The 68,780-nt window shown below is 50.2% G+C and overlaps 3 protein-coding genes across 4 annotated transcripts in view; all 3 read right to left on the reverse strand.

Moving 5' to 3' along the window:
* Positions 1-338: 338 nt before the first annotated feature.
* Positions 339-10,588, reverse strand: HMCES (5-hydroxymethylcytosine binding, ES cell specific). Its single transcript, XM_001506093.4, has 7 exons — positions 10,522-10,588; positions 10,063-10,272; positions 7,868-8,011; positions 5,098-5,217; positions 3,948-4,120; positions 3,008-3,200; positions 339-1,655 (listed from the first exon to the last, which is right to left on the reverse strand). Exons 2-7 carry the CDS (start codon positions 10,243-10,245, stop codon positions 1,443-1,445), a joined length of 1,026 nt encoding a protein of 341 aa, XP_001506143.2. The 5' UTR covers positions 10,246-10,272; positions 10,522-10,588; the 3' UTR covers positions 339-1,442.
* Positions 10,589-12,699: 2,111 nt separating this feature from the next.
* On the reverse strand, positions 12,700-40,421 carry COPG1 (COPI coat complex subunit gamma 1). Of its 2 annotated transcripts, none has more exons than XM_029051063.2 (24): positions 40,340-40,421; positions 34,604-34,656; positions 32,777-32,857; positions 32,466-32,537; positions 30,265-30,344; positions 28,579-28,654; positions 28,267-28,359; positions 27,565-27,651; positions 24,973-25,130; positions 24,745-24,878; positions 23,594-23,661; positions 23,040-23,228; positions 22,438-22,533; positions 21,236-21,479; positions 20,386-20,461; positions 19,924-20,027; positions 19,324-19,449; positions 18,674-18,742; positions 17,390-17,532; positions 15,329-15,500; positions 14,684-14,781; positions 14,223-14,361; positions 13,730-13,828; positions 12,700-13,110 (listed from the first exon to the last, which is right to left on the reverse strand). In XM_029051063.2, exons 1-24 carry the CDS (start codon positions 40,365-40,367, stop codon positions 12,980-12,982), a joined length of 2,616 nt encoding a protein of 871 aa, XP_028906896.1. In that variant the 5' UTR covers positions 40,368-40,421; the 3' UTR covers positions 12,700-12,979. The 2 variants fall into 2 exon arrangements, with proteins under 2 accessions (XP_028906896.1, XP_028906895.1); XM_029051062.2 differs by lacking the exon at positions 40,340-40,421 and adding an exon at positions 36,984-37,020.
* An 8,274-nt stretch (positions 40,422-48,695) lies between these two features.
* Positions 48,696-68,780, reverse strand: part of COL7A1 (collagen type VII alpha 1 chain) — a 33,791-nt gene continuing 13,706 nt past the window's right edge. Inside the window, exons 22-57 of the mRNA XM_039910270.1 lie at positions 68,620-68,652; positions 68,065-68,127; positions 67,674-67,709; positions 67,317-67,397; positions 66,598-66,666; positions 66,363-66,398; positions 65,999-66,040; positions 65,667-65,711; positions 65,380-65,424; positions 65,071-65,106; positions 64,610-64,669; positions 64,190-64,315; positions 63,723-63,794; positions 63,305-63,331; positions 62,781-62,840; positions 61,748-61,792; positions 61,626-61,661; positions 61,212-61,247; positions 60,467-60,523; positions 58,561-58,632; positions 58,158-58,229; positions 57,707-57,742; positions 57,543-57,623; positions 57,175-57,228; positions 56,209-56,262; positions 56,063-56,125; positions 55,675-55,737; positions 55,300-55,416; positions 54,328-54,405; positions 53,779-53,832; positions 53,168-53,216; positions 52,543-52,575; positions 52,073-52,168; positions 51,365-51,478; positions 50,114-50,293; positions 48,696-49,974 (exon numbers count right to left, since the gene is read on the reverse strand). Coding sequence (XP_039766204.1) covers positions 49,946-49,974; positions 50,114-50,293; positions 51,365-51,478; positions 52,073-52,168; positions 52,543-52,575; positions 53,168-53,216; positions 53,779-53,832; positions 54,328-54,405; positions 55,300-55,416; positions 55,675-55,737; positions 56,063-56,125; positions 56,209-56,262; positions 57,175-57,228; positions 57,543-57,623; positions 57,707-57,742; positions 58,158-58,229; positions 58,561-58,632; positions 60,467-60,523; positions 61,212-61,247; positions 61,626-61,661; positions 61,748-61,792; positions 62,781-62,840; positions 63,305-63,331; positions 63,723-63,794; positions 64,190-64,315; positions 64,610-64,669; positions 65,071-65,106; positions 65,380-65,424; positions 65,667-65,711; positions 65,999-66,040; positions 66,363-66,398; positions 66,598-66,666; positions 67,317-67,397; positions 67,674-67,709; positions 68,065-68,127; positions 68,620-68,652 — 2,250 coding nt within the window. The 3' untranslated portion in view covers positions 48,696-49,945. The remainder of the gene's footprint in view (positions 49,975-50,113; positions 50,294-51,364; positions 51,479-52,072; positions 52,169-52,542; positions 52,576-53,167; positions 53,217-53,778; positions 53,833-54,327; positions 54,406-55,299; positions 55,417-55,674; positions 55,738-56,062; positions 56,126-56,208; positions 56,263-57,174; positions 57,229-57,542; positions 57,624-57,706; positions 57,743-58,157; positions 58,230-58,560; positions 58,633-60,466; positions 60,524-61,211; positions 61,248-61,625; positions 61,662-61,747; positions 61,793-62,780; positions 62,841-63,304; positions 63,332-63,722; positions 63,795-64,189; positions 64,316-64,609; positions 64,670-65,070; positions 65,107-65,379; positions 65,425-65,666; positions 65,712-65,998; positions 66,041-66,362; positions 66,399-66,597; positions 66,667-67,316; positions 67,398-67,673; positions 67,710-68,064; positions 68,128-68,619; positions 68,653-68,780) is intronic.

A 68,780-nucleotide genomic window follows, 5' to 3' on the forward strand; every position in this document is an offset into this window, starting at 1 on the left:
CAAAAGATAGACCTCTAGGGCTTCCCCCAACTAATCCTACACATAATTGGGTACCATTTTGGCATTTATCTGTGGGAGGAGTCTGCTCTGGGAGGATGTATGCACGTAAAAAAAACTTTTACCTTCATCAAGTGGCTTTTAGTAAATACCTACCTGTTCTCCCTCTTACACTGTGACCCCCATGTGCAACAGGGTCTGTGTCCAACCTGATTATCTTCTAACCCAGTGCTTGATACATAGTAAGTGCTTAAATACAATAATAAAAGAAATAATGTGGGAGCTCTGGCTCCTAACCATTTTCAGGAAGGCAAACCTAAATATGAGAGAAAGACGAGGCATTTAATAAGGAACCACCAAAAGTATCTCTTTATTGTTTGCAGAGCAGACTCTCTCGCTCTCTCTCTCTCTCTCACACACACATATTTTGGGGCTTTTCAGGCCCATTCTCTCTGCGCTATCTTGTCCTTCAGGAATGGAAGACAATGTTCACCCTTGCCCTCTTTGGCCTTCAGAGACACAGTGAAAGAATTCCCAGAATTCCCTGTGGCTCTCCTATTGAACAACCTCTGATCAAACATATAAGAACTGAACGACAATACAAGAGTAAACTATAATAATATTCCACTAGCTAAGCATTTAGATCAGGACTGACGAACCATCTCTATTAAGCCCCGGCACAGATTCACTTAGTCCCAGGAAAGATTGAATATGGTTCTTTGTCCCTTTCAGCAGACAGGGTCAAGTGCCTCTGAAGGACCTAAAAAGCATCTTTGGTCCCAGACAAACTCAGGTCCAGCATACACATTTCCCTGAGGTATGGCCCATGGACCATTAAGCACAAAGCAGACCCTGGACAAGAAAGACTGAAATGGTCGTATTTGTACTTGGAGTAGCACAGAGGCACTGCTGACCCCTCAGTCCCCCAAGGAACAAAACATTCCTTTCTTAATTCTGTAGCCACAAGCCCTATCAAGTAGAACAGGTGGCCAGATAGCTGGCCTTGGCCTCAACTCCTACAAAAAGTTACTTTTACTGAATCGTCGGAAGAACGATAAGCTAAAATTACCAAACACCAACTCGAAGAATGAAACCCGTGGAAAAAAAAAAGGGCAAATGTAGCTGAATAAAGAAAAGTTATCAGGCAGAGCTGGGACCGAAGCGCTATGGGTCATTACACACAAATCCCGTCTGAGTTGGAAGGAGAAAATGGGAAGAGCTACCCATATTTAAAAATGGTTGCTTCTAACACTGGTGGGAGGAGAGAATTGCATATGAGGGCAGGTGGGGGCAGGCAGTGATACCTGTCCTGAATGGAACAGGAAGGGGAAAGGGTAGCTAAACCATCCATTTCATGCCACAAAATCCAATATAGGCAGTCAAGTCTTGCCCACAAGAAACGTGTCACAGAACTGCTAACAGAATGATAGATAGATCCCATCAGCTCAGTCTTTCTGGATGTTGGGCTTTTTGGAAGGGGTTTCCCCTTCCTTCTTCAGCCACTGCTCCATTAAGCCTGCACTGCTCCTTTTGGCTGGGGCTGGGCTCTTCTGGAAGAACTGACTGGACCATTTAGGTACCTCAGACTCCTCTTTCTTGGGGGACTTGGTCTCCAACCACTGTAGCATCTTCTGGCCACTACTGCTCATCTTGGGCTCCTGGGAAATCAGAGTCAAAATCCACAAGCTCAGAACATAGGTTAAGGGCAACCCCCAAAATAAGAACCACAGAAAAGGGGCATTTGGTATGTGCAGTGGCAGAAGCTTCTAAAACCGTCAGGGTTCTATAGCCCTTCAACTCTCGCCCGGAAGGACTGTCAGTCACCCCAGTGCGGGCCTAGTGTTTGCAGCGGCCGTGGTGATCCCCTATAAAGCGATGGGGAATGTCAGCGATCATGCACCTTCCCCTTGGGAGGCAGGGTCAGGGCCAGGAGGTGGCAAAGGAAAAGCAGTGGGTGGCAGGGGTCGGGGAATGAGTCAGTGAGATAGCCTGCAGTTCTTCTACACTTGCCATGGATGAATAGGGGAGTCTTTATTTGACTAGAACGCCAGTATCACAATTCTGGGGAATCTCTTCATGGGTCCACTGCTTGCTTTGGAAAGCTGGACCTCTCTGTTCCTCTCTCTATACACTCAGGAGAATTCGGCACCTGACGAAGCCTGCCTCTGCCCTTGTTTTGTGTAATGTTGGAGTGCAGGCTCCCTAAGGGCAGATACCAGCATATGTTAGGCTTCTACTTCATGTCGGAAAATAAAACAGCCTGAGACCCTTGGCCAAAATATAATGCTTACCTGCACCTTTAGTTATGGAGTTATGATTTTCAGTAAGGAGTTTAAAGCACTGTGCAGACATCTTCTAACAATAGCAAGCAAATGTGCTTGGCACAGAGTTTACATGCTTAACAAATACTACAATTATTATTCCGTAGGATAGGTTACACCTGCCACACCTTCAAGGTGGCTCTAACCCTAAGACATAATGGCAAGCCCCCTAAACCCATACCAGGACACTCTCCATGCTGGCAGACAGCCAACTTAAACCACTTCTAATCCTGGCACACCAGGACTCTTCAGACACAGAGCCATCCTAAGAACATTTTCCCTTACCTTTGGGAAACCTGTCCCAATCCCCACCAGAGGACAACTCCTGGACACATCTATTCCTAGACTCTTCTCCCAAATGTTCTACTTGGTCTTTTACTGAATTTCAAGAGATCACAGCTCATTCATTAATTTTCCTATTCTTTACTCCTTAAAATTCCCAGGTGAAGTAGCTAAAGATCAAAGATTTCCCTTCCTAATTTTGAGATGGGAAAACAAAGGAACTGAGAGAGAAATAACTTGCTTACATCACACACAGTGCCTCAGGATGGAGATAGACCTCATCAAGCCATCTCCTAAGGGATATGGTTTCTATGCTACAGGAGGGAGACTGAAAACCCAGCAGGGAGGATACGCCTGGTAAAAGCAGGGGTCTGACGGTAGGGGTTCTTGGTCACACTGACTGCTACCTTCTTAAGTGCCAGGTCGATGGCAGTAAGACACTGGGGTAGGTTGTTCCGTGCATTGTTCACCACCGTGGAGACTGGATGGAAGGTGATGTTCTCTACAGGGTGGATCAGCTTCAGAGCTTCTTGTGTTGGGACCTCCCCAAAGTCCAGCCACTTGCTGACAGCCTCCTCCCCATCCAGGATAGCAGGCATCCTAAGCAAAGGAGAGAAAGGACGGGCTCTTCGACAAGGCAGCTCTGTTTTTCAAAGGTAAAACAGAGTGACTCAAGTTAAGGGTCAAATGTCCTCTCTTTACTCTCCAAGATTTCTGCTGCCCCAAAGTTACGGGAAAGAAATACGTGGAAAATATGTCAATTAGGAAATGAGAACCTGGCAGGAGCAAGTGAAGGAAGTCACCTTGGGAAAGTTGATTTTGGATGGCCATGGCTTTCATGAGCTCTCTTATTTTGCACTTAGTACAGTGCCTGGCACACAGTAAGCACTTAACAAATGCAATAAAAAAAAAAAAAGAGCCTCAAATGCAACCAGGCATACAGATCCCGGGATCCGCTACAGCGGCCAGAGGATCATGACACCTGCACTGTTTCTGGTCTCCGCCCGGGCTCACTCTTGCTTTGTCCAGGCTTCAGCCAGAGTTGGACTGAGCAAGTTCTAAGGAAAGCCAGGCCATGGCCCAAATTCCTAGCTTATGCAAGACCCTCTACCAGGTCACTTAAGTGGATCGGAGATGGCCGTAGAAGGAAAAGCCAGCTCTCCTACCAAACCGGGCCACTGCACCAGCCTCTAGTCTACAGCTCCTTTCTCTCCAGAAAGGAGGAAGTTGTGAGTGTATTTCCAGTCCTCATGGAGTAGGAAGTTGGAAGGAAAGAAAAACTCCATGGGCTCCTCTCCTACCTCCTTCGGCCCCAACCGGAGGCACTGTGTTGAGCTTCTCACTTACCTATGATGGATGGAGTTTAAGCCTTTGCAGGCATTCACTGTAATGATGGTGTAGGTGTACAACAGGTCCCCTCCATTGGGTGGCTCCCAGCAGTCGAAGATCCCGGCCATTGTGAGTAGTCTCCAGCCATCCCAACCTTTCTCATCATCCATAGCATCTTGGCTGTCCTCTGACTGGAAGCAAAAAGACACAGGTAGATCTCAACATGGATCCTCCCCACCCTGAAAAATGTGACCTACAATCAGTCAATTGTATTTATTGAGCATTTACTGTGTGCAGAGCACTGTACTAAGAGCTTGGGAGAGCACAATATAACAGGCATACAGAATTATTGACATTATGATACCCAGCATATCCTTTGCTCCACCCCATCACGGAGCAAAGACATGCCCCTGGGTTCTGGCTCTGAACTCACTGCACCCAGAGGAGGTGCCAGCAGCATGCCTCATATGCTCTACTGCTGACTATCCAGAACCAAGAAAAAAAAGTGAGGAAACAAAAGACCAAAACAAAGAAAAGAGAGAGGGAGAAAGAAAGAGAAAGAGTAGAGGAAGCTACAAAAGGGAAATAGGGGAAAAACTACTAAGCCTTGGGGTAGATTCAAGACAAACAGGTTGGACACAGTCCCTATCCCAAATGGTGCTCATAGTCTGTCAGAGGGAGGATTTCAGCCCCACTTTATAGATGAAGGAAAAGTGAAGCGACTTGCCCAAGGTCACACAGCAGACAAGTGGAAGAGCCAGCATTAGAATCCAGGTCCTCTGACTCCCAGGTCTACGCTCTTTCCACTAGGCCACGCTGCTTCCCATTTAACTTCTCTTGTTTTCACAAGTAAACTGAGGTTAGCTATCTCATGTCTCTCCCCCTTAGGTAGTGAGCCTCATTTGGGATAGGGATTGTGTCTGATCCGACTGTATCCTATCACTTAAATAGCAAAATTTTTATTATTTCTGCTGGTGCCAAAATCTATCATTACTATTTCGATGCCTCAAATCAGTGCCTAATCTTGTACTACTTGTTGTCGGGCATAGCTAGATCTCTGAGCATGGACAAATTCAAGGTCTGCCAATGAAAGGAAGTGTCATTAGCAAAAGGACACCAAAAGGCTCCAACGCTCAATGGATGCAAATTGGAATTGTAAGTCCAGTACCTTTTCGGTCTTGATCTGTGGAAAGTAGATGAAGTAAGGCTGTTTCTCCCCCTGGCACTGTTGCCACTCGTAGAACCCATCTGCCAGCACCACACAGCGCCTGCCCTTTCCCAGGGGCACCTGAGGAAAAAAAAAATATGCACATCACAAATCAGAGCTGCTGTTGGTCTGAGAGGGAGAGGAAGAGAGATCTTGGGGAAACTCAAGGACAGTAACGCTAATGAAGCCAGTGGATAGTTTCACAACTTAGAGCTCTGAGTCCCCAATACCCTGAACTGCCTAGAGGTTGAGGCTTTAATTCCTCTGATGTCCCACAAGAAGACCACTTATTGATTTAGAGGTCCTGTGGAGCAAAACAGCATTCTCATTACTCCAAGATCCTTATTCCCTCCTTATTGCATGCATATAATAATAATGGCATTTATTAAGCGCTTACTATGTGCAAAGCACTGTTCCAAGCGCTGGGGGGAATACAAGGTGATCATGTTGTCCCATGTAGGGCTCACAGTCTTAAGTGACTTGCCCAAAGTCACACAGTAGACAAGCGGCAGAGCCGGGATTAGAACTCATGACCTCTGACTCCCAAGCCCGGGCTCTTTCCACTGAGCCACGCTGCTTCCCTATCTGAGAAGCCCATGCTGCTGGGGAGTAGAGGACTGGCTTGAGCCATTCACAGTAAAACAAATCTTCACAGGGCAGCGGCAGCAGCGACACAAAGTAGCAAAGGAAAAAATGTGGTCGCTTCATTAGATTCAGGGAAACTGATAAGGTAGAAGACCTTGCTCACTCCCTTCCTTTAGTAACAATAGGGATCAGCCAGTAGGAATGTTCCCTCTGCTCTCAACCCTAAAATCTCTCTTTTTTTCCTCATACTTTCTGAATGCACTTCAAAACCATACTGTTGCACTTGAGCTCTCCACTCCTAGATGTCCATCAGTACTACTGAGTATGTGTATTTGCTGATATTTCTGCTGCAAAGCCATCTGGCAGGGGAAAGCAAATTATGATCACTCATTTCTGCAGTTTCCAAATATCCTTTCTGACTTTCAATTTTTATTCCCTGATGACCCACAGCCCTCTCCTTTCCCTTTTCAATATCTCCAGGCCTTCCTCTCAATCAATGAATCAAAGCTATCTATTGAGTGTTTACTGTGTGCGAAGCAATGTACTAAGCACTTGGGAGAGTACATTATAACAGCTGGTAGGAAATGATCTCTGCCCACAAGGAGTTACAGATTAGAGAGGGAGAGAAGCATTAAAATAAATTAGAGAGCCGGGAAATGGCAGAGATCAGGATATGTATATGTGGCCTAATGGACAGATGACCTGGGTTCTAATCCCAGCTCTGCCAATTGTTTACTGTGAGACCTTAGGCAAGTCACTTAACTTCTCTGGGCCTCAATTACCTCATCTGCAAAATGGGATTTAAATCCTCCTCCATTCGATTTAGACTATAAGCCCTATATGAAAAAGGCACTGTGTCCAACCTGATTATCTTGTATCTACCCCAGTGCTTAGAACAATGCATGACACCCAGTAAGCACTTAACAAATACCATTTAAAAAGCACAAGTGCTGTGGGACTGGGAGTGGGGTGAATATCAAAGTGCTTAAGGGGTACAGATCCTAGTGCATAGGTGATACAGAAAGGAGGGCGAATAAGCGAAGTCAAGGAAGGCCTCCTGGAGGGAATGTGATTTTAGGAAGACTTTAAGGATCCGGGGAAGGAGTTCCAGGACAGAGGGCGGATGTGGGCAAGGGATCGGTGGCAAGACAGGAGAGAGAGGTATGGTGAGTAGGCTGGCATCAGTGGAGTGAAATATGCAGGCTGGGTTGCAGTATGAGATCAGCGAGGTAAGGTAGAAGGGGAAAGCTGATTGAGCATCTTAAAGTTGACGATAAGGAGTTTCTGGTTGATGCAGAGGTGGATGAGCAACTACTGGAGGTTTATGAGGAAAGGGGAGATGTGGACTGAGCAGTTTTTTAGAAAAGTGATCTGGACAGTGGAGAGACAAGAGGCTGGGTGGTTAGCAAGGAGGCTGATGCAGTAAAGACAGGATATGATGAGTGTTTGGATCAGTGTGGTAGCAGCTGGATGGAAAGGAAAAGGCGTGTCTACAGATGTTCTGAAGGTAGAACAGACAAGATTTGGTGACAGAGTATATGGGTCGAATGAGAGAGCTGAATCAAGGATAATACCAAGGTTACAGGCTCGTGAGACAGGGAGATGGTGGTGCTATCTACACAGATGTTGTCTAGTGTTATCTCTAGACTAGAAGGTCCTGTGGGCAGGGAATGTATTTACCAACTCTGCTGCACCATACTCTCCCAAGTGCTTACTCTAGTGCTCTGTACACAGTAAGTGCTCAATAAATATCACTGACTGATTGATGGGGAAATCTGGGCACTGCCAGCCCCGGCAGCAATAACGTTGCCCTCAGACCTTGCTACAACCTTCTACCTAGTAGAATTCTTCATCCAGTTGGATCTTCTGACTCCTGGAAACCCTCTCTGAGGAACTCTGATAATGAGTTTCTGAAAGCCTCTAGGCCTCAAAGATGGCAAGAATATTCAGGGTCTTTTTGTCAACAATGCGTAAGTGATTTTTCTCAGCACGTTCTTAATTTAAGTCTTCTGGAGGAGGGTGGTACCAAACCTCCTGGGGAAAGAAGGACCTCGATTCTGTTTCTTTTGCTCCCAGGGCACTGACTACCTTGTGAGGAAACGATGTGGTGTGAAGAATTTACCTCTACCTCCAACCGACCACTCACCTTGAAGGAGCGTTTCTCCATCATGGTGTCACTACGACAGTTGGTGGTGTTGAACTGCAGCTTGGAAGGGTCATCTTCTCTGAACCAAGATGGGACCAAACCCCAGCGCATGGCAGCGATAACTCGTTCAGAGGAGTCCGCATTCTGTAGCAGGAAATGAAACGGTTGGTAATGCCTTTTGACTAAGTCAGGGGCCCCCAAGAGGAAAAAAGGAATTCACATTCAATGGTATCACTGCAGGAGGACAATGCGAGTATATCGTAGACAATAGACTGGTGGGTACTTACTGAACAGTTCGTTCTCCTACAACTGCAGGGGGTCACGTTCTCACAAACTCGCACTGTAAAATGCACACGCAAAACCGTTTTTTCCCCAACACTGCATTGTGTTGCATCCCCTCGGGCATGCATTGTGGGTAGAGCGTTCCCTAATTCTTCTGCTAGATTCTATCCTAGAGCACGTAATGAAAACTCAGTTTACAGAACTGATTGTATTATGTTCCTTTTTGTTATCAAGAGGGAAGGGGCCCAAAAGGAAGAGATTCCGCATAAAAAAGTCCACCCCGAGCATTAATGAGCGCTCCATAAGCTTCGTAGCATCTTTAGTGACAAGTCTCACATTATGGGACCTGATGCTTCCTTTCCGGGGCGACACACAACCCTCTCTATTTCACACCTAGAATTATTTTTCTAATGAGCTGGTAACCTACTTGGAGGTTAGGATGATGATGACAGTATTTACTAAGTGCTTTCTATGCATAAAGCACTGTTCTACGCATTGGGGTGGATACAAGCTAATCAGGTTGTAGACTATAGACTATTCAATGACACAAATCAAACCGATAGTACTTGCAAGATTGGAAGAATACTCTAATTTCCTTTTCATTTCAGTGCAGGTATTTGTCTCATTTCATTATGTTCATCTGTACCCTACAGAGTAAAAATGATGGAGGCCTTTGATCCTTTAGAATTCCACTGAGAAATGCTAAATACCCCTATAAACCCATGTGTGATGTTACGGTGACAGCGCATAGGCAGTTACTGCATATAACTAGTTGTTTCAACAGCTGTTTGGAGTACGTAGGAGATAGATATTAGTCATCGTTTCTTGCTTCTCTTTCCTCAACAGATGCTGTAGGCTCTGGGGCAGGTAAATAAAAGAGGAACTAATTATCAAATGTTGTACTTTCAAATGCAAATGCTTAGATAATACCCAAGTCAGCATTGGTGGGTTGGAGTGTGTGCCTGACTTAGACTACTCAACTGTTGAAATTAATGTTATTTTTGCTTTAAGATTTGCAGCTCCGTCTTGTCCAATCAGAATCGAAATCTCAATTTCTTGTCAGACCGAAGCAACACCTTCAAATCGTAATAAATTTCAAAACCGCTTGTGCTGGTTATCTGGGCATAGAGAAGTAGCAGGGTGACTTCCTGAGAAGCTCAAGTTTGTGCCAGAGGAAGGGAAGAGAAATCCAAGGCCAAAGACAGGCAACCCAGCAGGGAAAGGCTATGTTCAGATTTGGAGTCTCGGCAGAAAGATCCACTTTTGAAACCCGGTTGTTTACCTCAGCCTTCCAAATTACAAAGTAGTGATGTATTTACAAGGGGAATTTTCTAGCTTTAAACGAGCTTAGCCATGGCAGGTCAAATCATCTACGTAAGAGCAGAGGGGGTGGTCCATTTGAAGGGAAGCTTAGCCAGACTTACATTCAGCTAAGGCTTTTAATTGGTTTTGGAAAATGGGCAATGGCTTTGAAGTAATACTAATAATGGTGGTATTTGTTAAGCGCTTACTATGTGCAGAGCACTCTACTAAGTGCTGGAGGGATACAGGGTGATCAGGTTGTCCCATGTGGGGCTCACACTTTTAATCCCCATTTTACAGACGAGGTAACTGAGGCACAGAGAAGTGACGTGACTTGCCCAAAGTCACACAGCTGGCAAGCGGCAGAGCCGGGATTCGAACCAGTGACAAGGAAGGCTCGATATGGCCTCCCTGCACCTTTTGAGTGTTCGGAGCCTGGATATACAGAGTTTGGGTGTAGGAGAAGGAGATGAAGAACCCCGGTTTCATTTCCCAGTCGACAGGGCTGGCCAGGGCGGGTGGCCAAGTTCCAACTTAAAACGGGGACGGATGATCCCCGAATGTCGACGCAGCATCCTGAGGGGCGATTTTCAGCCCCAGCGCATCATTACCTTCTCTAAGTGCTGGCGAGACAGCAACACGGGGCTGTCGGACTGGGGGCTCTTGTTATAGGAAGGGATGTACTTGTCGGGATCCTTCCACTCGGGAAGCCGCGGCTGTCCCCGTCTGTCGCGATATTTACACGCCCTCGTGAGAAGCTCTCGGGGTAGGTGGCAGGACGTGCGGCCGCACATTCTCCAGCAACGCCTCTTTCCCCTCCCCTTGAAGTAAACACAGAACGCGGAACAACTCACACGTATTCGCGGCCTACATTCGCCCTCCCCCCGACCCCCGGAGTTGGGCCCTCCGCCACAAACTCGCCCCCCATTCTCCTTTAGAGCCGCCTCGTTTCGATACTAAACCCCTTTCTGAGCTGAGGAATCGTCCTCCACCCGTGGGCACGACCCTCAAACCAACGACTCCCCCCGAAAAAGCGGGGGCGGGGGGGGGGAAAGGAAAGTCCCCCTCACCTCAGACTCCCGGCCCGCGCGCTTCCTAACAGCGACGCAACGTCTCGTGAGCTACAGGCCAAGCCCCGCCCCCGCCATGACGCCATCGCTCCCTCAACTCCCTCAAGAAACGGTCTCCCTCCGCCCCCGCCCCCGTTACGCATGCCCCGTTCGGTCCCCGAAATTGGCGGGTCAGAGGTCATGGGTTCTAATCCCGCCTCCTATCAGCTCCGTGACCCTTGGGTAAGTCACTTCTCTGGGCCTCAGTGACCTCATCTGGAAAATGGGGATGAAGACTGGGAGCGCTACGTGGGACAACGTCACTCCTTTCTATCTACCCCAGCGCTTAGAGGAGTGCTTGACCCGCTTACCAGATACCAACATTATTATTAAACAAAGAACAAGGGACAGATTCGGGTCAGGACCAGGCAGCCGTAGTGAAGGGATGGGAGTCTTCCCCCTCTCATACCGGTCTCTCTTTTAGGGAAAGCAGTATGGCCTAGTGGAAAGAGCACAGGCCTGAGAGCCAGAGGACCTGGGTTCTAATGTCAGCTCTGCCACATACTTGCTGTGTGGCCATGGGCAAGTCACTTAACTGCTCTGTGCCTCAGTTCCCTTATCTGCAAAATAGGGATTCAGTACCTGACCTCTCTCCTACTGAGACTGAGCCCCACATGTTAATGAGATGTACATCACCTTGATTCCATTATTTTGTTAATGAGATATACATCACCTTGATTCTATTTATTTGCTATTGTTTTAATGAGATGTTCATCCCCTTGATTCTATTTATTGCTATTGTTTTTGTCTGTTTCACCTGATTAGACTGTAAGCTCGTCAAAGGGCAGGGACTGTCTCTGTTACTGATTTGTACATTCCAAGTGCTTAGTAAGTGCTCAATAAATACTACTGAATGATCGATCATATTTAGCATTTTCGGTGTGCGGAGCATTGTACAACAGTTGACATCCCCTGCCCACGACGAATTTAGTCTTGCCCACCGATCCATACCTTCAGAAAGCCGTGTTTTCCCAACTCCATTCCCCATCGTGCCAGGCTTCTAGCAGGAGAGCCGTGCCACCATAACTCAAACTAATCCTCGGGCGTGAGTGTGGGTGAATTGGTTAGCTGGAGCAGTAATGGAGGAAAGAGGAATCTTGTATCTACCCCATTGCTTGGCACACAGTAGGTTCTTAAATACAGTTATTATTATCCCCAGTGGGCTCTCAAATCACACATAGCCCCACCCTGGAGGGGAGTCTGCTTCTCTTCTGCTGCTGCTTTCTGCCAAAAAGAAACAGCAGGTATAAGTCCCTCACAATAGTTGAACAACAAATTGCTTTCCCCTGGAGAACTATCTTCCTCTAATAAGCCTTCCAGAGAGGGGAGTAAGGAGCTGCGCCAAGGCCAAGTCACACTGGAATGCTAAGTAACCATGGAAACACCAATACAATCATTAGCAGACATATTTTTAATATTACATCATTTTGATTCACTCCACATAGAAAAATCACAGGCAGAATTTATTGACAAGCACCTCTCTGAAGAAGAAAAGGCCTAACCTATTTTTCCCCAACCTCAAAAAGTAATAAAGCAGCACTGGCTGTAACCCACCCATTTCCCTGCCACTTAACTGTGCTGTCTCTTTCCTGGCCCACAAAGCAGCTGGGGAAGGGAAAGCAAATGGCACTTTCTAAACCAACTGTACCTTACCCAGCAATCAGTGATCTTGGATCCAATGGGGAAAAAAAAAATCACTGAGCCTCAAGGGGATGAAAGCACCTAAACATTAAATGTTGGTGATAATGAATAAAGCACAGGGAATAATTATGCATAGGACTCAAAGTGAGTAGTTGGGGAAACAGGTGGGGCTGCTGCTGGTTTTCCCTGCCCTCCCTCCCTCCCTAAATCAATTTTATTTATCGAACCCTTACTAAGTGCTTGGGAGAGTACAATATAACAGAGTTGGTAGACATATTCCCCCTCCCCCCCCCCCCCCCCCCCGAGTGGGGCATTCCTAGGGAAACTAAATATGGGTAGCAACGCCAGGCCCTTGAGCTTCTTCCTTTGGACTTGTCTGCTCTGAAAGTTTAGTCCTAATTATGTGAAGGCAAGCAGGGATGGCTGGAGGCTCCAGGTGAATTTCAGGAATTATTTAGCGAGGAAGGAATGGCTTTGTGAAATCATAGGATTCGCAGACAGGATGTACAGTAACTTTATTCATCCGAGGGCCACCTCAGCAGGTTTGAACACAACTGACAAACCAGCTCTTTTCGGGCCTTAGAAATAATCCTAATTAAAAAATAGACAAAACAAAAATAAGCTAGACATTTCTAAATTCAGTAAAGAAAGAAGTGGCCAAGGAAGGGGATGATTTCCCAATCGGTGTCCGTAATCCAGGGAGTGAATTTCCACGTTCAGCTCCCCACCACAGCTGTAGTGTCAGTGGACAGGGGAGGGGACCAGATGGGAAGGCTCCTTAGCCCACAGAAGCCAGGATGATGTCAACCGGCAGCTCCTCACTGCTCCTGGCGGTCACCTGCATTGTCACCGTGTCAGTCAAAACCAGTCGGGAGCGCACAAGGATGTCGTGACCACCCCGGAATACTCCTAAGATGGAGGGGAAGAAAAGGAAGGAGAGGGAAGCCAAGGGAGAAGTTAGGAGAAAGGAGGGCACTTCCTTTAAAGCACAGAGCCAATGGGAGCGGGAGGGACAAATACAACACCCCATGCCTATACCCCAGGTGGCCAGAAAGGCTTAGGCAGAACCCTAGAGCCTGATGCTCTCAGGCTTCTGTCTGCCAACCGCTTGGTGGGCATCCTCAGGACAGCGAAATAGTCAATATCAGAACACAACATCAACAGTAATAACAGTAATAACGAAGGGAAGATACAGCTGGTGGGGAAGGTCCCCAACCAAAGCTTCCTACAACAGGTGTCTCACGAGACTGATCTTGACAGCGGAGGCGGAAGCGGTTGTGTGGCCGGGGGAGCAACCAGCTGGGGGAGCAGGGCAGTGAAGCAGAACCGCCTCCACAGAGTAACCAGTTCCTCAGTTTTCAAATATCACCATTAACTCGGCTCTCTCTCCTGGTGCTTGGGGCGGGGGCGGGGGGGATCAACTTCTTACGGCTTGGAGGGAAAGGAAGTGGAAGGAGGTTGCTGACCAGATTCTTGCTCCAGGGGTCACAACCGGTGAACCCTCCCCAGGTGGTAAATGGGCACTCACCAGCCAGGAACAGTGTGTGAGCATTCTTGTTCTCAGGCACTTTATCTGATCTCTCGCATGGCTGCATCCCCAAAAACTTCACGATGTTACCTACAGCCTCTGTGAAGACAAATACCTGGTTATGTCAGAGATCCCCACCTCTAATGTCTGTCTCCCCCTCTAGACTGTTGTGGGCAGGGGATGTGTCTAATTCTGTTGTATTGTACTCTCCCAAGTGTTTAGTACAGTGCTCTGCACATAGTAGGTGCTCAATAAATACCACTGACTGACTGATCGATCCCCTTTCTCTTCACATACTCCCCTGAGTCTATAGCTTGACTAACAGCAATGGCCAGTAAGAGAGTGCTGTTTCTTAGGCTCTTTGGGCAGGAGGGAGGGGGGAGGAGGAGGAAAGCCAGCAGAGCATAATGTTCCTTCTGGGGTTTGGCACTGACTGGGGTGATTTGAAAGTCTAAGAGGCAGGCAGGCAGTGCACTTGGGAACTGAGATTTACCTTCCAGCGTTTTGATGGTTGATAAGGTGAAGGTCTCTTCCTTTTCAAACTCATCGCCCACCTCGTCCCAAGCGGCTCCAAAGTTTGGTTTCAAGACCCTCTGGATATGATCTGCCACTGTCACCTCAAGGTCTTCCAGCTACGATCAGGGTGAGAGGGGGGATTAAGCCCAGCCCTAGTACCCAGGAAAACAGAATTCCTGTTCCTGGAACCGGGAGGAAGCTATTTTACATGGCAAACCTCAGACTGAAGGTTGCTCAGCTACTGCAGGCTCCAGCAATGGGTGGCACGAAGATGTGTCTGGTGCCAAACTGCCTGACTGTTCACAAATCTGCCCTATCCACCCTTGAACCCCACTGAGAATGGAGGCAACCCACCACATAGGAAAAGTCACCCCCTCCTTAGGAGGTGCCCTTCCCAAGGGCCCCAGTTATAGTTGGAGTCCTTTGGGATCAGCTCACCACATATTCGTCTTCATAGCCCTCGTCATCTGTCTCCCCGGTGTTGGGGTCGCAGTCCTTGACTGTGAATTTCATCATGCAGCTGAAAGTGCAGGCCACTGTAGGACAAGTATCAACATGCATCCAACCATGATGACCTCTTTGATCAGGGACACGTTACCCCCGTGGGGTAGGAGGGCAACGGTGCGGGGGAAGGAAGGGAGATGAGACTGACTTTTGGGCTCATTTAGATGATTCTGCTCTATTCTCAGAAAAAGCCAGTACGGGGAGATCTGGCCCTAGGGTCCAGTCACGGATAAGGGCAGGAGAGTACAATTCATCGAGGCAAAAGAGGGGCTGTGTTCCTCAGATGCAGCTCCAACAGAGCTGGTCTCACAGTAACGAGAACTCGAGAGACAGCCGTTCGGTGGAAGGGCACTGGAGATGACATCAAGTAGAGTGAGGGGTTTGATGACTAGGGAGCTGCACTAGGTGGGGGCAAGGGTGTGTACACACACTAGCTGTAACAACAGCATCTACTTGGGAGGCTGAAGGACACAGGTGTCAAGGTGCCACCCATCCCCCAAGTCCCAGTTTCACCCCCTCCATTTTTAATGGAAGGGATCATATGGCAAGCTTAGAGGTGGCGCGCGGGGACGTGCTCACCGGCAGTGGGGTCCTCCTCGGGCAGCGCCACTAACGTGTAGCAGGTCCCAGGCTGGTTGTAGGCCAGGCTCTTAGCAGGAACGTAACACAGGACCTCATAGGCCTCGGTGGGTTCCATCTGCACTGTGACATTCTCCAGGATTTGGTCATTGAGGGTGTTAGTGCAATCAAACTGGGCCAGGAAGGAAAAGGACTGATTAAGTCACTGCTTTGGGCATGGGCCCAGACCTGAAAGATACTGGGCTAAATGGTTCCAGGATTTTTTTTGCATCCACAGTGCTAAATCAGATCCCTTTCCCCTACAGGTGGGTGGGTGCTCGCTTCCTGTGAAGCTGGGTTATTGTACAAATGTACAGTGCTTTGCACCCACTAAGCGCTTAATAAATATGATGGAATTAACAAACGAATGAATAAGAAAACTGGTCTGCCCTTTTCTTACTCCACTACCACTCCCCTCATTGCACTAGAACAGCAGTAGGGATTCTGGCACCGTGGTTGGGATCCCTCCTCTGTGGGTACATTCATTCATTCAATAGTATTTATTGAGCGCTTACTATGTGCAGAGCACTGTACTAAGCACTTGGAATGTACAATTCGGCAACAGATAGAGACAAGTGATGACTACAAAGCTGGGCTTGTCCCTCGGTATGGCTCAGGCGATGTATATCAGCCCTGGCATGGCCTAGTGGCTAGAGCCTGGGAAATGGGGATTAAGATCGTGAGCCCTATGTGGGACAAGGACCGTGTCCAACCTGATTAGCACTTGTATCTACCCCAGTGCTCAGCATAGTGAAGCAACAAGAACAGGAAAGCAGCATGGCTTAGTGGAAAGAGCACAGGCTCAGGAGTCAGAAGACATGGGTTCTAATCCCGGCTCCACCACTTTTCAGCTGTGACCTTGGGCAAGCCACTTAAGCCCTCTGTGCCTCAGTTACTTCATCTCTAAAAAGGGGGTGAGCCCCACATGGGACAACCTGATTGCCTTGTACCTACCCCAGCGCTTAGAACAGTGCTTGGCACGTAGTAAGCACTTAACCAATGCCATAATAATAATGATTACAGTGCCTGGCACATAGTAAACGCTTAACAAATGCCATTTAAAAAAAACAAATGGGGATGGGGGGCGGCCGTTGCGGACCGCTGATGGCCACTGCAGCGTTCCCCAGGACTCCATTTTGCCACACCCATGAGAGTTAGATCCCTTCCCCTGGCTGGGACTGCAGCACCACCTATTGATGGTTCATTCATTTATCACTTCTGCTGAGTCACACCAGAGTTCAAGAGTTCAGGCAACCGGCAATGATAGATTTTATATATATATATTTAAATATATACATATAGATGTATATATATCTATCTATCTCGGTAAGGGGGCTCTGGCTCAGCTCTCTGGGGTGTCTTCTCAGAGTCCTGACTTGCTGTTGGACATCTTTCGAGCATGGAAATGGCTGGCAGGGGGCTGAGGCATGGGAAACTGGGGTTAGGGGAGGTGTACATAGTGTGTGCTCCCAACGTCCAGAAAGCAATTGTGTGGGGGCTTGGTGTAACTGCAAAGTGGGGAGCCTGGGAGGTTAAAAAAGCTGGGAGGGAGCCTAAGTAGGGCAGGCAACTGAAGTTGAGAGGTCTCCTTTGCACGGCAGGGATTTGGGTAGGGCGGTCCGGCACGACAGAGAAGCTGAGGATGGTCAAAAAGTGGGGTGGGTGGCAGAGAGTGTGGCCTGGAGCCAGCAGGCCTAGATGAGTCCTTCAAAAGCAAGAGAGAAGTAAGGGGTAACCAGAGGTAAGCAGTCAAGGGGAGTGAGGGGTCACAGAGAGGTTGAGACAAAGGAAGATGGGAAAAGAGTGATAAACCGGGAAGGAGGAGAGGGCCATTTAGGGCTGAGGAGGACAGTGAGAATTGAAGAGGAGAAATGAGCAGGTGAGATTAGGAGAGCGACAGAGAAAACAACAGAGAGGGTCAGCTAGTCGTGAAATAAAAATAAAAAGCAAACTGCCACCATGTTAGTTTGAGGGACTCCACCAGCAGATGGCCTCTGGCCCTCAACCCGCCATCATACCTACCTGGAAGACCAGATGGCCCGTGAAAGTGTGCTTAGTGCAGCGGATCACGTACTCCGTCTCTGATTCGGTCAGGGCCACCGGCTCCGATGAAGACTTGAAGAGTGGACCCAGCCTCCGGAACTCAGGCACTGCTGCCAGTTGCTCTAAAATCCAAAGCAGCCTTAATTTTTTCCCCTTCTCCTGCAAAGCCACACCCAAATCACAGCCTGAGAAGATTTCCTGCAAATTCTCTAGGATGAAACGGTCTGGAAGGACTCTTTTTTCAATCAGCCCAGAGACCTATAAATTACACCCAGGTTGGGTAGGGTGTCATCCTCTTAAGTGACTCTGACTCCGGAGGACACTCAGGACCGCTGCCTGGGGCCTCCTGTAGCTTCCCACTCAGGCCTGTGGGAGGCTAACCCCACCCTGACCCTCCTGAGGTTCCGGCTGCATTATGACAGACAGGTCATCCCGCTTGGGACTCTTCGGAGCCTTCGGTGACTGACAGGACCTGACAGGTCAGCCAGGATCGGGGAAGTGGCCAGAAAGTGTGCTTAGTGACCTGCATAAACCGAAGGTCCTGGAGTTTAGCCCGACTCCAGCCAGCCCTAGGAGCATGAGACTGGTCTGAAATTCAGAGGGCCCCAAAACAAACCAGGTTTCCTTCCAAGGGGGCAGGGCTGGACCCTTGCAGCATGGCTCGCTTACACAGGGGTCCCTCGGGGTTGCTTGGACTTGTGAGGCCACAGGGCCTCACATCACATTCAAGGGCAAGATGGATGGGAGTATCAGACGACGAGGGAAGGGAGGACAGCTTGACAGGGAGGGATTTCTCCTTCTTACGCATACGCTCTTAAAACTCCTCTAGTTTTGGTTAGGTGTCAAAGTGAGTTGTTTCTTCAAGATAAGATGGCTTAAATTTTAGTTTAAAAATTGTTACTATTTTCCAGGTTTTTTATCATCCCTGCCCAGACTACTCGAGGGCTGGGACTGCATCCAATACTCTATGTTCTTTTGTCTCTTCCCCAGTGCTTACCATACTGCAGGTGCCTAACGAAGACTAGTATGAACAGTGACGTAACAGAGAAGCACAAATCAACTTATATACTGTGCCAGCACTGGTAAGCCCCCCTTCAGGGCCCTCAATAGTGCTGCAGCACCCCAGACTGAGAATTCTTGACAGAACACCAACCATTCTAGAGCAGCCATCCCAAAGACCTCCTCCTCCCCCACCGGCAGCGTGATGGGTAGGTCATCTGGCCCGGACAGCCTCGTCCTGTCTACCATCCCTGACCCCGTTACCCTGAAAGATCTCCTGCCGTGTGGCTGCCACTTTCTCAGGCTGTTTGACCGTTGTGATGGGTGTGCTCTCTGCAGGGGAAAAGAAACATACAGGTCAGCATCAACAGCAGGAATAACCCAGCAGCCTTGCTAAGGTCCTGTCATACACTGGTGTCCATGCCCAGGGATTCTGGAAGGCCGCGGGATGGGGGTAATAATAATTGTGGTATTGGTTAAGGCTTGCTATGTACTAAGCACTATACTAAGCACTGGGGCAGATACAAGATAATCAGGTCCCACATGGGACTCCCTCGCAGTCTGAGGGAGAGGGAGAACAGGCAGTGAATTCCCATTTTGCAGATGAAGGAACTGAGGCACTTAAAAATTAAGTGACTTGCCCACGGTCACACAGCATGGGCATGGAGAAGCTGAGATTAGAACCCAGGTTCTCTGATCCCCAGACCTGTGCTCTTTCCACTAGGCCACAGTGTGGGGCTAGAAGCCCCACTGTCCACCAGCCTCCCCCTTAATGAGATGGGCGCAGATTGGGTTAATCTCCTCTCCCGGCACCTGATCATCAGTTAGTGGCTTCTACACCACCAGAGACACTCCGGTGACCCCTGGGATTTAGACTAGTGTAGCCTCCCTGAAGTGAGCTGAAGACACCACACCTGTCCTCTGCTCCGCAATGGGTGTAGTAGCCAGAGGAACAGACTTCAGGTCGAAGGGTTTCTCCGACGGCTCCAGCGTGTACTGCTGTAATGCCCTCTCCAGGCCGGGGATGGACACAGTCAGTCCTGAGATCAATTGGGAGAGAGATTAGAGAGATGCAAGAACAGACACACTCGCCCACTCCATCTGCTCCAAAGCTGGAGCAGGACAGCCTCCCTCCCTCAAGTCGCACAGACCAAAAAAGGCCTGCTCCTGAGTCCTTTGTACTGCTGACATCCCAATCAGGGATTTCAGATGGTAGCTCCTGGGAGAGAAACGGGTACCCTCAGAGTTACAGAGATGCTAGGAATGGACGTACAAAGGCTGTTTTTCCAAAAAATAAAAATAAAAAAAATTTAAAAAAAGTCTCTAGCTTCTGAGTCATACTTGCCCCACTGACTCAGCAGGCCAATCAAAACCCAAAGGGTTACACTTGAAGAGGGATCTGCAGCCCTGGAGGCACAAAGCTGAGAGGGCTTAAAGCACAAAGCTTCCAGAGTCTTCAGGAACCTGGTTCCATGCAGTCCCAAAGGGTCTGAATGCCAGTGGGTCAGTGTTACCATTTAGGATGTAGCCTGCATTGAGTGCCTTCTGCTTTTGCTCCAGGACGCTGAGGTAGAAGGTGGCTCGGTCCCTCACTTCATTGTCATCGTCCATTACACATCTGGAGGGGGGACACAGAGCGCCCCGGAGGTAAAATGTACACTGGGGTGTGCGGCCACAGGCAGGATCGCTCTTTTCATACACCCGGGGTCGTGCTGCAACGAGCTCCCTTCGGGCAGGCTGTGGCCCACCTGGGGTTAGCAGGGACCACCAGTTCGCTTTCCATCACATTCCATCAACCCTCAAGGTTCGAGCCTTGTGGAACCTGAGATTTCTCGGCTCTCGGGAGCCGCTAGGGCTGCCGGCAGCTAAGCCCAATGGGGCAAGGACTGCCCTGTGATCCCTCAGGGTCACAACTTTAGGTGTTGGTAAATTCAAGATGGGGAGAGGTCCCTGTCCCCTGAAACCAGGCAGCTCACCTCTTCAGCAACACCAAGATGCTGGGCAACATTTCCTCATTCTGGGCTCCAAACTTGGCCAGAGCACTTACAGCACCTGTAGTCACAGCACAAGATAGGTAGCAGGCACACATGTGCGCTCACACACAGACACAGCCACACATACACACACACACACACACACACATATATGCATGCCTTCCTGCTGCCCGCACTCCAGAATGGGCTTTTTGTAATAGAAATACCCTGAGGGAAAGTCACAGGTTAGACTGTGGTGACACCAAGTGTGAGGTTGAGGGCTGAAGTCCAGTTCCCATCCCCCAAACTCTGAAACTGCAGCTTGATGGTCTCTCTTCCAGGAGACCCTGGCCTGGAAGAGTTGAACGATTACTCTGCTTATGGTCTCTAGGCATTGGGAATGACACTGAAATGGAATCACCATTCTTCAGGGTTAAAAATGCCTTTCTCCTCTGCCAAGCACCAACCCCCGACCAGCCTCTCCACCCTAGCTGTTCTGGGGGGAGTAGGAGGAGAGAAAGGGCAGCCTCTGGGTCCAGGACTCAGGGAAGTCCATCAGGCCACCAACTCAACTGATCCAACACTGTGGCTAGTGTGAGCCTAACTCGCTCGGGCTGTGCACCAGACTTCCCAGGAGAACTTGCTGAAAGGGAATACCTGAGGGACCCCTCTGAAGGCTACAGTCACCCATAAAGGCCAGGAGACATGGGGCAGGGCTGAGAGCTGGGACCATGCCAGACTGTGGTGCCCCTGTGCAAGGGGAGTGGGTGCTTCCAAGACCCAGAATAGGAGCTGCCCATTGCCCTTATACCCCAGTCACCCTACCCAAGCTCCGCCACTGCCCGAGCCTCACCTGCGCGGACCTCCTCGTGCTCCAGGACAACCCGGTTATAGATGAAGCGGATGTACTTGGAAGGATTGTTGGTCTTGGGTCCCTCCTGGCCCAACAGGTGCAGGATGCGAGTAGCCAGCACGGTGAATTCACAATCCTCGATGAACTCACAGAGGTGGGAAAGTCCCGTTTCCTTGCTCTCAGAGTTCTCTTCAATGATGCTGATGATGCAGTCCACAATGGCCCGTTTGTACTCAAAGCCACCCTGCAGGAGGTGAGAGGGCCAGGGCCAGGAATGGGAGATCACTTCCTTCCTTAGCTTATTATGATGATGGTTATTAGATAACATTAAGTTCCAAAGCCAGCCAGAAGGAGAGTAGGGAAATAAATTCCCCAGTCCTGCTTTAAGGTATCAGCACTGGGCCTAACTGGTCTGCAAGTTACCCACTTCCCCAAACTTTCTAGCCATCTGTGGCAGCGCAAAGACACATAGACAGGGAACTGAAATACAAAAAGACAGAAAGCAGCAGTGTGGCCTAGTGGACAGAGCACGGGCCTGGGAGTCAGAAGGACCTAGATTCTAATCCCAGATCCACCACTTGTCTGCTGCGTGACCCCGAGCAAGTCATTTAACTTCTCTGTGCTTCAGTAACCTCATCTGGAAAATGGGGGTTAATACTGTGAGCCCCTTGTGGGACATGGATTGTGTCCAACCTAATTATCTTGCATCTACCCCAGCACTTAGTACAGGGTCTGACACCAGGAAGCGCTTAACAAGAATCATTTGAAAAAAAAACAAAACATTTTACACCTTGGTTGGGAGTGACTTCCAGCTGTTTGCTGTTTCTTTGAAGCCAGGGGCTAGCATTCATTACAATCATTATATTGTAATTATATTACTACTGTTATTAGCCTTCATTTGCATTTCCATAGCATCTGCACTTTCTCATCCTGTTGCATGTTAAGTAGGGAAGATATCCCTCTGCTCCTCTAAGAAGAGACCATGTGAGAGAGACAGAACACTGGGTTGCACAGATCAAGGGTTGAAGCAGGACTTTGGCACAGCTTTTGATCTTATGTTCTTAGAAGCCAGGGTGGGGCAGGGATTCTCCTTAGTTTACAGGCTGGGAGAATGAAGGACACTGAGACAAAAGCCCGGCAAGTCAGCGGCTATGTCCATGACCAGACCAGACCATCTCGTTCTTGGCTTCCTCTAATCTTACCTCCTCCCGCAGCATAGTGAACAGGAAGTTCATGAGGACAGCATGTTTGCGAGGATACTTCTGACAAAGGGCACTGATGGCCTGGACCACCACCACCTGAGTCAAATGGAGAAAACGATGTGAACAGGCAGCATCCCTATAGCTGAGTCGGGCAGCATGGGAAGGGAGGTAGCTCCACCAGCCCTAAACTCTGCCACCTCTTTAATTCCTTCTGCCTCTGCTTGGACCACAAACTGACTCAACCTCCCCTCAGCTTTAAAGCCCGAGTTCCTGCCTCACCCATCCTGAAAGCCCACCGCAGGAAGATTCTGTGGCAGACCGGTCCAGGTGGTGACAGATAAATTCTCTTGCCTGCCTTCCCCGCAACAATCTGGGAAAGGGAAATGGGACTCCTGGAGTGAAGGCTGAAAGCAACTAATGAAACTCCAGGTTGAAATTCCTCTGCCTGGCCATCATCCTTTGAGCTCAAATCACCATGCAGAGCCAAGCCAGTGGGCAGAGTGAATCCCAAGGAGCTAAACCCCCCAAATCAGCCTGAGCCTCGTGCACTGAGCGTCTCTTCTCCTCAGTGATGCTGTGAGAGTCATCTCATCCTCTGGTACCTTGAATTCATCGGAGATCTCTGACATGAAGGAGGAGATCTGCTTCATGAGGCGGTCGATGCTGCTCTCGCTGCCGGTCTTGAGCAGAGTAGTGATGGCCAGGGTTGCGATGCTGCGGTTGGAGTCCGTCACCAGGTTCTCCAGGTCCAGGTTGCAGGCCGTCACGGCGGATGGATGCTTCATGGCCACCTGTTTTGAGGGAGCAAGGGGCTTTCATGGAGCTGGCCGTCCTGGGGGTGCCTGTCAAGAGGCTTGTTCCTATGGCTATGGTTGGGTCCCTTTTGGTAAATAGCATGTCTCATCACTGGGAAACCAGCTACAGAAGTGGGCTGCTGTATACTTGCTACTGGGCTCCTTACTCTCCACCCCCCCAACCCCTCTCCACAAACCCACCTAACTTCTCAGGGGGTGGAAACAGGTGGGATGGCAGCTCGTGTCTTCTCAGGAAAGGAAGCAGCCCAAAGAAAAACTCGAGAAAGTCTCCCAACTCAGCTAGGCCCGATTTCCAATTTTCCCCCACCCTGGGGACCTCGTGCCCCAGGACATGCTCCCACCTTGTTGAGGGTGCGGACAGCAGCGTAGCGGAGAGCGGCCTTGGGGGAGCTACAGAAGAGCTGGAGCACTGAGGGGAGAAACACACATAAGGTTTGCCTCCTTGCCAAGAGAATGAGATCAAACAGGAAAAATAATTGTGGAGAAGAAATAGGGGAATTGTATCTAGTAGGACAGGGTCCCCTAGGCTAGGTTGCGCTTTCTAACGTCTTCACCCGCACCAGACATCAGTTGGGTCACTCTGTCACTGATCTCCCTGACTATTTTACTTCTTCCATCTAAATCTGAATCCCCTCTTGGAAAAGAGGGGTCTCTCTGACAATTGGCTGCTGGCTGTGGGCAGGGAGCGGGTCTACCAATTCTGTTGTATCGAACTCTCTCAAGCACTTAGTACCACTTGAGAAGCAGCATGGCTTAGTGGGAAGAGCCTGGGCTTGGGAGTCAGAGGTCACGGGTTCTAAGCCCGCCTCTGCCACGTGTCAGCTGTGTGACTTTGGGCAAGCAGTGTGGCGCAGTGGAAAGAGCACAGGCTTTGGAGTCAGGGCTCAAGAGTTCGAATCCCAGCTCTGCCACTTGTCAGCTGTGTGACTGTGGGCAAGTCACTTAACTTCTCGGTGCCTCAGTTCCCTCATTTGTAAAATGGGGATTAAGACTGTGAGCCCCACATGGGGCAACCTGATTTTCCTGTGTCTACCCCAGTGCTTAGAACAGTGCTCTGCACATAGTAAGCGCTTAACAAATACCAACATTATTACTTAACTTCTCTGTGCCTCAGTTACCTCATCTGTGAAATGGGGAGGAAGACTGTGAGCCCCACGTGGGACAACCTGATTACCTTGTATCTATCCCAGCACTTAGAACAGTGCTTGGCACATAGTAAGCGCTTAACAAATACCATCAATATGATTATTACCACGCTCTACACACAGTAAGTGCTCAATAAATACGACTGATTGACTGCCACTCTTATACTCCACTGGCCCCGACTAATCCTCCCCTCCAATCCCAATGAGGATCAAACCCGACGAGCTCGGTGGGCCAGGGGAGGTCAAACGGAGAGGTCAGTTACAGCAACTCTTGGATCTCTCCAAGAGGTTCCCCGTGTCACGGCTCCCCGGGGGCCGGGGCCCCGGCCTCCCCCGCCCAGGGTTACCGGACACGGCAGGCGCCAGCTCTTTGGCACTGCAGCCGGGCAGGTTGACAATGGCCGAGGCGGCTTCGTACACCACCATCTCGTGCTTGTTGCGCAGGCAGCTCTCGATGAAGTCAAACAGGGGGCTGTCCCGGCTGCAAGAGACAAGGAGTTGAGGGTGGGGCCGGGGCACGGTAGGTGGGATGAACAGCGTGGGACATCCGTCCTGGGAGGAACATGCTGCCTCACCTGCCGTCTTCCTCCTCCAACTGCTTGCTGGCCACCCGGATCATCATGCAGTAAGCGAAGGGAGACTTGAGGCCATGCCGGGTGAACTTGCTGATCATCTTGTTGACAGCCAAGCGGTCATTCTTGCGCACGTGGTAGAGGAGGCCTAGGGCATGGTACTGCAGCAGAGACAACAGGTCTGTGGGTCAGCAACCCCAGGAAGAAGCAGTAACTCCACCTTGGGTTTCTGAAGAATTTTTCACAGGGCACCTCACCTGTCCCCACTTCTTGAGTTGAGGAGGGTGGGTGGGGTCTCACTTAAAATACAGGGGAACTGAGGCAGGACACAGGGGAGCAAAATGCAGAAAAGGAATGAAGATAGATAGGGAAGTTGTTCATCCTCTTCACTAACCTTGATTCAGGCCCAAAGGCAGTGGCCAACTAAGGACTAGAACTCCTGGCTCCCGGGCCAGCACTCAGTTGACACGAGGCTACGCAGCCTCCCTTCTTGGCAACATTACTTAGCTCGGGACTTTGCGATCAGAGCTATTAGTGCTCTCCTAGGGGTACTTTAAGGCATCGGAGGATGACACGGGCATTACGGCAGCTCCCGCTACCGCCGAGCTACCTCTTGCTGAGCTCCCTGGCGAGGTAGGAACTCTGCAAGTGGAGCAGCAACAGCTAAAGCGGGTGAAAAGAGAAACTGTTCCTGCTGCTGCCCCTGTCCCTCGCTTCTTGGGAGTTTGCGCTCCTGATGACCAGAGGTTCAACAAGAAGTGACCGTACAGCCCAGGAGGCGCAACTCTGGGGAACTGGCAGCAGAAACTGCGGTTTCTCTTCTCTCCCACTCTGGTTGCTGCTCTGTTTCTTCAGTACTGGATCTAGTGAGCAGTCCCCTGCAGCTGAGTGGAGGGGGTGTGACAAAGGGAGTTGCTGAGTTGAAGAGGAAGTGGAGGGGGTGCTGGATGTGAAGGGGAGGGTACTTAATAATAATTATGGTATTTGTTAAGCGCTTACTATGTGTTAAGCACTATTCTAAGCACTGGGGTAGATACAAGGTAATCAAGTCATCCCATGTGGGGCTCAGAGTCTTACTCCCCACTTTACAGATGAGGTGACTGAGGCACAGAGAAGTTAAGTGACTTGCCCAAGGTCACACAGCAGACAAGTGACAGAGCTGGGATCAGAACCCACGTCCTCTGACTCCCAAGCCCGTGGTCTTGCCACTAGGCCATACGCTTCTCTGGAGTAGGGTTGAAAACTTAATCAATCAATCAATCAATAGAATTTGAGTGACCACTGTGTGCCGAGCACTGTACTAAGCACTTGGGCTCCTCACAGGCAGGGAATGTGTCTACTAACTCTGTCACCTGCATGGTGGTTGTTTGGATGGAGAGGGAGACATGGATCCTGGAAAAGTTCTAGAGAAAGAACTGACAGGATTTAGGGACCGACTGAATATGGGGATTCAAAGACAGGGAGGAGTCAAGGATAATGGCAAGTTTGCAGATTTGAGAGATGGGGAGGAGGGTGGAGCTGACAACTATGACAGGAGTCACCTAAATTCTCTGTGCCTCAGTTTCCTCTACTGTAAAATGGGGATGACTGTTCCACCTCCTACTTAGCCTGTGAGCCCCACGCGGGACAGGGAGTGCATCTGACCTCACTGATTTGTACCTACCCCTGAGCTTAAAACAGTGTTTGACACATAGCAAGCGATTAACAAGTACCATTAAAAAAAAAGTTAGAAGTCAGTTAGCTACTATTAAAAAAAGGAGAAGATTTGGAAAAGAAGATGAAGAGTTCAGCTTTGGACAACATTGAGCTTGAGGTGCTGATGGGACATCTACTTGGCAAGGTCCTGGAGGCAGGATCATATGTGAGATTGCGGAGGAAGAGAGAGGTCATGACTAGAGAAGCAGCGTGGCGCAGTGGAAAGAGCACGGGCTTTGGAGTCAGGGCTCATGAGTTCAAATCCCAGCTCTGCCACTTGTCAGCTGTGTGACTGTGGGCAAGTCACTTAACTTCTCTGTGCCTCAGTTCCCTCATCTGTAAAATGGGGATTAAGACTGTGAGCCCCACGTGGGACAACCTGATTCCCCTGTGTCTACCCCAGTGCTTAGAACAGTGCTCTGCACATAGTAAGCGCTTAACAAATACCAACATTATTATTATTATTATTATTACCAGTAGTAGCAACAGTAGAAAGGGACAGAAGCAGCACGAAGAGAAGCAGCGTGGCTCAGTGGAAAGAGCACGGGCTTTGGAGTCAGGGCTCATGAGTTCGAATCCCAGCTCTGCCACTTGTCGGCTGTGTGACTGTGGGCAAGTCACTTAACCTCTCTGTGCCTCAGTTCCCTCATCTGTAAAATGGGGATGAAGACTGTGAGCCCCACGTGGGACAACCTGATTCCCCTATGTCTACCCCAGCGCTTAGAACAGTGCTCGGCACATAGTAAGCGCTTAACAAATACCAACATTATTATTATTATTATTAGAAAGAGCATTTATTGAGAGCCCACTGGGCACTGTACTAATCACCTGACAGGAAGTGATCAAATAGCCTAGAAGCCTCTCCCATCCTCACCACTGGGCCCGTTCCCACCTCCTTACCTGGACCATGATATTGTCGCTGGAGGCTGCCTCTTGTGCTTCATTCACCCAGCGCTTTACCACATCAAAGCTACCCTTTAGCAGGTGCTATGGGGATAGAGAGAAAGGTTAGGGGCAGGGTAGGGGAATCAGAAGATCTGTCCCTATTTAGTTCTGGAAAGCTGAGAGATCAGGTACCCCCCCGCCCCCCCGTGGATGGTGACCTGAGGAAGTGAGCCCTAAACTACCAGGGGGAGACATGGCCCTCCCTATGCTGCAGGATGAGTCGGTCTGCAAAGATTCACTTTTTCCTTAATGTCATTCCCCCTGGAATGATGGGGACGAAGTTCCTCAACCAGCCCATCTTCGTATTAAACTGGGGAAGCCTTGGCCTCTTTTGCAGGAGGGGGCAAGGAAAATCTCATTTCTGAATTGATATTAGGGGTGAAAGCTTTTCAAATATTCCATCCGACGTTGAGCTTCCACCTCCGGCCCCTAACCTGGATTGCAGATTTTCCTCAACCCACCCAAGTCTGGTGTAGGTCTCTCCACAACTGCGAGGCCTCTTTGGGTTCTTTCATTCTAGAGTCTCTGGCTGCTTTGGCAAACCACATCGAACCGGCAGAGACCTGGGAATTCCCCTCTGCCTTCCGATGCACCTTTCCCTCAGCTCGCCTTTAGACCCTTACCCACCCCATCCCCAGTCTGCTGGCCGGTACATACCAAGGAGGACACCAACGCAGAGCTGGAGACGCTGGGCACCTTGTCCACAATGGCCTGCTTCATGTAACGCTCAATGGCTTGTAGCATGGTGCTCTGGACAGAGAGAGAGAAAGAGAGGAGAGACAGAAAGGTGTGAGAGAGGGAGGGACAAACAGACAATGCCCCCACCCCCCTACCCCCCCCCCCGACCAAAGGGTGAGGCACAGAGATTAAGAGGTGAGTCACAGGCTGGCCCAAGGGACTGAGGGGTGAGTGTCAGGCAAGTGGGGCAGAAAAACAGGGAGAGAAGAATCCCACAGCAACCGGACTCACGTCAGTGATCTGGCAAAGGGCCCGCACAGCTGGGCCTCTGTAGTTGTCATCCTTCCCAGTCATATCTTTGGTTAAACTGCAAAAGGAGAAAGGAATCTTTCAGGGTCTCAATTCAGCATCCTGGATACACCTCAGGGCCTACTCATTGGGATTCTATGCCCTCTGCCCCTAGCGGGTCTTCACTCCCTGCAATCTGCTGTTAAAGTGTCAAAGTGTTGTGGTGAGAGAAAGAATAATAATAATAATAATAATAATGTTGGTATTTGTTAAGCGCTTACTATGTGCCGAGATCCTGTTCTTGGGCAACAGTCCAGCTCTCCCAGGTTGGGGCGAGAGGGGGCTGTGCTGGAATCTGAGCCAAGGGGGCTCATACTCTTAAACCAGGCTGAGAGAAAACTCAGAAAATGTAGTCACCGTCCCCTAGAGCAGCATTTCTCATCTGCAGCCAGAGTGGTTGCATGTCTCCCTGGGCCATTTTGGAATCTGGCTCAGTTTCAGGGATTCCCCTTTCAGATTTTACTCACAAATTTCCCTTCCCTACTGCCCTCCCAAGTCAATGTTTCTTTAGTGGGACCAAAGTTTATTGACCCTCTTGTATTTATTATTTAGCACTAGTCTGACAATCTCAACCCTTGGATTTTCAGCCATTTCTCACTCCATTAAACTGTAAACTCCTCGTTTTATCATTCTTCCGTCTCCTCCCCAGATACCGCCTACAGGGCTCGGCAAATGACAGGTGCCGGGTCAACAATGGCGACAGTGGTGGTGGTGATGACGATCTCTCTCGTCTGGGGTTTTGTTGCTACTATGTGCCAGTGCTTAGTACAGTGCTGACACATAGTAAGCGCTTAATACCTTAAAAAAAAAAAAGTAAAGTGCTTTGCCTGTTCCTCTTGTGCTAGTAAGAACCTCACGGATGATTGTAACCGACTGAGAACATTTGCTTGGGCAGTCTGGATTCCTGGATGATAGGTGTCTGTTTTTTTGAGTTATCCCCTTGTTTTAATTGAATGTGTTATAAGCAAAGTCTGACTGTGCCCATGTTGGCGCTCCTGACACCTCACGAGGACCCAAGTCTAGAATTTCTGACTGGCTTCATTTCTCCTTTAGTGGAGGAGATGGGAAAAATCTCATCTTTGTAGATATATATATTTCCCCAGAATAACAGTAATGGTATCTTTTACTGAGTGCCCACTGGGTGCCATACACTATACTAAGTGCTTGGGAAAAGTACAACAGAAGCAAAACATACAATTCCCTGCCTTTAATGAACTACCCTACTGGGGAGGAATGACTTGTCATTAGTAAATGTCATTTTCATAAGCCTGGGGGAACCTCAAAATCATGCCTCAATTTTTTAATACATAGCCAAGAATTTTGACTGGAGAACTGTTAAGCTGTATGGCTTGTTTCATGCCCTTAACCATAATGATCATCGAGGCCATCCATTTTAACTCTCTGCCGTCAACTTTGGTCCTGCTCGATTTGTTCAATTTCAGAAGATTGGTGGGAAGATGTGGGCTTGTGTGTGTTGGAAGCTGCATTTTGCTGGAAGGAGGGGAAAGAGATTCAGTCCCGCAGAAATTGTCCTGCGGGACAACTGTTCATCTTTCATGAAATGTTTCCGTTATTTCTGTTAAGAAACACTGCTCAAGGAAGAAGCTGTCCCTGGCTTCAGAGACTGACCTGCTGGTGACGATGATGACATCCTCAGCGATGCAGGACATCTCCTTGATGGTCAAGTAACACATTCGGCGAAGAGTGGGCTGGGGAAGACACAGGGAACAGTACTGTTGCTTCCAATTCAGGATGAGAGACAGACAGAAAGGGACAAAGGGGACGCCATTCCGCAAACTTGCTGTGTGTGTCAGGCTGCAGACTATCTAGTAACATACCTAAAACCAGATCCTTCGCAAAAATCATAAAAGCTAGAGTAAATCGCCCCCTTACCAAACCCCACAAAATGTCTTTTTTTGTTTTTGTTGGTTTGTTTTATGGTATTTGTTAAGTGCTTACTCTGTACCAAGCACTGTACTAAACGCTGGGGCAGATATAAGCTAATCAGATGAGAACCAGTCCATGTCTCATACGGGGCTCACGGTTTTAATCTCCATTTTACAGATGAGGTAATGGAGGCAAAGAGAAATTAAGTGACTTGCCCAAGATCACAAAGCAGACGAGTGGCAGAGCTGGGATTAGAACTCTGGTCTTCTGATTCCTGTGCCCGGGCTCTTTCCATTAGGCCACACTGTTTTCTGTTCCTCAAACTTCCAGTAGGCCATCCCAGAAAGCTGGGAGGGTCACGAGGAGCCTTTTGGAAAGGATAGCTCTATTTCCGGCTACCCAATCTGGGTGCTACCCTGGCTAGCACACCAGCTGAGAGGGAGGAATCTGAGTAGAGGCCCAGTGGGCATCCAGTTTATAACAGTTTCACAGATGGATGCCATCAAACGTGCAGCTTTCAGCCAAATGAACTTCCTGCCTGGCTTAAATAAGAGCTCAAATGACTCAAGGGTAGAGTATTCATGGGCCAGAAATTTCTGCCCAGCCCCCATTTTTTACTTCCACAGTGCCCTAGCCAACAGGCCTTTCTGGGACATTGAGAGTTGTAGTCCTAGTAACCTGGAGATCAACTGTGCCACTTCACGTCTGCAAATACATGGTAGGGGTCCCCAAAGTACCACTTCTGGTTCAAGTCATACTTCCTGTTAATCCAGCAGCACCCATACCCTGTACAGTTGCACCCCAACTAGGGTGGTCAGACATCCATTCTTCTACCGATCCAGGTTCCAGCTGGTCTGTCCTCTATCTGGTATGGATATGGCTGAATGCCTCGCTCTACTCTGCCTTGACTCCTGGGGCTTGGAGGTAGCCCCCGTATTCAGAAGGACCTGGGAGGGGACTGCAAAGGGTTTGGACCAAGTAGGTGTGGGGGTAGAATGGGCAGGAAGGGGTGGGGAGGAGGAGGGTGGTCAAGGATACCCCCCAGAGAAACACTCTCAGTTTGGGCAGACTTCTGTAAAATGTTCCATACCATGTCATTATAGTACCCTGCATGCCCAACGCAACACATATAGCGACGTGTGCATGCTGAGGTCCTGTATTTTTGAGAGCTGTCATCCTACCCCCAAACTCAAATGCCCCAAAGAGGGCAGGGGCTACAGGGCCTTGCAGAGGCACCTTCAAGGCAACCAAATCTACTTCACATATGCCTAGATTGAGCTTGGTGCCAGGCCAACTCACTACCCTGGGTTCTGACCTATAGGCTGAGTCTACCTAACCTATGTATGGCTCTATCCATGGGACAGATCCTCAGAAGCTTTCAGGAAGCAGGACTCTTTGAAACACCCAACTGAGAAATTCAGACACATCCTGTCAGTCATGAGGCAGAACAGACGCTCACGGGAGCTATCAGGGCAGAACATCTTGGCCTAGGGGAAAGAGCACAGGCCCGGGAGTCAGAAGACATGAGTTCTAATCCAACTCTACCACTTGCCTGCTATGTGACCTCGGGCAAGTCACTTCACTGGGCCTGTTTCCTCATCTGTAAAGTGTGGATTAGTACCTTTTCTCCCTCTCCTCTAGACTGTGAGCCCCACGTGGGGAATGGATTGGGTCCAACCAACCAGATTATCCTGTAGTGACCCCAATGCTCAGTAGAGTGCTCAGCACACAGAAAGTGCATAAGCCACACCACAATTATTAACACAGTGTTGGGTGCAGGGTGGAGCTCACTGAGATCTCCCCGGGATTTCCCATCTCTTGCCCACTCCTCTTCACCCAGCTCCCAACCCGGAAGGACTCAGTTTACAGCCAGTGTCCGATTTTCACACAGAAGGCCCCGGGCTCGGTGAGAGCTGGAGAAGATGGGGCCTTGGGACACTTACATCATTGGACTGAAAGAGTTTGGTCATGGCGAAGAAGGACTCTGTCGCTTCGGTGGTTCCTAGGTGCTCCCCCTGCAACAAAGCCACACAGATTGAGTCACTGCCTGATGGAGAGAGGTGCCGGGCTGAAGCTCCTAGATGATCCCTCCCAGCTCAAATTAACCCCAGGAGGTCTCCAGGAGACTGCCACCACAGGAAGGTAGTGGGGGCCAGACGCAGAAGGAACGTTGGCCCGGGCCACCAAATGGCGACCAGGGGCAAGGACTTTAGAACCAACTTCATCCCCATTTACCTTCCCCTGGCCCCATTACCTGGTTTATGAGGTACAGGATCTTGGTAAGGATGTGGGCACATTTCCGGGGATTAATGGGAGTCTCGTTAAACACCCGGGCCTGGAAAGGATCAGCAAATCTTATTAGACTGTAATCGGGATTAGGACTGACCCTGAGAACATTCGCTCATGAAACCCCTTATGTATACATATTACTTGTGCTTGTTACTGTCACTTCTGCACGTGCACACTTGTCTGACTGTACGCTCATTTCCTTTTTCACTCATTGTTACTGACCACTTACTGTCCCCTCTCCAGAAGATAACAATTACCCAAGGGACCATACCAAAATCCTGGTTTACAACAGGTCTATCTTTATTGAAGCACTCCACTTACAAGCCCCCACAACTCCTGGCTCCAACCTTAGCCACTCACCGTCCCGACATAATCTGGGAGACGGGATCCTGACGCAGCAAAGATCCCACCCTTTTATTGGTCAACAAATCCCCTCTCAACCAAAGTCCTTCTAAGTCCTCCCACAAATTAACATAACTCCAAACCAATGCAGGGTTTTCTGCCCCTTCCCTGATCTCCGTTGGCTTCCCACGTCTTTCCGCATCAAACAAAAACTCCTCCCTATTGGTTTCAAGTCTGCCCCATCCGGCCTCATTTTACCTTGTCTGTTCTCTTCATCTGCTATTTATTCTCTGTCTCCGTTCTGCCCAAGTCAATCCTGTCCTTTGCTCCGATTCTCCCACCCCCAGCCCCTCACTCACACTCTTTCCCTCAGCTTGGAACTTCCTCCTTCCCTACATCAGACAGATCACAGCTTTCCTTACATTCAAAGGCCTCCTAAAACCCCACCTCCTCCAAGCTTTCCCCACTTGATTTCCGAGCACCTTGAGCCATATCATCCCTTCAGCCAAACTCTAGCACTTCTGAGCTTAGTTCCAACCTCTTTAGCCCTTACGTGCTTATGACCACTTATTTTTGAGCTTTCTAGTTGTAAATATTACGATCGTCTCCCCCGTTACAGTGTAAGCTTCTTGTGGGCACGTAATGTGTCACTTCGTAATTCTATATTTCCCAAGCACCCTGGACAGAGCACGCTACTCCTGCTGCTATTATTACTAGTGAGCGCCACTGATGGGGCCACTGGCTTCGGCAAATGGTAAAAATCACAGTGGGGCAGACATCTGCTGGATGAACTGGATGGAAGTGCCATCCCTGAAGACTTGTGGGCAGGGCACGTGTTTACCAACTCTGTTACACTGTACTCTCTCAAGCTCTTAAACCCAGTGCTCTGCATACAGCAAGTGCTCAATCAATACGGTTGATTAATCACATCTCAGGGAGAGGGTCCTGATTTTCCAAAATAAGAAGTCCAAGGTGATTCCTGATCCTGCTACATAAAGCTTTCTCCAAATTTGAAGAAATCTGTTCAGGTACATGTTTAAGACCTGGCACTTTTCCACCTTTCCAGAAAAATCCTACCCTAGGACCTATTCATCTCAGCTTTACATCAACCTAGGACCAGCCACTTCGAGCCAGCAGATAAACTCTACAGGTGGTGTGCCTTCCTCATCTGTCTCACCCTCCCACTGGAGTAGAACCAATATCGAACACCCACCGAGTGCAGTGCACTGTACTAAGCACTTGGGAGATAGAACAGAAACACAAGACACCTTCCCTGCCCACCAGTTGGTAACAGTTGGGAATTCCCCATTTGCAAGACTTGAAATCATCATTTCGGAAGCTTTTTAAAAGGGTCATGTTTCATATTAAAGATCTGACTGTTTGAGCTTAAAGCTTCTCAAAGGTGGGGAGGTAGGTGGCGTGAGAAAGAGTCCTTGGAATCGAGTTTTACCTCCTGCAGCACTGCACTCTTCTCGAGGTGCTGGAATGGATTAGAGCCTCCACCTGAAAGACACAATAAGCACCAAATCAATCAATCAATGGTATTTATGGAGCATTTACTATGTGCAGAACACCGTACTATGCGCTTGGGAGAGTACAACAGAGAAGGAACATGAGGTCACCGCTGTCACCAAATCCCTTGACTCTCCCTTCTGGACTGCTAGGTGTGACCGTGTGCACGCAGGCTTTTTCTGGCCCAGGTAGAGTAACTGCTAACTGAAGACTGACAAAAAAAGGAATGACCATACTTGGGTATCACCTATTCCACTCTAAGTCAACAGTATTGCTGAAATGGTGCCCCACAATTCCTTTCCCTACCGACTGAGTGTGGCTCCAGGTGGGGAATGTGTAGCCCAAAGCAACAAAAAAGTTCAGGATAACCTGGAAGGCTGTAAATGGCATGGGAAGAGGAGGAGGAAGAATCAAGGATGCCAGAAGGGGAGCAGATTCAAAGAGGGGCACAAAAGAGTTCTGCAGTTAAAGAGGTCTAGAAATAATTATCCCTTCAGGGAAAACACACGTAGAAGAGAGATATGATCTTATGCACAAGCTTCTCTGGCATACTCTGAATGAAAATGTAATGCACACAGATGTAGGACATACAGGCAGCATATATACATCTAGAGCAGCAGAAATACATAAGGTAATTTTACCAGATAGACAAAGATAACACCAATGCACTATTCCTGGGAAACATGGAGGGCAGGGAAGAGAGAGGCATTCACATATAATTGAAAAGAGATGATGTGAAATAAGGTTATTTTAGAAAAGACTCCGGGGGGGGGGGGGCAGGGGGAATACCCCCACTGAACCTACCTTAGGCCTGACCCTCGGAGGGGTCGGGGAGAGCTTAGCTAACTGGATCAAATTGAGCCCATGCCTAGCCAAGATAATCAAACCCAATTATACTAATTCATCTGAACTAGCCTTGGTATTAGATATAAGCTTCTCGAGGCAAGGGTCGTGACATATACTCCCACTGTATGTTTCTCAAGCACCTAGTAGAGTGCTCTGCATACAGAAGGTGCTCTGTACGATCGACGACGATGACAACCACAATGAACAGTTCAGGTACTGCAGTTATATTTCTACTGAACAGAGTAATAGGGGCAACTGGTATGAACATTTCAAAAGCGTGTCAGGAATTGTTCTTCTGAACAGTTCTAGGCTCACTGGAATAATTCTACCAGTTGTCTTCAGCTTCTCCATCAGTCACCCTTCCGATTTTGCCACCTCACCCACCCACTTCATGGGTGTGTTTGTGAGAACAAATAAGGCAGTCACTGGGGTCTCCTCACTTCTGATGACGATGGCGATTATGGTATCTATTCGGCACTTATAATGTGTAAAGCACTGGGGTAGACACACATTAATCAGGTTGAACACAATCCTTGTTCCACATAGGGCTCACGGTCTGAGGAGGAGGGAGAAGAGGTTCTGAATCCCCATTTGACAGTTGAGAAAACTGAGCACAGAGAAGTTGGGTGACTTCAGCAATCAGCAGAGCCAGGATTAGAATTTAGGTCCTCCGCCTCCCAAGCCCACGCTCCTTCCACTAGACCACACTGCTCCTCATCCCTCCCATCCCAGATTTCACTCTCGGGATCGGATCTCCGTGCTACCTGCCTGCCATCACCACCAGCCTGGTCATCTGCCCCGGCTACCTACTTTTCATCATCAACAGCACTCGTTAGGCTTTCCGGCGTGCAGAGCACTGTACTGGGCGTTTGGAAACATACGACAGAAGTGAAAGAGCCGTTGCCTGCCCTGGAAAAGTTTGCAATCTAGCGTCCACGGTAAAGGCTCCCTCCTCACCTCAACTTCGGCTAGGATTAGCTGTCCAAGGGACGGAGACTAGATCTCGCCACCTACACGGTTAAATAAACCCAAGAAGCAGCGCGGCTCAGTGGAAAGAGCCCGGGCTTGGGAGTCAGAGGTCATGGGTTCGAATCCCGGCTCTGCCACTTGGCAGCTGGGGGACTGTGGGCAAGTCGCTTCACTGGGCCTCAGTGACCTCATCTGGAAAATGGGGCTGAAGACTGTGAACCTCACGTGGGACAACCTGATGACCCTGTCTCTCCCGCAGCGCTTAGAACAGTGCTCTGCACATAGTAAGCGCTTAACAAACACCAACATTATGATGTTACCACCGAACCGCATACGACCTAATAATTGCGAGCCCGCTCCCCAACCTACGTGGCCCAGGACCGTACTGGGCGGGGCGGACCTCGTCGCTCCGGGAGGTGGCACAGCTCTTCGGGAATTCAGGGCCTCTCCGTGGCCACCCTCCTCATCCCCAAACTCCCCTCTACGGTGCCCGCCCTCCTCACCGGACTCCTCGTCCTTCTTATCAAATTTCTTCAGCATCGTGGGGTCTCGGCCCTCCTCGGCTCAACGGGGATGAAGCGCCGGGCCGAGCCGACCCGAGCCGAACCAGTAGATCGACCCAAACCACTTCCTGCCACCTAGTCCCGGCGACACGTCCCCCAGTGCTTTGCGCCTGCGCCCTCCGGCCCCCTCAAGATGGCGCCTGCGCAGATCGGCCCGCCCTCTAGAGGGGCGGGGGAGCGGGGAGTTAATGCGCCTGCGTCACTCTCTCGTCGTTTCCCCCCCCCCGCCCCGTTTCTAACTGACCGATGGCTTCCCCGGAGTGGGGCAGTCCTGGCGGTTAGCCGTTCGCGTGTAACGGGCGGAGTCACTTCCCCTCTCCAGTTTCTGTTACGAGCGCACGTCTGGATCTCACAGTGCCTCTGTGGGGGCAGAGCGGGCCGGCTCTTTCCACCCGATCACCCACCCTCTTAGAGAAGCAGCGTGGGGAATCAGAGGGCGTGGGTTCTAATCCCGCTCCGCCCTTTGTCAGCTGGGTGACCTTGGGCCAGACGCTTCACTTCTCTAGGCCTCAGTTGCCTCATCTGTAAAATGGGGATTAATAATATTGGTATATGTTAAGCGCTTACGATGTGCAGAGCACTGGTCTAAGCGCTGGGGGAGATACAGGACAATCAGGTTGTCCCACGTAAGGCTCACAGTCTTCAGCCCCATTTTACAGATGAGGTAACTGAGGCCCAAAGAAGTGAAGTGACTTGCCCACAGTCACACAGCTGCCAAGTGGTAGAGCTGGGATTCGAACCCATGACCTCTGACTCCCAAGCCCAGCCTCTTCCCACTGAGCTACGCTGATTAAGACTGTGAGCCCTATGTGGGACAACCTAATGACATTGTATCTACCCCAGCGCTTAGAACAGTGCTTGGCACATAGTTAAGCACTTAACAAATACCATTATTATTATTAATAAACCCAATCGCTGTCCCCTCCCAGACTGGAGTGGGGTATAGGAGCTGGGAGATGTGCTCTCTCTCTCTCAAAGTTCATGGCGCGGACCACTGAGTAAAATTCAAGAACAATAAGATCACGTCTCCGACTTGGGCGGCTGGTCAGTGTTGAAAGTTATTAGCAAGTTATTCAATTACAGGTTTGCATCTCCGGGCATATGTGGTTTTAGGCAAGTGTTCCCTCTCCCCCACCCCTTTTTTCTTCTCCTCCCTGCTCCCCATCACAATAGTATTTTCGCAACGACAGCACGACAATGAACAGTCCTTGCGTGTACGCAGTGTGGTCCGGACTGTGGGACCCACATTGGCCTTTTCAGCTACACCTGCACCGGTAAATGAATTTTACCAGCAGTGACGCCTTAGAGTAGGAAGGACAATCACACCGTGTGCCCTGCACACAGTAAGCGCTCAATAAATATGATCGAATGAATGAATGACAATCACATGTACTTTGGCCAGGGCCTCATTTAGTCTTTGATTGCTCTTTTCAGGTTTATAGTCAATACATTCTTGCCAATACGCATTTATTTTTTTCCCTGCTGCCTTCCATTTTTTGTTGTTTTTTTGCACTCCAGAATATATTCATAAGGTGGTATCCTTGAGTGCTAAGGAAACTGGGAGGATAGTGTGATTGGGAGAGGGAAGGTAAGTTAATTCAGAAAGTCTTCTCGTTCCAAGGCCCTATTACTATTATTTCTAAGGCTCTATTGCCTCTATTATTATTACAAACATTTAAGTGCAAACAATGTAATGTACCAAGAACTGAGGTAATTACATCATCATCATCATAATGATGGTATTTGTTAAGCGCTTACTATGTGCAAAGCACTGTTCTAAGCGCTGGGAGGGATACAAGGTGATCATGTTGTCTCAAGGTAAGACATCCATTCAATCGTATTTATTGAGCGCTTACTCTAGCCTACCAGGCCCTCAGAATATTAAGTGTATATGTGGGAAACAGAAATACTTAACAGATATATAATCTAATCCACAATAAAAACAGGTTAAAATTTAACAATGCCTTCTTGATCTATCTGTTCTGGCTGTGCACTTGGAGGGAAGGTTTTCTTCCTGCCACCCAGATTACACAAAATTTGACTTCATCATGGCACATTATTCATTCTTAGTTTCTGGAAGTTCGTAAGCTCCAGGCAACCCGTACTTCCAGCTCCCTAGGCCCACGTTTATATCAGGTACATGGTTGCTCAATGAATTTGCAGCTATATACACCTAAATAAAAGATTCTGGGCAGATAGCTCCTTCCAGCCTTCTTGTCACAGTCTGCCTCACATTTCTATTTCCCTGTACAGACCTTTGTCTACCCACTACCTCGCTTATATCATTTATAGCATTGCAACGTCTCTTTTAACTATTCACTTAGGCCATCTCTAGAAATCACTTCATTTTATTTCTAAGCAAGTCCCTGGGCTGCTTACTGGTTGGTATTGCTGCCAAATTCAGTCTTTTTCCAGATACTTCCTTCAGAGTAAATCATAAATTGCCTCTTTTCTTTTGCTCTGTCCTGGTGTCTGAATCATCACAAAGATATTTCTCGGAATCATCCCTGGTGACCGGATCGGGGTTCAGTCCTTTGCACCAGAGAGGGACTCGATGGGGATTCTTGATTTCCCTTGGTGACAGATGAATAGAAGTTATCATAATACCTTTGGAATTAGCCTGGCTGGAAACAAAATCCTGATACTGGCAAATTTAGCCCTACCTGAGACTTAGAAGAACAAGTCATACATCTACAAACTGCAGCCTCTTAAGGATACATACACCTACACATATATTCTTATTTTCACAATAAGCCAACAAGACTTCAGTGTTCCCCGAGCGGCAAGTACCAATTTTCTGCTGCATTTCATCAGAGATAATAATAATAATAACTGTGGTATTTGTTAAGCACTTACAAAGTGCCCAGCACAGTAGTAAGCATTGGAGTAGATAAATTCAGATCTGACACAATCTCTACCCTACCAGGGGCTTACAGTCTAAGGAGGAGGGAGAAAAGGTGTTTCAATCCCCATTTTACAGATGAGCAAACCGAAGCCCAGAGAGAGTAAGTGATTTACTCAAGGTCACACAGCAGGCAAGTGGTGGAGCTGGGATAAGAACCCAGGTCTCCTGATTCCCAGGCCCATGTCCTGTCCACTTTCCACTAGGCCATGCTGTTTCTCAAAGAAACTTCCCAAAGAAGCTTTTCAGGGCTAAAAGAAGTTCCAAATTATGGGAAGGCAACTGCCAGACCTCTCCTGAAATACTTGTTTTTACTTCTATGTGACCACTGTCCTCCTTTGCCCCTCCTCCTCTTCCAGACTGTGCGAACAAGGGAAAGAAAAAAGGTACCTACCATGGAAAGAGTAGTCCTCCACAGACATGGTGCAATGGGGGCTTCCTGACGCTCTGCCAGCTCCTTGACTAAGTCTGTTCTTCACTGGGCTGGGACGGCACTCCTTTCCAAGGGTGAACTTTGCACAGGATTGCCAGCTGCCAGCTCTCTCCACTCTTATCTGCCTAACAGCAGTCAGGGTCCAACATTGCAATCTGACACTGAGCGTCTTGTCAGTTCAGGGACTGGGTTCAGAGTTCAGCGGCTAGCGACCTAGTTGGAGCCTGAGACGGCTGGCCGCAGCTCCCCTTAGAACCCATAGTCTGGCTGCTTTGATTTGGGGGTAGGTATTTTTTAATGTTTCCTATCCTGAGGAAGTCCTCCCCAAAAGCAGTCCCTTTTAGCTCTGACGACTTTTTCAGAGTGCCTCTCTGGTTTCCTTCAGGAGCAGAGTTTGCCCTTCTTTCAAAATCTTATGGACTTTTAGAATCATTTGCCCCCAGTGATTATGAGCATCATAAGAGTGGATGAACTCTCCGAGTGAACTGGTGAGGAGGACAGTAGCTCCAGGCCTTGGAGGACATCATTTTGAGGGGAAGAACGGGTGAAGAGGTTCTAGAGAAGGTACTTCCTGGGGAAAGGAAGGCACTGGGTATTTGCTTAATACCTGAGAAAGGGGACGGGCACAGGGAGCCTGTACTTTAAGGAAGGGAAGGAAGCAGTTGTGGCCAACTTGCAGGCTCCACTTCTGACCTGCCGTAATCTCACCTCTTAATGACCTCCCTCAGGACCACACAGGACATCACCAGTTCTTCGAAGCTCCCTCCCCGGTAGTCTTCTCTCCAAAGGTTCCGACTTGCTGGGCAGAGGTAATCCAATCCAAATAGTTATAATTATAATAATTATAATAATTGTGGTATTTGTTAAGCTCTTACTACGTGTCAGGCTCTGGGATAGATACAAGAAAATCCGGTCCCACATGGGGCTCACAGTCTAAGTAGGACTTGTCTGCTGTATGACCTTGGGTAAGTTATATAACTTCTCTGTCTCAGTTACCTCATCTGTAAAATGGGGATTAAGACTGTGAGCCCCATGTGGGACATGGACTGTGTACAACCTTGTATCTACCCCAGTGCTTGGTACAGTGCTTGGCACATAGCACTTAATATCATTTTTATTTTTTATTTTTTAAAAAGGCCCACGCCAGCCCACATGGCAGTGGGTTGTCCTGGTATCCCAGTGGGTCAGTTTGACCCTTGATTGTGACCACTGTCCAAAGTATTATTTGGATACCTCTCTGAAGCCCCTGATTCGTAGTGGAAAGCATGCCCTGTGGGGGGCTCTGATGAACCTCAATTTTGAAATCACTTTCATCAGTCTCTGGTTCCCCTAAATTGGCAGCCAGATATCCACCCAGCAGGAGAAAGCCTAGATGAAAGGTAGCACGGGCAGGGAAAAGCGGAGGAGGGGTGTACACGATAAAGGTTTTATTTGATGATCTCTGCCTGGGAAGCGAAGTTTGGGATCAATCTGGATTTCAAGGGTTGCTCTAAACAAAATAAAAAGCACATAATCACGGCCCAGGTGAATAGAGTCTAATTATGTGATATCCTGAACCCAAATCAGTTATATTTCAGGGACCTTGAGGATCCTTGTCTGGAGCAAAGAGGTGTTAATCACATTAACCTGATTAACTTGTATCTACCCCAGTGCTTAGAACAGTGCTCAGCACATAGTAAGAGCTTAACAAGTACCATAATTATTGCCATAATTATTATTACCAGTGATAACATGCTGAAAATGAACTACATGTAATCCCAAGGAGCTGGAACTTGCGGTCTATCTCACTTATGTACCCTCAGTTCAATCACTGATTTCACCTTTTCTAATTATAATAATAGTAATAATAAAAATTATGGTAGCACTTACTATGTGCCAAGCACTGTTCTAAGTACTGGGGCCGCTACAGGGTAATCAGGTTGTCTCATGTGGGGCTCACAGTCTTAATCCCCATTTTACAGATGAGGTAACAGAGAACTTAAGTGGCTTGCCCAAGGTCACACAGCAGACAAGTGGCGGAGCCATATTAGAATTCATGTCCTCTGACTCCCAAGCCCGTGCTTTTTCCACTGAGCCACGCTGTTGACTGGGCCTATTTGTAATGGGAAGCATGCTAATGCCTTGTGCTCTTTGAGTGGGTATTTAACTCTAAGTGGGAACTTTGGAATTTCCACAGAACCAGTGGGTCCCCGAGGTGTTCGTTATGAATACAGTAGTGGTGATGATTAAAACAACAGCAACCAGCCATAAAAGTCCTGGGAGCAAATCCAAAATCACCATTCAAATGCTGACTCCTTTGTGATGCCAACTTGGCTTCACCTTCGACGCCCAATTTGTTTCATGAGCTCAGCGTTGGCAGCTGCTCGGGCCCGCAGAGCCTTTGCTTTGGCCATATCTATCAGGATCCGGAGGATGCCTAGGGGGACATCTAGAGACAAGGAGACCCCAGTCCCCCCTGGGCTGCTTCTCCTAACCACGATGGCCTTTTTATAGGTGAGGTCCCGCTGGGAGGGTGGGGTCGCTTGGAGCAGCCTCACTGAGGAAGTTGACTGGGTCTCTCTAGGGCTCGATTTCCCCTGGTCTTGGCTCCCTGGATGATTTGTGTTCCCCTCTGGGGGACTCTCAGTCTCTGGGAGTTTCAGAATGGGGCTCCTGGCTGTCTCCCCTGAGTTGGGTTGGTGAAAGTCTGAACTCCAGTTGTCTGGGATGGCTCTCCCCAGCCTCAGGCTCAGCAGAAGGAAGCTTAAAATCACCCTTGTTGTGCGGCATGACATCTTCTTGGAGAGCTGCAGAAGAATAGGGAATAAAGCATTCAGTCACTCTTCAGAAGGATTCCCAAATCTTCCCAAATCTTCACCCCAATTTTCAGTTTACTTGGGAGCCCCTGGACCAGGAAGAAGGAAGTAAGAGAATCCTAGAAACAGAATCCTGGAAGTGGGGAAACCATCCTCTTTCCTCCAGGCAGCAAAACCTTAAACCGTGCAGGATACCTATCTGTGTATCCTTAGGCTAGCTCAAGGGATGGAGATGGCAGAACCTTCACTGGTAATTGGATCCACTATTTAATCCTTTCGACAGACAAAACGTTCTCATGCCTATCCAAACCAGAGAGCGAGATAGCTTACTTCGCTGCCCTCCTGCTGCTCCGATGAAGCAGCATCTGTTGCCGATTTGTACATTCCAAGCGCTTAGTACAGTGCTCTGCACATAGTAAGCGCTCAATAAATACTATTGAATAAAGACAGAAGCAGCGTGGCCTAGAGCACAGGCCTGGGAGTCAGAAAGACCTGGACTCTAATCCTGGCTCTGCAACTTGTCTGTTGCATGACCTGGGACAAGTCACTTAAATTCTCTGTTCCTCAGTGACTTCATCTGTAAAATGGGGATTAAGATGGTGTCCAACCCGATTAGTTTGTATCTACCCCAGTACTTAGTGATTAACTGTACATAGTAAGTGATTAGCACATACCATAAAAAACAGGGATTTTTTTTTGGTCTCCTTTGAAGCCAGATCCCCACCTCTCAGCCAGAAAGAACAGAGCTTGTAGCACATGAAACAGCCAGATACAAAGTCAATATTACAGCTCTAAAGCAAAACCAGATGCCGTCGACAGGTTGGGCTCTGGTGACTGCTTAGTAAAATTGGCTGCCCTGAGACATGCATCAAGCTTTGGAGACTGTTCTGTGATGGCATGGCCGGGTGAGTCAGAGTTGGGGGTCGCCTGTCTGGTCCACTTGCCAGTGGAGTAAAACAGGGCTGCTTCATAGGCCCAGTCCCGTTCTATCTATCCTGCACAGTAATGCTGGGGTGCTTAAAACGAAGGACCTGGATAATGAAGGTAGACTACGATTCTCCACTCCTTCAGGAAACTTCCAGCTTAATACACTGTGAACATCAGTGCAGTTTCTAATACCAGTCATTTAGAAGTCACTGAGAAGCAGGGTGGCCTAGTGGAAAGAGCATCAGAGGACCTGGGTTGTCATCCTGGTTCTGCCAGTTGCCTGCTCTGTGACCTTGGGCAAGTGACTTCACTTCTCTGGGCCTCAGTTTCCTCATCTGTAAAATGGGAAATTCTCCCTCCTGTTTAGACCGTGTGCCCTATGTGGGGGAAGGGACTGGGTCCAACCTGATTATCTTCTATCTACCCCAGAGTTCAATATAGTGCTTGGCCCAGAGTAAGCACTTAACCAATATCACTCTTATTATTAGGAGCTGTTCTATGTGGATGACTGCACCCAACAGGCACTCATCCCCTCTCAGTATCTACCAGTCTCAGCTATTCCATTCTGTTCCTAGCTTAGGCAATGACTAACACGTGGAAGGCAATCTGCTACAAACCAAAACTCACCTGTGCTGGGCAGCAGCGGCATGGGAGAGAGTTGAAGGTGGAGATTCAAGTATACTGCGCGGAAAAAGGGAATGGTAAACCACTTTGGTATTTTTCCCTAGAAAGCTCTATGGATATGCTACCGGAACGATTACAGGTGGAGGTGGGGCGTTCTGGGAGACATGTGCCATGGAGTCGCTATGGGTTGGAGATAGCTTGACAGCATAAGACAAGACAAAACGGGCATCACCCAAGATATAAGGCAGATGATTTTGAACTGCCTTGCAGAGTCAGTCTGGTGGTAAGAACTGACGTTAAGTCTGAAAAACACCTAGGCAAGGCATCAACCTGCACTAGGAAAACCTTACACGCAACTCAAGATCTTCATTGGTAATCTGGAACTAAATGCTGTCCCCAAATTTACCTAGGCAACAGCAGTTAGGCAGTTACCTAGGTAGCATACTGTCTAGCAATGCCGTGATAGGCGAGGAAGTAAAAAATTAAATCAAGAAGGCCAGCATAGCCTTTGGGAGACTGCCAGATTTAGGAACAACAGTATAACATCAGGCTTCTGTTCAAACAAGGTCTACGGAACTCAAATACTGCTCATCCTCCCATATGACCAGAGATCTGAGCCCACCACAAAGGCCAGATTCAAATCTCTGATGAGTTCCATCAGTATCATTTATGGGACACATTCAACTCCAAGTGGCAAAACTAGATCACAAACAACGAAGTCATGGAAAGCAATCAGTCTACTTGCACTGAATTTAAGCCATTTCAACACAGAGAAGCAGCTTTACTGGGAGCCACGAAACCTGGCTTCTTATCCTGGATCTGCCACTTACCTGCTATGTGACCTTGGGCCACTCACTTAACTTCTCTGTGCTTCAGTTTCCTCATCTGTAAAATAGGGATTCAATACCTGTTCTCCCTCCCTCTTAGATTGTGAGCCCTGTGTAGGACCGGGACTGTAACCAATCTATCTTGTCTCTACTCCAGCACTGGGCACCTACTAAGTCCTTAACAAATACTGCAATTATTATTATCATTAATTATATTTATTAAATGATTGAATATGATTGAATGAATGAATATTAATTATGACTATTAACCCAACCTCACTGGGTAGGGCGTTGAGGGAAAATGGACGACCAGCCATAGGATGTCCAAGCAACTACTGTAGGGTGAGCTGAGATGGGGCAACTGAAAGTAAGGGAAGAGAGGAAACATTTTCAGGATTCAGACAATGAGGTGTCACCGAGGAAAGCTAATTGTTGGCTGCAGCGGACAGATCAGTGTGATACACCGAAATCAAGAGAAGAGAGGCTCTTTTGGAGTAGGAGCTTTGAGAGAATCATGTTTTCATCCCTCTAGTTTTTTTGGGTTGATTCCCAGCTTCGCTCATCCCAGATTTCCAGCAAGTACTGAGAGTCTCCATAATTGTTCAGAGTCTGCCTGTAGGCCACTCTCGAGTCCCTTCCTGCTTGTTGCACACTTAAAATTCTTTCCCCTCTTCCCATCCCCACTCAAAATACAGAGTTGGCATCTATTTCCTCCTCTGTCAGAACCAGCACCTGGACCCCCCTTCCTAAAGCTCAGCAGTGCCTCCTGCCCTGGCTATGCATTGGATTTTGAGGGGTACTACCCCCAAGACTTGCCAGAGTTACCCACTCCAATGTGCTTTGCCATTAAACTTTGTTAGCAACACTAGCAACCCTGAGCGTTTCCGTGGTCCCATGTATTTCCCTTTGGCCCACCCAAACCCGCTCTTGATGCCTCAGAGGAACCAACGCTCGGCTCTCAAGTCCCTGTCATATCTACTTACTTTGTCGGCTCCGCCACTTTGCTGTGTGACCTTGGGCAGGCCGCTTCACTTCTCTGTGCCTCAGTTACCTCATCTGTAAAATGGGGATTAAGACTGTGAGCCCAAGTGGGACAACCTGATGACCTCCTACCTACCCCAGTGCTTAGAACAGGGCTAGGCACATAGTAAGTGCTTAACAAATACCATCATCATTATTATCGTTATTATTGCTCTTCCAAGTGCTTAGTATGGTATCTGCACATAGTAAGCACTCAATAAATACCATTGGTTGATTGATTCGGAACTTTACCCCCTCTATAAATGTTGACTCCACGGCAAGCCTCATGCAACTCCCCATCCCTTCTCTTCCCCTCCTCCCTGTCCACCAACTCTGAGCACCCACCACCACATCTATGGCAGGGGGAAAAAAAAGACTGTCAGAAGAGAAAGAAAGAGAATTAAAAAGAAAATGGAGGAGAGCTTACTTTTTTTTTTCAGAATATTCCTCCTTCATCCCTCTTTCCTCAGAGTCAACGTCTGGTCCCTCTGGCCCAATGGCTCTCAAGGCCATTGAGTGTGTCATTAAGTGTTAAGGGTCCCAGCTCTAATTAGTGCTGCTTGTTCCCTCCCATTCATTCCCACTCTCCCCTCACAGAAGCCCCTGGCCTCTGCTCCCCTCTTTACCCCACACCCGCTGTCTGGATTGGAGAGAAGATACACAGAGGTCCCAAAGTACCAGGGTTCAGAGCTGGAGACATGCCCCCTGCTCCCAGTCAGGCGCTCTCACTTTACCTGCTTTCGGAAATGTGAAACCCAAACCAAGACCGGTTTATGATTTAAAGGTGCCAGGCTCTGCTGTTCTTCCCTTTGACTTTCTTGTCCTCAGACCCAGGGATTTCTTTCTTGAGCTTGATAGGGTAAAACAAGGTCCACAGCTCTCCAGGGAGTCTTGTCCCGAGAGTTGGATGCTGTTGCTGACTGCTGCCTCTGCGAGTTTGCCTGCAGCGTGGTCCCGGTGCTTGCTATATCTCAACCCAAGCTGCCCCCGCCCCCTTAAGCTCTGGTCAGGGAGGAGAGTGGGGGGGGAGGAAAGGGGGAGGAAGCTGGCAGGGGGGAGGTGACAGGGGAGGGAAAGGAGGAGGAGGGGGTTGAGGCCTTTGCCAAAAGTTGAGGGCATTTCCAGTAACTGGACCCCACACAGAATGATTGTTTCACCCAGGGTTTGATGGCGACTGTTGGGTTCTCCCCTCGCCCTTTCGTCAGTGAAATTCATCCCCTCTCATGCCACTCGGTGATGTATCTGCACAAGCATATCTCTTTCCCGCTTAGGCCACTGCCCTTGGAGCCAGGGTTATGGGCACAGGGATCCCACCTGCCCTTGCCAGCTGTCTCCTGGGCACCAATCCAGGGCGGTCATTACAATGTTTTCTCTCCCATCCTGAGGTGGTCTCTTTAGTCTGCCCATTGATCACTGTGGGCATCCCAAGTCCAGGTGAATGTCACCTCTGCTGGATGACAGTGCTAATTTTGTTGAAGAAAAGGGGCTGGCAGAGCAGCAGTCAGTACTCACTGACTGGCACCAGGAGCCAGTTGATCCAGGAAGTAGCAGAGTTGCTGGCTGATGCAGCTGATGCAGGAGTACTTGTTTCTGCACCTTTCCCATCCAACTCTTTCTACGTCTAATCCCAGACCTGCCTGGCATGAGCAACAGCAGGGATAAACCTTCCACGTTTCTGTCGCAAGATGGGCGGGGGGGAGGGGGGGTCCTGCAGCCAGGCAGGCTGTGAGTGAATGACTTTGTGGGCCTGATGTCTATCTGAGCCACACAGGAGGGCTTTGTCTGGGACCAGGGATGACACAGTAGCAGGCTGAGTGTGTGTGCATGTATGTGTTGGCGAGGGTGGAGAATGATGTGGCTAGAGGGACGCTCTAGAGAGCAGCATATTGTACCAAGTCCCAGCTATCAGAGGTCAGGCTATGCCCTCCATCTGGCTGGTGAGAGGTCAGAGTCTAATCCAGCAAACAGACCCCAGACACCGACTGTCCCCCCTGGAGGGGAGGGGTTTCCTGGGACTTGCAGCAGAGACAGCACTTCCATCCCCATCCCCATCACATCCCTCTCTGAACTCCAGGCCCAGCTCTACCCCAGCAACCCCCAGACAGAAGACGATAAGGCAGCAGGTTTTGAGGACAGCAGCTTTAATGATCTGTGCTCCCCAAACCCCACAAAGATCCCTGCCTGAAGAAGCAGCTGCTCTTTCCCTGTTGCAGCCCAGCTTGCCATTCCCATGGGGCTGAACCCAGGCCCAAGAGCAGAGAAGAACTCCCAGGGAGGAAGAGGAGGGAGGAGACACATCTGGGGTGAGAGTGCTACAAGTTTTGGGGCCCTAAGTGGTCCCGCCCTGCAAGGCAGAGCCATCAGGTGACGATTATAGTACGAACAAAGCCTGTGTAGACAGATGGCTGCCCTGGGATAGACGGGCTGGGACTCAGGGCTCTGCTAGTTAGTACCACTGCTCCCTGGGGCTCCTTCCCTGGGCTGGGGTTAAGGTGAAACTTCTTTAAATGAAAGACATGGGGTCAGGCTGGGGCTTGGGCCTGCAGGAGTCCTGCTGGTGCTTAGGGTACAGGCACATCTGAAACCTGGAAGCTGACAGGAAATGAGGGAAGGTGAAGGGGGAAGAAGTGGATGGCTAAGAAGGTGGAATTGAAAATAGGGATCCTGATGTGCACATGGGAGAAATAAGGCTACAGGGGAGGCCTAGATAGCATCCCCACCCCCCACCTACTTCCCAAAGGATAGCTCACCCTCCTTTCCTCCCCAAAGGCCAGAACATCAAATTGTAAGAACTGTGGGACCCAGCACCAGGGAGGGAGGATTCTCTGCCCAGTGCGAGAGCCTCAGTTGCCCCAAGGCCACCCTCGCTGTGAGAGGGGGTTGGCAGTCAGATGGTAGAATGAAATCACAGTCACTGGTTCAGGCCTGGGGCCTCCCTGAGTGAACCTAATGTGGGCACGGGCCCCGAGCCTCCAATTCTGGGAACTGGGTTGGGAAGGTAGCCTGGCTCCAGCTGATAAATGGGACCACGGGATCCTCAACGGCCATAAGGATCTTTCATTGGATAAACATTTCACCTTAATTGAAAAAAAAAACACAACAAAAACAAAACACCAAAACAGCACAAAACCGTAACAAAGACACTCAAAAAAAATAGCACCATGTCCCCACTCCAGCCAACCTGGCTTATATGGCAGGAGGGGGCTGAAGAGTATGGGAGCAGAAACTGCTGAGACTTCTTGGCTGCTCCTTCTGGTGAGGCTAGAAGGGCCTGGGTCTCACTCCCCCAGTCCCTCAGTTGATTTCCTGCGGGAAAAAACCTTGACCGGAAATAGGGCCTTGGACTAACAGCTGGTCCCATCCGTCCTGTTGGCTTAGCTCCCCATGGGAGCCACAAGGGCACCTGTGGGCAAGAGAGCGGGGTGGGCAAGAGGGGTCAGAAGAGAGTTTCCCTTTCAGAACCCCAAATCCCCCCAAGTCCACTTCCCTGATCACGTGCCCCAGCCTGGTCCCCACTTCCCTGGGGTCATGTTGTCCTCTACCTGATGCTCCTGGTAGGCGTGAGCACCGCTTCTCACAAGTCTCCTTGGTACCAAAGCGGTTAGCATTGCCCCCACAACCATAGTAGATGAAGGGCCGGCATTCTGATGTCCGGGGATTGTAGTGCCATCTCAGCTTGTAGCTAGCACAGGAGCCCTCATCCAGAGGAAGGGAGCAGGGGTCTGCAAGCAGAGGTGGAAGGGTTGGCACAGGAGTCCGGCGAAGGGCCTGGCCTCATACTCGAGTGGCTTCAGGGAGAGATTCAGGGCTCTGACTTCCCCTGAGTCAGAATGACACACACTGCCCAGGGTGGAAAACCCTATCGGTCTCAACCCTTCTCCCTCTTTTCCTGGGACCCCAGAGGTGCCAGGGGCCGACCGCTTCAGGCCACCGCTGCCCGAGTTATTTCAGATACCCAGGGGCACCCGCTAGACGTTTGTTGGTGGGGGTGTTGTGTTGATCTGAACTAGTGGGCCCGGAGGAGGCATCATCCAACGTGTTTCCTCCCTGGGTCATTTCTAAGGTGGGGAAGGGAGAGATGGGCATGTGGCGGGGGGGGGGCGTGGCAGGTGCTAGTCTCAGATGGCTAGTTTTTTGGCTTCTGTCTTTTGGACTGCTGCTCTGAGCTTGACATGGGGCTTTTGTCACATGAGAAAGGGTCCAGGCAATCAGGGGAGAGCAGAGAAGTCCCAGGACAGCAGCAGAGGGGTGGTGGCATAGACATTGTTAGGGTTGGGTGGCATGCCAAAACCGAATAACCTGCTGCATCGCCTTTTGGTAGGCATCTCCTGGGGGGGTTGCTGAAGGAGCCCTGACAAATCGGTGGCTAGGGAGCCCAGACTTGCACACTGTTTGTCCTTGGATAGTGGCGAACGTGGGTGGGGAGGGCTGCGACATCCCGCGGATTGTTTCTGAAGTGAAATTGAGTCTCAAACTTCCTCCACTGGATAGTCCCTTATGGCGGGAGAGGAGGGGTAGGGCAATAGCCGAGAACTAACATTAAATTCAGAAAAAACCTCCGAAAGCAGGGCTTCCCTCAACTTAGTTGCCGCTGTCTGAGGTAAGAAGGGTGCAGGATGGTTTGTCAGGGGATACTCCCTGATATCTAAGGGGGGGCGGTCCCTGGAGAGGCCAGGTCACTTCATTGGCCACAACACTCCCCAGGGGATGGAAGAGAAGGGACCGAGGAGGCCCAGAACCCAAAACCTCAATCTTCACCCTGGGGACAGCGTGGAGATAGATGGGAGGCTCACCATTAGTGAGCCAAGGACCCTCAGCACCATCAGCCTCCATGTCCTCCTCGTAGTCCTCCACCGAGTACGCGTGCTCGTACTCGGGAACGTGCTCCATAGCTTGCAGCTCCTGCCCTGGAACACAGCAGCAGGGCAGGGCTAAGGACCACTCCTAGCCCCATCTGATGCGCCTTTGACATAGATCCCCTCTTGTGCCTTCTTGGCTTTTGTTCTGGGTCACTGCTACCCAGCTGGCAATGCTGTCCAGGGCTGCCCCTCCCTTGGCCCTCATTTGGAGTTTTGGGGACAGAGGAGCTGAAGGGAGGGAGGGGGAAGGAAGGGGGCTCTGAGGCTGGGGAGGAGAGACTAAGCTTCCTGGTCTCCCGGTCTGAGGCTTCCTAATTGTGACCCTGAGCCCAGGCAGGGCGTATGGGGCATTTGGCATCACCCTCAGAGACATGGGGCAAAAATCACATGACTCTCTGGGCCATCGGGGCAATCAGCTTCATGCAGAGCTGGGGTTCAAGTGTGCTGTGTGCTCAGAGAAGTTTGGGCATGAACAGGCAGTACTTCCAGGCAAGGCTCCCACCTTTCTCCCTCCTAATTTCTCCCTGACTCACCCCACCTTCACCTAAACCCATGAGATCCATCTGACCTCAATCCACGGACGAACTGACCCAGCCCCCTACCCCCCACCCATCCCTCAGGAAGATAAGATAGGGGACTCACCTTCATCCTCTTCAGTGTGGGAGACTTTCAGCACGGGCACAAGGTGGGGCTCAGACGGAGGGAATGTGTGGGTGGCCGGGTAGTTTGGGAGAGGTCCTGGGTGGAACAGGTGTCCGCAGAGAGTCAAGCAGGAGAGGGAGGATAGGTGAGAAGGCTGCCTACAGACCAGGCTCTTAGCAGGACCATCAAGTGGCTCACCCGTGAGGTTCCACAAGTTGCCTGGAGGCAGGACTACACCTCAACCGGCCCAGGGAGATGAATTTCCTCCCAATTTTTCAAGACTTCCAGAGAATCCTCGGGAAGAGTGGGGAGTTTGCCTTGGTATGCCATCCTGCCAGGCAATGGTGGCAGGGCTAAGGGGCACTGTCATGGGCCACCAAGAGTGGCCACTGCTATCCATTCTCACTCCACCTGGCAGGTCGCCCTTGGTGGGCAGGAGTAGCTGTGACAACCACTAATATGCTGCTTACGTGATCCAGATGAAGCAAACTGACCCCCGCAGGCTGGAAGAAAGCGAGAGAAGGAAATCTGGGGTTGGAGGTGGGCAGACTCTCAGGGAAGTCCTGGCCCCCGATTCCAGACCTACTGATGTGAGCCTCACCTCTCCCACCCCTGATCCCAGACTGGGCCCAGGCCCCAAGATGAAGGGAAGAAGTGGGGGAGAGAGGGGGAGAGAATGGGGGACAGAGAGGGAGAGGGAGAAAAGGGGGGGTGAGATGGGGAAGAGATAGGGTGAAGAGAGAGGGGGAAGAGAGACAGGGAGACAGGAGAAATTGTGGTTTTGGCCCCATATCCACGGGCTCCACCTCCCCCAGGGGTTGCTCTGTGCCATGTGCCTGCTTGATGCCCTCTGGCCCTGGGAAACAAGGCCCCATTGAGGGCTCAATGCTGAGTCTCCCAGCCCCCGCTCCCAGGACTCCTGAAAACAGATGACTCATGGTCCCAAGGATGGATGGCTGAGCCATAATGTGCAGGCCCCCTGGCCACTGGGGGACAGGGTGTCCTAGGACCCCTTCGTCACCCGGGCCTCATCTCCCCGGGGAGCCCAGGGCCTGGGTTGGCATCCTTCTCTTAACCCCACGGAGGTTTGCTCACCACAGTGCTGACTCATCTCCTGCCGGACAAATCCTCGGATATCGTCCTCCTGCACAACAGACACAAGAAGTGAAAAGAAGGACACACAGGGTGTTGCCTGTCACCCCCAGCTGGAGTCCGAGACCCATAGAGCAGGGATCCAGGCTCTGGGATCCACCAAGGACCTTGGGCTGAGAAGATGGTCCGTGGCAAGCCCAGGCATGGGTATGGGAAAGAGCACACGACTGGCACTCAAGAGATCGGGTTCTAATTCCAGCTCCACCACTTGCCTGTTGTGTGCTCCTAGGCAAATTCTCTGTGCCTCAGTTTCCTCATTTGTACGATGGGGATTGTACCTATTCTCGTTCCTCCTTGGACTATGGGCCCCATGCAGGACAGGAACGGTGTCTGATCGACTCCAGTGCTTACTAGAGTGCTTGGCACACAGTAAGCTCTTAAAAATCACCGCTATTATCATTATTACTATTGCAGGAGCAAAGTCAAGTCCCAATCTTGGCTCCCAGGTCCTAGGGAATGAGGACGTGGTAGTGCCTGCCTCTGTCAGAAAGAACAGCCCTGCTGGGGTCCCCAGTACCATGCAATCCAATGTGAAGGGCAGGGGGAGGACTTACAGTCATGCCAGGCTCCCCTTTCTCCCCACGAGAGCCACCGGGCCCCGGATTCCCCTGTAAGGGAAGAAAATTATCAATCAGACAGGAGATTTTGAAAGTTTTCTGCTGGGTTGGACCTCCCGACACTGCTCTGCATCCTTTCCTCACACCCTAAGCTTGCCCTCCCTCTCCCCCATAAAGCCTCTTGAAAACCAGAGTGGGAGACTGCTGCTCCCATCAACCCCTTCACACCCTCTCCTTTCTTCAGGCCCACTCTAGGGAAGCAGCATGACCCAGTGGATAGAGCACGGGTCTGGGAGTTAGAAAGATCTGAGTTCTAATCCCAGATCGGCCACTTCTCTGCCTTTTGACCTTGGGCAAATCACCTAACTTCTCTGTGCCTCAGTTCCCTCATCTGCAAAATGGGGATTAAGACTGAGCCCCATGTGGGACAGGGGCTGTGTCCAACCTAATTAGCGTGTCTCTACCTCAGCACTTAGAATAGTGCTTGACATAGTAAATGCTTAATAAATACCATCATCATCAACATCACCACTCTAGGGTACCAACCTGCTCTCCTCTCTCTCCTGGGATTCCGGGGGCACCACGAACACCAACCACTGCCTCTCCTGGAGGACCCCTCTCTCCCTGAAGCATAAATACACACACACACATACACAGAAGGGTTGAGCCTGACCCTCTCCCCTCAGTTGATGTTCACCTGCATCTTGGGTTGTTCAATAAAGATCCTTCAGGACCTTCCTGGACTCTGCCGAGATTTAAGGCCACAAATTCCCTGCAAAGCTCCACCAAGCATCAGAAGTGGATTCTTGGATTCTAGGTTCCCTCTCTAGAGGTGACTCCAGGACTCTTCAGCCCTTATCAACTAAGGGGACAATCTGCTGTTCCTGGCTCCCTATTCCAGTAGCCGCAGTAGTTACTGAGTACGACACACTGTACCAACCACTTGGGAAAGCACGACAGAAACCCAAGACATGCTCCCTGGCCACAAGGAGCTTACACGCTAATATGGGAGACTGACATAGAAAATGTTTACAAATAGTGGGGGCAGTAGGAAGAACAAGAATCTCAAGGAATGTGTCAGGGTGATATATCAGGAAAAAAAACCCGAACTACATTAATTGTACAATTAAATATACACATAAACATAAATGCTGAGGATGGATTTAACCAGGAGCCAAACTGGACAGAGAGGCTTCTTTTTTAATTCCTACTCAACAGGAGGTCATCTACTCAATTCCCACCTGGGGCCCTAGAGTAGTTAAAGAGGAATGGGAGAAAGGAAAGTTAAACCTGAGAAAAGGAGCTACCTCCCTCCTGGCACTTGGAGGATCCTGTAGAGCAGGCCTCTTTGCTCCCTGACAGTCTAGAGCAGGGTTCTATGCTCAGGGCTCCAGCTCTCTTCTTTACCATTCCAACAGCTAGGTACCCAGCTGTGCAACAGTCCAGAAGGGGCTAGGAGTAAGGGAAGATGAGAAAAGGAGGAAAGGCAAAGAGAAGGACAGAGAGAAGGGCTTTCACCTTCTGTCCCTGAATGCCCTCGGGGCCCTTAGGGCCAACAATACCCGGGGGCCCCGGGGACCCAACAGTTCCATCGTTGCCTCTGGGTCCCGGGAAGCCACCGACGCCTGGCAGACCCTGGGGAGAGAAATGGAAGAGGGACCTCCAGTTGCAGTTCAACCCTCAGTGTCAGGCTCATCCTGACCACAGGGCTCAAATTCCATCCCTGCCCCCCAGCCCAGGGCCGAGGCTGAACAGACACCCTGCCTAGATCCCCATGCCAATAGCCAACAAGATCTTTGCTCCGAGTTGGCCTCCACTTGATCCTGAAGTTGCAGCTATGGGGAGGGAATTCCAGGGTGATTTTAACCCCTGGTATGGAGCTGTACCACTCACCCGTTCTCCCTTCTCCCCATGGTCGCCCTTGGCTCCCTGCTGCCCGTCAAATCCCCTGTCTCCCTGCAGAGAGAAAGAGGCCTGGTGGATTCCTGAGGTCCTGAAACGAACGCCTGCCCCAGGGCCTGGGTCGACACCAATCCCGTGACATGCTGACCCATCCCTTGGCATGATACAGGATGATGGCACCGAACTGGTCTCTGCCCAGAGTTCCCCCAGGACTGCCGCTGGGCCATGGCAGTGCCAGTGGGCCCGAGACTCAGCTCCCAGGTAACAGCACTCACAGAGAGATCTCCCAGCCAGTCTTTGGGTCCAGAGTCCCTCCCGTGCCCTCCTCACCGTGGGCACCTTGAGATGAACCCTGGACTCCCACCCGCTCTCCCCGTACCTTGGGACCGATGAGGCCTTCCTTTCCCGGGAGGCCCGATGTTCCAGGGGCACCCAACTCTCCCTAGGAAAGAAAACACCTGTGAGCACAGCTCCCCTCTGGTGTGCTGGCTCTCGTGTTTCTGTCAGAGATGTTTGGCCCCTTACCGGCTCGCCTTTGCGTCCTGGCAGCCCCGGCCGACCATGCAGGCCTGTGTCCCCCTGGGAAAGAAATGGAGGCGAGGGAGAGACAAGAGATAGGGAAGGGAGGGGTGAATTGTGAAGCAGAGACCATTAATAATAATAATAATAATGTTGGTATTTGTTGAGCGCTTACTATGTGCAGAGCACTGTTCTAAGCGCTGGGGTAGATACAGGGTAATCAGGTTGTCCCACGTGAGGCTCACAGTTAATCCCCATTTTACAGATGAGGTAACTGAGGCACAGAGCAGTTAAGTGACTTGCCCACAGTCACACAGCTGACAAGTGGCAGAGCTGGGAGTCGAACCCATGACCTCTGACTCCGAAGCCCAGGCACTTTCCACTGAGCCATGCTGCTTCCCATTAGGCTGAAAGGGTCTTATATTCACCAGGTCTAACCCCCTGCCCAACCCCAGTTCCTTCAGTCTAAGTCCTTTCAGGAAGGGAGATTCCGTAGCAGAGGCAGGGTACAGATGGGGGTTTTTAGTGATTGGACTGAGGTCGCCAGAGGCTTGATTTTCATTTTTTCAAAAGAGAATTTGACAATGACTGGGATGTAGCTTTTGAGTTTTAGGTCATTTGTTTTTCTTGGAGAGAGCCCTGTATTATGGAGAGTTGGAGTCTGGGGGTCCCCATGGGAATCTTTTAGCTTCATATGAGTCCTAAAGGGTTGGGGCTAATGTTATGTTGGGGTTAGGATTGGGTTTGCAGAGGGTTAGTGATTGGTAGCTTCAAAGCTACTCCGCACAGAGTAGGCTGTCAATAGAGTCTATCGATGATGATGATGGCAGCTTTCTCTCTCTTGACCTGTGAGCTGCCTGGGACCTCCTCCAGGGTCCCAACCAATTTGGCTACCTTGCCTGGAAAAGTCCTGGCTCTGCTTCCCCTTGGAGGCAGCCCTCCTCTAACCCCTGTATCGGCCTCCCTCCTTACCTTGTTCCCCTTTTCTCCATCTTGTCCGCAGGCACCTTTGGTCCCTCGTTCCCCCTGCAACAGTCAGAGCATCAGTAAGCTTGCCCTGGTCCCTCCTGCTTCCCCAACACTAACCCAGCTTAGCAATCGCTTCTTCCATCTCCGGCAGCAGGAGGTGACATGCCAATACCTGACCTAGTGACACTGATCCTCTCCTCTCCACTGCCTCAGTGCCCAGTGACTGTAACTCCATCCCATCAGTGCCCAGATCGAGATGAGAATTCACCCCGCAGTGTAGAAGGGATAGAAAATCATTTTGTTGGGGGAACCATCTCTCTGATGTCTCAGCCAGAGAGGGAAGGAAAGTGGAAATTACCCTCGATCCTCACCTTGGGGCCTCGGAGTCCCAGGAAGCCCATTTCTCCCTTGTCTCCTCGGACCCCCGGCACTCCATCCTTCCCTGGCATGCCCTGGGTACACATAAATATGAGATAAGCCCTCCTCCACGGTTCCAGAGGTCCCAGAAGGGGCATTCAGAGCAGGAAGTTCTCACCGGTTCCCCGGGATTTCCCAACTCGCCAGCTTCACCCTGTGGGGAGACAACAGTCACTTGTCAGCTAAGAGGAAGAGAACATGCTACAGAGCTATACATAGCTGCACATCTGCATGGATGTGGATAGGAGGACTTTGGTATGTTGGGTGGAACCAGGGGCTCATGAAACGAGGGAGTCAACCACGTCTGGCTGCTCTTCGGCCAAGCAGGCAGACATGCCCTATTCCTGGTTTAACCTAGGTTATAATATTTGTAAGGCTCAGATGAAAATCCATGTTCCGTGGGTACAGCACAAATAATCATGTACCCCTCATGTAAAACTGAGGAATGTATTAAACACATTATATGTACCTACGAGGCCAGAGAATCACATGTAATGGCATATGTCTAGTCACGTTCACATGGCTTTCTTTCAACTCTGGCAGCAAGTTGGGAACACAGATATTCTCACCTTCTGGCCCATGGGGCCGCGTGCTCCTGGGAAGCCTCCAGAGCCTTTGTCTCCCAGCTCACCTTTCACTCCCTGTGGGGACCAAGCATGAACAAGGGACTGGTGGAGCCCAAAGCAGGTAACTGCTCCCCCTCACCCACCCTGCGCCATTTGGCAAACTATATCTGGAGACCGGAACACGAGAGGTGCCAAGCATTGTGCCCTATTCCCCAGCATTTGCAGGAAGGAGGCCCAGTGCCACCCGTTCACTCGTGTCCTGGGCTAGTAGGTCCCAAGAAAACAACCTGTTTGAGATTCATAGGTTGTCAGTTGGGCCAGGACCCCAGGTCTTGCTGGCAACTACTAGGACACCGTGATTCTCCTGGCCATGATTCTCTTGGTTCCCCCACTCCACCTGTCTTACCTTCTCCCCAGGAAGCCCGACATCTCCTTTGTCTCCCTTGCCACCATCTGAGCCCTTTAGGCCACGGTCACCCTGCATGAGGGAAAAAGATAGAATTCCTAGGCAACTGCACGGCCTCCACTCCTGCCAGGGACACCCCATCCTTGAATCCCCACCCAGGAGACCCTCTCTGGCCTAGCTCCCTTGGGGAGGATAATTAATGCTTCTGTTTTGAAGTCCCTTCACTCCCTTCCCCTTAACCTCAACTTGGGTCCAATCAGTCGGGCCCTGGTTCCCAGTCAGGGAGAGGCAAACTGGCCAGAGGCAAAACCCAAGCTCCAAGTAGAAAGGAGAGAAGCAGAGCTGAAAGGGAACAGGAAAGACCGACTGCAGGAACTCAGCTAAAGTTCAGGTGCAGTTATGGGTGGGCAAAAGAGCCAGGATGTGACCTCGACGTGTGCCAAGATGTATTTGGTCTGGGAGGGCCAGAGGCTCATTTATTTTGGTTCAAGATGGGGACAGGGCATGGAAAGGACAAGAAGGAGGTGACTAGGCCCTCCACCTCTTTCAACTATGTAAAACCCCAGACAGCTGCCTGAGTTTAAAATGCAACACTGTCCTCTCCGCTTCAAACTAAATTGTTCCTATTTACCCACCAAAATTTGCATTTCTGAGAGTGGCGAGACACCACTCAAAAATTTCGGGAGACATTGTGTACACTAATTCCTCTTCATGAAGCTTCGAGCGACTAAAATGGGGCATGATACAGTCACAGAACATAATAATACTAAAAGGAGAAGAAAAATCATGGCTGGTGTATATTATGGTATCTGTTAAGTGCTTACTATATGCTAGGGATGGTATTAAGCCCTGGAATAGATACAAGTTAATCAGGTTGGACACAGTCTATGTCCCACATGGGACTCACAGCCTTAATCTCCATTTTCAGATGAGGTAACTGAGGCACAGAGAGGTTTACCATGGTCACACAGCAGACAGGTGGCAGAGTCCAGATTAGAACCCAGGTCCTTCTGACTCCCAGGCCTGTGTTCTATCCACTAGGCCAGGCTACTTCTGCTGTAAGTGGCTGCCCCTCCCAGGGTTCGGGGAGGTCCCAGTGATGACCTACATGGACTGCTCTGGGGATGTGATCTTGGGGTTCCATTTTACAGCCTCCCCTTCCCCGTCTGGCATACCCTTCTCTGCCTCTTGCCGGGTTCTTGTCCACTCACTCTCCTCACCCTCCCAGACTCCCAAGGTCAGGACCTTCAACACGACAGTCTCCAATTTATCCTGGGAACATGTGAACAGTCACCAAGCTCCTCCACCCAAAGACTTCATTTGGACTAGGCCCCCGCCCCCCCGGGGCCCTGAAACAGCCTGCCCCATCCCTTGGTGAGAGAATCCATAAACTTATCCCCATCCATCCACCTGATGGTGAACTGGTTCAAGCTCCAAGTGGCAACTTCATGCTAACCCCCATGCTAGAGGGTCACCTCGTGAACCCTCTACCGGTCCCAAACCGACCACCGTGCAATGACTCCACAGTGACCACCATGCTGCTGTGAACCTGTCATTGTACCTGGTAGCACGCGATCCCCACTGTGCTCCCGAGCTTCCTTCTCCCTGGTTTCAGCCACATTCTGGAATTCCTCCAGCTCTGCTCCCAACCCAGCTCCACTACACTTCCCCTGCTCATCCGGATCCTGTCACTGTACCAGATTGTAAGCACCTTGGGGGCAGAGATCAGGCCTAATTGTGCTATTGTACTCTCCTAAGTGCTTGGCACAGTGCTCTGCACACAATAAGTCCTTAGGAAATACCATTTATCGATTGATTAAAGGGAAACCTGGGCCTTGGAGAGCTGTGAGAAAGAGATGACCCTGCTCCACTCTGCTCTGGGGAGCGTCCTCCTGGGGGCACTTACCGGCTCTCCCTTGCTGCCTCGGGCCCCGACTGGACCATCCACCAGGACTGTATCACCCTAGCCACGGAAGAGAAACCAGTCAGTCATGTACACCTCCTCTCTGGTCCGCCATAAGCTCAGTCTCTTCAGAGACTCCCAACAACAGAAATAACAAACTGCCTCCTCATGCACCCCTGACAGCTGCTGTCTCTGTGGGGCTGGTGAGCCTAAATTAATTAATTAATTACGGTATTTCTTAAGCACTTACTATGTGCCAGGCACTGTACTAAGCGCTGGGGTGGATACGAGCAAATCGGGTTGGACACAGTCCCGGTCCCATACGGGGCTCACAGTCTTAATCCCCATTTTACAGATGAGGGAATTGAGGCACAGAGAAGTGAAGTGACTTGCCCAAGGCCACAAAGCAGTCAAGTGGCGGAGCTGGGATAAGAACCCATGACCTTCTGACTTCACCATGCTCTTTCCCCTGAAGAGAACTATTCCACTGCCCTGTTCAGACCACATAGGGTCCCCTGCTCCACAGAGCCAGGGCCTCTGCTATCAAAAAGCTTTGCTTTCTGGTACATAGGGTAACTGAGGGCTCACCAAAAACTGAGGGCATGCCCCAATTTAGTTGCTACCCAAGCAGCCTGGGTTCATGGCTATCCCGCACAAATGTCCACACCCATCCCTAAACGGCGTACCCCTTTTGATATATGGAACTGTCAACCCCTTCCCATCCACCTCACCCTCAAGGACAACTCACCTTGTCTCCCTTTAGGCCTATGGCTCCTATGTCACCCTGCAGTTTAGGAGAGAGAGAGAGAGCAGAATGTAGTGAGAGAGCAGGATCCCAGGCACTTATGCCCAGGCCACATAGGCCCATGAGCCATTCTCAGCTCCTTGGCCAGCCAGAATGTGTGGAAAACTACCTGAAAAGAGCCTTCAGGGATCAGGGGAATGGAGCTGGCTAAACCAAGAAGGGGGTGGGGAGGCACAACAGGGAGATAGGCCTCTGAGCCAACCAGGGCCCTGGGATATCTTCCCTTGAGAGGCCAAGTCCCTCAGGAAATTGGCTCTTTCCCAACAGGGGAATGAAAACTCCTCCCTTGCTTTAGTTAAGTTGTCTCGGAGGGCTGTGCCCTCCTCTGAACACATTCTCTCCCTGGGTTTCACTCACCTTGTCTCCTCGCTCCCCTCGGTTCCCCGGAGGACCCTGTGGGAGAAGAGGAAGAATTAGTCCCACTGGGAAGCCAGCTTCCCTACAAGGGATCAGAGGGACCAAGGGAGAAACATAATTACCGCGGGGCCTCGATCACCCTCTAGACCGGGGCGGCCATCTTCACCCTGAGGAGACAGGAGAAAGGAAGGTCATAGGACATGGAGTTTTGTGGGGAAAGGGTTAGATTCCTTGAGATTGTCAGGAGAACGGGACAAGGAAGGAGGAGTCAAAGTGGTGGGGTGAGGGAGGAGAAGGCTAAAGGTCTTCCTGGGGCCATGGAATGATGGTGGAGACCAAGTTCCCCATCCAGTTACCCTAATTTCACAATGGGCCATGGGGAGTAGAGCCCTGCACAGGACAGGGTTTTGTGGCCCAATACAACCTAACCCAACCATTCTCTGGCCCTAGTTCATAGGCACTGAAATATTTGGGATCCTGTCTTCCTGGACCGCAAATTTAAAAAACCTGCCCCAGGACTGAAATGTTAAAGCAGAATTGGATTCCAAGCTTCTGGCTCTTCATAGGAGGGCAAAGAGGGAGGAGCTGGATAAGCCCACCTGAATCCATCCTGGCCCATCCCATACCACACACCGCTCCCTCCACCGCCCCCAACCAGGCTCAGGACCAGCCTGACTCACTGGTCAGATTTAGCCTATACCAAAATTCTACTGGGGAACATTGATGACTTATCTTTGGCTTCCTAATGCTTTCCCTGCCTTTCCCTGTCGAATGCTCTCCTCCGACTCCTCAGCATTAGACTGAATTCTCAACTGTGTCCCCATCGGCTTTTCCCCAGGGGCTTGAAGCTCCAAGGGCTGCCCTGCCAGTTCTCAGTATAGGGCACAGTCTATTTAGTGGGGGGACCAGGGAGTAGTGCTGTCTCCCTCCTGGTTGCATCCTCTCGACTAGCTATTAGTCGTCTCTTGTCCCTACATCCAACGCCTCCATTGCTCCTAGACACCCTAAACTATCCTCTACACTGATACTGTCTCCTCTTGCTCTTCTTCATGGTACTCCTTCCCAGATCTAAAGTACTTTGATCACCCAGGACTCAGTGCATTTGGAAATGTTACTATGGGAAAGGACAGTTATCACAGCTTAGAGGATACGAACCCGTGGTCCTGGGTCACCTCGTTCTCCTCTGGCTCCTGGCTGCCCGACTCCAGAGTCGCCCTGGGTCACAGAGAAAGAAAAATCAGCATATCAGGGAACCAGGAAACGGAGCTGCTCCTATCCCCAGGGAAGGCCCAGAAATGAGCTGAGATCAACATATGCCTGGCCTCTCCTTCACTGTTCCTTTTTGTCCCCTGTTACCTTTCTTCCACCTGCCCAAATCTGTTTCCTGATTCTAGAGACACCTCCCCCTGATCTCTGCCAAATCCTCCCAGCCCAGATACTGGTTTTGTCCTAAGATAGGAGTAGGGAGGGTCCATGGAACAATTGCCAGTGGGACTCACCCCCTAGATGATCTTCCCATACCAGGCTTCTGTACTCCACTGGCATGGAAGATGGACACTTGGGCCCCACACTCACTGTAACCCAAGTCGCCCCTTCCTCCAGAACCGCCCCCTCCATTCTACCTGAGACAGCAGTGGGGGTGAGGTTGGGGGCTGGTGGGACATGAGCCAATGGCCTACCTTGTCTCCTTTTAATCCAGAGATTCCCTGAAATCCAAGGCATAACAATTGTATGAGTCCAGAAAGTTAAGAAGTGGAAGAGCCAGGAGCCAGGTCCTGCTACCCAGATGCCTCTAAGACCAGCAGAGGTCTAAATTATCCACCTGCACAACCCCCATATAGAAGCTTCCCAATCAGAATGTTTTTTTCAAGGGAGTTGCTTGGCCCAGGTCCAAAGGTTGGGCGATGTCAGGGGAGGGAAAATGGCTGCCTTGCATGAATGACTGCCCCGGCCAGTCCCAGTTAGATGCTGTCCAGATCTTGCTCTTGATCTTGAGGTGATGCGTGTGGTGCTGTCCACACCCTGGGATCCTCAAGTGGGCATCCGCCACTCAGACAGACACGCTGATACATAAGCACATGCAGAGACAGAACTCACCATTGATCCAGGAGGCCCAGGAGGTCCTGGAGGGCCTAAGCTCCCCTCACGTCCAGGATTTCCAATCAAACCCTGACAGAAAAATAGACACTGAGAGCACACCCTCTGCAGGAGAGGGGGAGGAGGGGCGAGAAGGCTCCTGGGAAATAATAATAATTGTGGTATTTGTTAAGCGCTTACTATGTGCCAGGCACTGTACTAAGCAGTGGGGTGGATACAAGCAAATCGGGTTGGACACAGTCCCTGACCCATTTGGGGCTTACAGTCTGAATCTCCATTTTACAGATGAAGTAACTGAGGCTCAGAGAAGTGAAGCGATTTGCCCTAGGTCACGCAGCAGACAAGTGGCAGAGCTGGGACGTCAGCAGCTGCCTAACCCCATCTTCCCCACCAAAGGCACTAGACCCAAGAGTCCTCCTCCCTTCCCATTCCCATCAGTTTCTTGGAACAATGGTCAAACCCCTTACCCGCTCTCCACTGGGGCCTGGTGGACCTGGCTGCCCATTCTCTCCTCGGGTGCCAGGGTGCCCTGGAGTGCCCACAGGGCCTGGAAGGCCAGGAAGACCTGGTGGGCCAGGTAGCCCAAGTTCTCCCTGAAACAGACAAGAGGTTGATCCCAGCAGGCTTCTTCTGCCTTCTCCCTAAAACCTGTATCCTTAGTGGATTGCTGAACACAGAGGGGATGCCCCAGCAAAGGTCCCTTCAGTTCACTCCAGAGCCAAGATCACCACTTGATTTCTCTGTTGGAATGAGCTGACATGGATCAAACACAGAGTTCCCATAACGTCCCAGAGCCTGGCTGGGCCTGTGGGCAACTCCCTGGCATGCCAGTCCATTCTAGACACTACCTTATGGCCACACCTCTAAGCTGGCTGGGAAGAACTCACCTTCATCCCAGGAGGGCCGTTTGGTCCTATGGAGCCTGGCAACCCAATTCCCGTAGAGCCCTGGAAAGAAGAAAAAGTGGAAGGGAAATCGTTAGAAAGCAGGGATGGGGGTTCTGAGCTAGGGGCAGAGGAAGAACAGAAGCTTTGGAGATGGGGGTTGAGAAACAGAGATTCAGCTCTGGAACATCCTCCTTTAAGCCAGGTAGCCCCTTTTCCAGTTGATGGTGCCCTACTGCCTCAGCCCCAGCCAAGGGTAAGCTGTTTTCAGATACATGGAGGGCTTCGAAGGGGGATGACAAGGACCATGGATGAGGCAGCTGGACCTACTTCCACTTCTCAGAATGCTCTTAATAAGGGATCTCTGTTGGATTCTGTGTCCCTTGAAGGGAAAAGCAGTTCATGGTAGCTCCCAGTTAGAGTCCCCAGGGTACAGTCATTGTGAACAGAGGACAAATACTCACTTTATCTCCTTTGATTCCAGATGCCCCTTTACGTCCCTGAGAAATTCAGAAAGGAGAGAAAGAGTGTGAGGGGGGCACGCGGACACAGATGCAGGTTCACAGATCAGTGCTCACAATGTGTGGATACTTATACGACTGTCCACGTATGCAATTGCTCAAATGTTTGCATATACGTTCTTTCAATCAATGGTATTTACTGAGTGCTTTCTGTGTGCATGCACACACAGCTTATTATGCAAATGTACACACACGGATAAGACCAGCAAACACCCTCCCACAAGGCCAGTGAGATGTTCCCCAGGCACTCACATCTTCCCCAGGATCTCCAGGTTCTCCAGCTCGTCCGGCCTCACCCTGCATACATAGAGGGAAAGGGTTGAGATGAGGAAGGGATACACTCAGAGCAGGGAAAAAGGGGTAGATTACAGAACATGGAAGGACGGGACAAGGGATGATCCAATTGGATCATCTCTCATCCATTAGACTGTAAACTCCTCAAGGGCAGGCACCGTGTCTTATACATCTGTTTGTTCCCCAAGCTTCAAGAGCACAGTAGGCGTTCAACTAAGCAGCGCTCATTGACAGATGATTCTCACCTTCTCACCCCGAGGCCCTGGCAATCCTCTGTCACCTTTGGCACCCTGTGAAGCAAATCCAAGAGCAAGATTGGGGAGTGGGCAGTTTCTAAAGAACTGAGTGGGGAAGGGATAGCCAGAGGGAGAGGGAACTGGGAGAAGGCTGTATGTGCAGAGCTGAAGAATGTGGAGCTCAAGATCGAGGCAACAGGACCCATCTGAAGACAAGGTGACAAGGTGTGGATGAAGCCCAGGGTCATTGGGGGCCAAAGGACACAAGATCACACAACGGAGGGGCAGAAGGTGAGTGGACTCTCTGGCAGGGCAAAAGGGAGTGATAGAGATGAACTCACAGGTTCCCCAACCAAGTCCCCAATGAAGCCTCCAGGAGCGCCCTGAGAAGAGACAGAGAGAGATGGGAATGAGAAGATCAGATGTTGCACATTGGCTGAAGGGACTCCTCTGCTTCCTCCCTGTGTTGTCATTGCCTCCTCCCTCCCACCAAGAATGAAAGCACAAGGCTCCTCCATTGCCCAGATCAGTCAGGACCAGGCTTCTTTGTCCCTGGAAGCAGAGAAGGCCAGCGTTACCAACTTAGATCCCATCTCCCTGACACAGGGACAAATGGAGACACCCTCAGGGCCTCAAAGTAGATTCCCTTCACTCTGCCCATTCAGGGGCAGCTTCGGCCCAGCACATATCCTTAGCCATACTCACCTTCTCTCCTTTGATCCCAGGGACACCGACCACAGCCTGGAGCATAAGGAAGAAGCAGCTCAGTGAGAAAGGAGGGGTGGATGGATAGAGAAGGGAACTTTGGGACCACAGGGAGATAAGGAGAAATGAGCCAGGGCAAAAATGGAAGCAGTTTCCAGCTGATGAGAGTCCAGAGTGGGAGGGGCCAGAGAGGGGGACCCTGGCCATACCCAGAGGTTGTGGGAGATCTGGTTACCTGTCCTGGAGGTCCCACAGCACCAGGTTCCCCCTTGGGCCCAACAGGGCCAGCTGGACCGGGTGTCCCCTGAAATCAAACCCCAGAAGTTTAGTCCCCCAAATTTAGTCAAACATCTAAAGGGATTAGAATCACCAGGACCCATAGCCTCTCCTAAGGTCATGGGGTAGTAATTGCCCTTAAGAGATTCAGAGCTCTATTCTGGGATGGCCATTCTTACAGGCTGTTCTGGGCCACCTGACCTGCCATGGGGTACAGTAGCTGCCAGCAACTTCAAGCCAGAGACTCATGGCACTGGGACTCTATGGGGATCAGAAAGTCAAAAACCCAGGAGAAAGGCAACGTGGACTGTGGACAGAACACAGGCCTGGGAGTCAGAAGGACCCGGTTTCTAATCTCGGCTGCACCACTCGTTGGCCGTGTGAGCTCGGGAAAGTCACTTCACTTCTCTGTGCCTCAATTACCTCGTCTGTAAAATGAGGATTAAGACTGTGAGCTCCAAGTGGGACAAGGACTGTGTTCAACCTGATTAGCTTGTATCTACCCCAGTGCTTAGAACAGTGCTTGACACATAGTAAGTGCTTAACAAATTCCATAATAGTAATAATTATTACTATTAATAATAATGAAGGTAGGGGACTGAGAGAGTGGAAATCCTTCTCCTTATTGAATTTTTTGGGAAAACCCTGCTCCCAGTTGGAAGCTGGGACCCCCATTACCATTATTCCAGGTGGGCCAGCTTCTCCATCTTTTCCTGTAACACCATCCCTCCCGGGTACACCGGGCTTTCCGGTTTCACCCTAGGAAAAAGAAAGGCAAAAGCTGAAGCCATCCCTATACGCTCTGCCCACTGCTCCAAGTCACTTCCCCCTCTGAACAGTGCCCCAGAAAGCTGGGCTAAGTTGGCACTGAAGTGAGACATTCAGCTGATGGCTTCATGGTAGGAGACAAGACTCCCCCTCAAGGGGAGATCACCCTCTGACTCAGAGAGTGGGCAGCTCCTGCTACTAGAAAAACCCCATGGCAGAGGGCAACAGCCTCATGCCCAGGAAAAGATGCCATGAGGAAGGACTCACCACTTGCCCGGGCAAGCCTGGGGCTCCCTGCGGTCCCTGCAAAGAGAGAAATAAGACTCCTTTCAATCACCAGGCTTGGAAGCCACTTGCTGTTCAAAGTTCCCACTCCCCTGTGGGGCCTTTCTCTCTGAGGCAGCTGAGCCTCTTGGGCATGATCCTCGGGTCCCCTGGTTGAGCTGGGAGTCTCAGGCTCAGACCACTAGATAGGGCAGATCTCCAGCCTCCCTTTGGCTTGTTTTCATCCCCAGATATTCCCAGGGAACAAACAATAAGCAAAAAAGCCTGCCTTCCACCTCCTCCAGTTCCCCACCCCTCCAGGAACAGAGCTGAGGCCTTTCACACTCTACTTGTAGATGGCTCCCAGCTCTGAGACAGCAACCCCTTCACCTACCACAAGACCAGATGGTCCTGGTGGGCCTGGGAGGCCCACACTGCCTGGAGGACCAGGTAAACCCTGAAACAGAATAAGAAAATGGGTTAGGTCAGTATTGTGCTCTCCCAAGTACTCTGCACATAGTAAACACTCAAAAAATACAATTGATTAGTCAATGGGACAGTGGCTGACTGTTCCCTCTCCCCAGTGCTATCTGAAAGGCAGGAGCAGAGGGAATTTTGAAGGGTAAACGTAGTCCATTACCTAAAGCGTCCAAGATCAGGAAAAGGCAGAGAATGCTAAATTCCCGGGTTTTCAGCCCTTCTCCCTGAACTTACCACCTGAGAGCATCTCACTGGGAAATTCCAGCCCCCTTGTGGTTAGGAGACACAGCATCATTTGGACTTCAGTCCCATTCTCCCATCCAGGTGGGGGACGATGTGGGAGGGCAGGAGATGCCAGTTGTATGTATCATGTGTGTGAGTCGGGGGGGGAACGGGGAGGGGGTTGTAGCAGATTGGTTGGGGTTACTTACCCGCCCACTTGAACCTGGCTTTGGTTGGGGTTACTTACCCGCCCACTTGGACCTGGCTCTCCTTGCTCTCCCTGCAAACCAAAATTCCATGGTCACTGACTGGAGCGCTCAATAGACAGCCAACTTGGCAGAGATGGGTGAACCATGCTATAACCCTGAACTGTTATAATGTCCTTAGGCATACTGCTTCCTTTGATTG

The sequence above is a fragment of the Ornithorhynchus anatinus genome, chromosome X1 (genome assembly GCF_004115215.2).
Source record: "Ornithorhynchus anatinus isolate Pmale09 chromosome X1, mOrnAna1.pri.v4, whole genome shotgun sequence".
In the NCBI taxonomy this organism is placed as follows: domain Eukaryota; kingdom Metazoa; phylum Chordata; class Mammalia; order Monotremata; family Ornithorhynchidae; genus Ornithorhynchus; species Ornithorhynchus anatinus.

Excerpts from the sequence above, each read along its gene's own strand:
- HMCES (XM_001506093.4), bottom strand. The coding sequence starts at position 10,245 with ATGTGCGGCCGCACGTCCTGCCACCTACCCCGAGAGCTTCTCACGAGG. Across the intron at positions 8,012-10,062 it reads CTCGCCAGCACTTAGAGAAG|AATGCGGACTCCTCTGAACG; the intron begins GTAATGATGCGC and ends TTCCTGCTACAG. Across the intron at positions 3,201-3,947 it reads TTAAACTCCATCCATCATAG|GATGCCTGCTATCCTGGATG; the intron begins GTAAGTGAGAAG and ends TCCTTTGCTTAG.
- COPG1 (XM_029051062.2), bottom strand. The coding sequence starts at position 37,020 with ATGCTGAAGAAATTTGATAAGAAGGACGAGGAGTCCG. Across the intron at positions 28,655-30,264 it reads GTCATCATCGTCACCAGCAG|TTTAACCAAAGATATGACTG; the intron begins GTCAGTCTCTGA and ends CTCCTTTTGCAG. Across the intron at positions 17,533-18,673 it reads ACGGCAGGAGATCTTTCAGG|AGCAACTGGCAGCAGTGCCT; the intron begins GTAACGGGGTCA and ends TTTGGATTTTAG.